The 72,089-nt window shown below is 41.3% G+C and overlaps 1 protein-coding gene across 2 annotated transcripts; it reads right to left on the reverse strand.

Moving 5' to 3' along the window:
- Positions 1–18,632: 18,632 nt before the first annotated feature.
- Positions 18,633–58,505, reverse strand: WASF2 (WASP family member 2). Of its 2 annotated transcripts, none has more exons than XM_058195630.1 (9): positions 58,351–58,505; positions 40,357–40,510; positions 33,163–33,297; positions 32,238–32,391; positions 30,314–30,431; positions 28,749–28,873; positions 26,224–26,379; positions 24,569–25,071; positions 18,633–23,862 (listed from the first exon to the last, which is right to left on the reverse strand). In XM_058195630.1, exons 2-9 carry the CDS (start codon positions 40,484–40,486, stop codon positions 23,705–23,707), a joined length of 1,479 nt encoding a protein of 492 aa, XP_058051613.1. In that variant the 5' UTR covers positions 40,487–40,510; positions 58,351–58,505; the 3' UTR covers positions 18,633–23,704. The 2 variants fall into 2 exon arrangements, with proteins under 2 accessions (XP_058051613.1, XP_058051614.1); XM_058195631.1 differs by lacking the exon at positions 58,351–58,505 and adding an exon at positions 58,025–58,168.
- Between the last annotated feature and the right edge of the window lie 13,584 nt (positions 58,506–72,089).

Consider the following 72,089-nt stretch of genomic DNA (forward strand, 5'->3'; position numbering starts at 1 on the left):
TAAAATTGGCACTCCCATTGACTGGCAAGCATGGCTGGGCTGCTGGGGGTTGGCAGGGGTTCAGGAGAACCTCTAACTAAAATTCTGTGCAATTCAGAGAACCCCCAAATCCCACTCCTGGCTGGCCCCACCCACCCCACCTCGCCTCTCCCAGGAGTCCCCACGCGACCCATTTTTGATGCAGGTAAGCACAGGGTGTGTGTGGAGGCTTGGGGAGGGTGAAAATGGGCCTACCGGAAGTTCAGGAAGGCCCATTTTTGGCCTCCAGAAGGCCTCCAGAGCCTGGGGAGGCCGTTTTCACCTTCCCAGAGACTCGAGGAAAGCCTCTGGAGTCCGGGGAGGGCAAATACGCCCCCCCCACCATGGTGCAGTAGGCCAACTAGGCTACGCCCACCATGGCCACACCCACCCAGCAACCGGGCAGAGAACCCCTTGCTAAAATTTTTGAACTCCACTCCTGATGACAAGGGCTTCCATTTCCCAAGGCTTCAATCATTTCCCTGGCTATTTTTGTTACCTGCTCAGCCAACAATCCTAGCAGCTGCAAAATTGAAATCTGGGAGCAGCCATTGCTTTAAGGCTTGGTTTGTGGAATAATCCAAAACTCAGATTTATACCAAAGTATATAGACTATGGCTTGCAAGCTATAATAGGTTTGCACACAAACTAGGCCAAACCAATTACGATTCCATTAGTACATGAATTATTTCTCTCCTTTTCTTTTCTTCCCACCCTCCTCAACCTTAGCTAAAATTACAACTAGAAACCCTGTGAATGTTTGCTGAAGCTAATTAAATTCTGGCAATGAACAGGGCCAGAATTGTCCTTTAAGATCCTCATCTTTGCTCCAAGTTGACTGAATTCCGAAGACGACAAAACAACCTCTCCTTTAAAAGAGGTCTGTATTTGGGTTGGATGAAGGAGCAAGCAACTTTTCTTTTGTTTCGCTGTTCCGATTATATAAAATACTCAAGGATTTTTATTTTTATTTTTTTTTAAACTATCTTTTCAAAACGGAGAATAGCTCTGTCCTCTGTCAGGCACTCAGGAATCTGAATGGAAGGCTGATGTCCTTGGACTCATTTAGGTTGGGAAAGCAACAAAGGAATTTCTTTTAAAAAAACAAACAAACAAACAAAGGATTGCCAGCAGAAGGAAGATAGAGGAGCTTTCAAAGAAGAAGGGCAAAGCCAAATAAACAGAGGCAGGCAGAATAACACACAGTACAAAAGTCATACAATCAATTAAAAACCAGGCATGCTACGATTGTTATTCTGCAAACGAGGCCAGAACAAACAAGACTTATGGCGCGCTTGATACACTTTCAATATTTATTTTTATTTTATTTATTTAATCAAATTTTTATACCGCCCTATCTCCCGAAGGACTCAGGGCGGTTTACAGCCCGATAAAAATACAAATATAATACAAGATAAAACACTAAATTAAAAAACTTATTTAAATAGGCCAAAATTTAAAATTACAATTAAAATGGTAAAAAAAAAGTTGTGGCCAAAATTGTGGAAACCTTTTGGGAAAAGTGTATTTTTTGATGGCTAATAACGCCACTTTTTTTTTTTTGGAATTTCAAGATAATCCTATTCCACTGCTGGAATGGCCTGGGAATAGCCCAGACCTGGAGTGAAATCCAGCAGGTTCTAACAGGTTCTGGAGACAGGTAGTGGAAAATTTGAGTAATTCGGAGAACTGGCAAATACCACCTCTGGCTGGCCCCAGGGTGGGGTGGGAATGGGGATTTTGCAGTATCCTTCCCCTGACACGTCGACCAAGCCACACCCACCAAGCCACACCATGCCACTAAGCCACGCCCACAGAACCGGTAATAAAAAAATTTGGATTTGACCATTGGCCCAGACCTTAACCCGAGTTGAAAATCTATGGAGCCGACTAAAGAAACTTGTTAGTCAGAAGCGACCCACCAATAAAACCCAGTTAATAGAAGTCATAATTCAATCTTGGTTTCACATTATAACAGCTGCAGAACTCAAAGACTTGGTTCACTCCATGGGAAGACGTCGTAAGGCCGTAATTCGTGCTAAAGGTTACCCAATGAAGTATTAACTGACATGATGATAATTTTTGTATATCTCGTTTTTTCTATGGTGATAATTTTTGTATATCTCATTTTTTTCTACTTGTTTCACTTTTCTTCTTTATACTGTAACTGCTATTCTAATAGCAAATACTTCATAAAAGTTATTGCATTACATTCTTGATTATGTATGGAATTATCTTTCCATTGATATATAATTTTATGGTACTACTCCAAAAAAAGAAAGTGGTGGTATTAGCTAGTTTTAGAAAATACACTTTTCTCAAAAGGTTTCCACAATTTTGGCCACAACTTTTTTGTGTGTGTGTGTGTGTGTTTACATTTATACCCCGCCCTTCTCCGAAGACTCAGGGCGGCTTACAGTGTATAAGGCAATAGTCTCATTCTATTTGTATATTTTTACAAAGTCAACTTATTGCCCCCCCAACAATCTGGGTCCTCATTTTACCTACTTTATAAAGGATGGAAGGCTGAGTCAACCTTGGGCCGGGCTTGAACCTGCAGTAATTGCAGGCTTTGTGTTCTTAATAACAGGCCTTACCAGCCTGAGCTATCCGGCCCCTGGATACTACACTACAACTGTAGTTCAAAAGGATTCCTGTATTTCCCCAAGTCCAGGACAAACCTGAAAATGGTCTCAGATAAGTGCATCCTTGCCTTGCCAACTGAAGCTACAATCCTCCCCTGCAAAACATCAAAGGCAACTTCTAATTACAATTGAACCCGTTGCTAAGTGAAATGGTTGTTAAGTGAATTTTGCCCCCTTTTGCGACCTTTCTTCCCACGGTCGTTAAGTGAATCGCTGCAGTTGTTAAGTTAGTAACAGGGTTGTTAAGCCAATCTGGTTTCCCCATTGACTTTGTTTGTCGGAAGTTCCTAAAAGGTGATCACATGACCCCAGGACACTGCAACCATCATAAATATCAGACCATCATCTGAATTTTGATCACTTGCCCATGGGGATACCGCAGCAGTCGTAAGTGTGAAAAACAGCCATAAGTCCCTTTTTTTCGGTGATGTTGAAACTTTGAATGGTCACTAAATGAATGGTTGTAAGTCGAGGACTATCTGTACAGACAAGTCACAGAGGCTAAAAGGAGCAAAGTTCAACCCTACTAATATTGCTGGATCTACCAGTCCTTCTAAAAATTGCATTGGTACATTTTTTTTCATGCTGTTGTGATCTCCAAACAAGATTACAGGTAAACCTTGACTTACAACCCTTCGTTCAGTGACCGTTCAAAGTTACAACTTTGAACCGCGTTTCATACTTACAGCCGTCACAGCATCCTTCTGTTCGGATGGTCAGAATTCAGATGCTTGGCAAATGGCACGTATTTATGACGGTCACAGTGTCCGAGGGTCAGGGAATTCCCTTTTTTGTGACCTCCTGACAAGCCAAGTCAGATTTAGAATAACAGAGTTGGAAGGGACCTTGGAGGTCTTCTAGTCCAACCCCCTGCCCAGGCAGGAAACCCTACACCACTTCAGACTAATGGTTATCCAATATCTTCTTAAAAATCTCCAGTGTTGGAGCATTCACAACTTCTGCAGGCAAGTTGTTCCACTGATTCATTGTTCTAACTTCAGGAAATTTCTCCTTAGTTCTAAGTTGCTTCTCTCCTTGATTAGTTTCCATCCATTGCTTCTTGTCCTGCCCTCAGGTGCTTTGAAGAATAGCTTGACTCCCTCTTCTTTGTGCAGCCCCTGAGATATTGGAAGACTGCTATCATGTCTCCCCTCGTCCTTTTTTTCATTAGACTAGACATACCCCAGTTTCTGCAACCGTTCTTAATATGTTTTAGCCTCCAGTCCCCTAATCGTTTTTGTTTTGATTTGCTTAACAGCCATGTTACTCACTTAACAACTGCTCTGATTCACTTAACAACTGGAGCAAGGAAGATCATAAAAGGAGGCAAAGTTCACTTAAGAGGTGACGCAGCGGTTAGAGCGCACTACTGCAGGCTCCTTCTGCTGACTGCCGGCTGACTGCAATTTGGCAGTTCGAATCTCACCAGGCTCAAGGTTGACTCAGCCTTCCGTCCTTCCGAGGTGGGTAAAATGAGGACCCAGATTGTTGGGGGGCAATGGGCTGACTCTGTAAACCGTTTAAAGCACTTAAAGGCTGTAAAGCACTGTGGAGCGGTATATAAGTTTAAGTGCCATTGCTATTACTATTAACAATCGGGCCGGGATAGCTCAGGCTGTAAAGAAGCCTGTTATTAGAACACAGAGCCTGCAATTACTGCAGGTTCAAGCCCGGCCCAAGGTTGACTCAGCCTTCCACCCTTTATAAGGTAGGTAAAATGAGGACCCAGATTGTTGGGGGGGCAATAAGTTGACTTTGTAAAAAATATACAAATAGAATGAGACTATTGCCTTACACACTGTAAGCCGCCCTGAGTCTTCAGAGAAGGGCGGGATATAAATGTAAACAACAAAAAAAAACCCTGTCTCACTTAGCAACAGAAATTTTGAGCTCCACTGTGGTCGTAACTCGAAGATACTGCCTGTATTTAGTTTTCCAGCTACAACCACCATCACACCACCGAGTGCCTCTCTTATTAGGATTCAGCTCACACACAGTCTAGTCAAAGAAGGATGCAGCAATTTTTGTAGCCTCCTCTAACACAAGGATAGAATAACAGAGTTGGAAGGAACCTTGGAGATTTTCTAGTCCAACCCCTGCCCAGGCAGGAAACCCTGCACCACTTCAGACAAATGGTTATCCAACATCTTCTTAAAAACTTTCAGTATTGAAGCATTCATAACTTCTAGAGGCAAGTTGTTCCACTGATTCATTGTTCTCACTGTCAGGAAATTTCTCCTTAGTTCTAGGTTGCTTCTCTCCTTGATTAGTTTTCACCCATTGCTTCTTGTCCTGCCCTCAGGTGCTTTGGAGAATAGCTTGGCTCCTTCTTCTTTGTGGCAGCCCCTGAGATATTGGAAGATTGCTATCATGTCTCCCTTGGTCCTTCTAAGACATACCCAGTTCCTGCAACTGTTCTTCATACTGTATGTTTTAGCCTCCAATCATCTTTGTTGCTCTTCTCTGCACTCTTTCTAGACTCTCAACATCTTTACATCGTGGCGACCAAAACTGGATGCAGCATTGCAAGTGTGGCCTAACCGAAGCATTATAGAGTGGTACCACTTCACGTGGCCAAGATGATGAGAAGAAACAAGAGCCAAGTGTTTGCAACATGAATACAATTCATGTGGAATGCTAAATGGCAGTTGAAATAAAAATGGCGTGCAAGTGTGTACAGGCATGCTCACAAGAGCGGGTATACATGTGTGTATAGAAATATAGGTCCATGGGAGGTACCGTATATGCTCATAAATGTGTTTGGGTAAACTGCAGTGCAGTTGGAGACGGCATAACTTGTATTTGGACAAGAACAATTAAAAAAGGAATTAAAATAAGACCCTAATCAAGGAACTATCAAGTCCAACCAACAATCAAACAGTAAAGATCAGCCTAATCAAGGAACCAACAAGGACACTCCCAGCAACACTGACAGAGCAAGTCACTTGTTTATAAACAGAGAGCAAACCCCACTCTCTTCTAACACTGATGATGTTACCTATTTGGGTATTGAAATATCTGCTGATAAAGAAATAAAGGGAGACTAGTATAGATCTATTTCAAGCTATTTAGCTCTCATCAGCTAGCCATACCCTTACTTGGATTTGAACTTGGGCTGCCTGCATATTAGGCAGTTGTATTAACCTCTGAGCCACCACCTCTTTATCAGCAAAACACAAATTTGGTACAAAATAGTTTATCATGAAAGCGACTGCCTGAGGGCTCCTGGATTGGAGTTGAAAGGAGAAAGGGAAGCAGTATGCTCCCTCCCTTATTGGGGCAGACCAGGTGCTTCGACAGAAAAACACTTTATACACATACATACACACACACACACACACACACACACACACACACACACTGAGAGAGAGAGAGGGAGGGAGGGAGGGAGGGAGGGAGGGAGGGATCGGTAATAATAGCTTCATTTAAATTGAAGACTGTTTTCCTAAAACTAACTCAAAGTGGTTATAAACACATTTACAAACAACCAGAAAGTAACAACTCTAAATCAGATACCTTAAAAGTCAGATGGGAGAGGAATAAAAACCTGACTCCACCATTCATGTAGAAAAAACCAGAGTGATAAAATCGGGTTTTCAGTGTGTGTCTAAAACAGTGGGGGCTCCTGAGCCACAAGAGGGCAAGATAATAGTAGATAAAACTCTTATCACATGGGTGGGACCATCTTCCTTTCTTCTTTCCTCCCTCCCTCCCTCCCTCCCTCCCTCCCTCCCTCCCTTCCTCCCTTCCTCCCTCCTTCCTTCCCTTTCTTCCTCCTTCCTCCCTCTCTTCATTCCTCTTTCATCTTTTCCTTCCTCCCTCCCTCCCTCCCTCCTTCCTTCCTCCTTCCTCCTTCCTTCCTCCTTCCTCCCTCCCTCCCTCCCTCCCTTCCTTCCCTGCCTCCCTCCTGGGTAAAATTTTCTTGTATTGGAAAAATACCACAGCTTTCATTTACTGCCCACCAAAAATGTGAGAAACTGAAGCCAGTGATGCAGTCAAAAGAAGCCAAGAAACTACAAAGGAGTCTGGGGTCTTGACCATGTCCACTAAAGAGTCTATGGTACACAGCCATAATTTAAGGCTGATCTTCTGCGTAAACTACCGGTTCAATATATTTGGGGGGAAAATACATTCGAATAAACAAATCAAATAGGCAATTCTTGTTTTCATTATGGATATCCAGCATATTCTACAAAGAAATCGATAGGCAATGTAAATTCAGAACATGAAAGAAGCTCTCTAACCAAGTTACTAGTAAAAGCCACAAAATTCTCCACATTTAATGGAAGGAGACAGAACAGTGATTTCATCCTGCATTTATGCTTTGGAAGCCTGGTCTAGTTGTTCTTTGAATGTAGCTGTTCCAGCTGGAACAAGTTCCTGTCCTTCAGATCAGAGCAAAATGTTCAGGGTTGAATTGCCGACTGGACATCCCTGTTGTCCAAAAAGTTCTTTCCAATACAAAAGAACAGAGGAATGCATTATTTCATGCACTGCTAATCCCTTCTCTTCTGTTGCAGTCAAAACAAAGGGGAATCTGACAGCCCAGCCACTTTAACCCCAAAGAAATCTAAAGCCACCTCAGTAACAATTATAAGAGCTCCTTCTACTTCTCCTCCTCCTCCTCCTCTTTTTTTTATTTTTTTATTTTTTATTTTTATTTGAATTTATATCCCGCCCTTCTCCAAAGACTCAGGGCAGCTTACATTGTGTTAAGCAATAGTCTTCATCCATTTGTATATGGTATACAAAGTCAACTTTTATTGCCCCCAACAATCTGGGTCCTCATTTTACCTACCTTATAAAGGATGGAAGGCTGAGTCAACCTTGGGCCTGGTGGGACTTGAACTTGCAGTAATTGCAAGCAGCTGTGTTAATAACAGACTGACTTAGTCTGCTGAGCCACCAGAGGCTTCTTCCTCTTCTTTAAAATAATCTATGAAACCAAGAATGAAATATCCATAACAATACAAAAGCCATTATCCCAGTAAAATTCCCCATTAACCTATATAACTGTGGAAGTGTTCACCAACTAGGGCCAGATGTAAACAGATAAGACTGGGGTAGGAACAGTGAGTCAAGCACTCAAGCTACCTACAGACAGAACTACATACAGTATCTAGGAGCATTTCATCTTGATAGATACTTGAATTAAGCACTAGATCAAATTTGCTCCATGAAACAACCTGGCTTCTCTTGGTTCCAAAAAGCCACATTGCTTCTCTTTACTAGTCTGTGAAGACCTCTTCCAACAGTTCCCAGAAGTACCAGCAACACGTTGCCTTCCTTGCATGGAGCACCTTGTCAAGGCTACTTGGCCAAACCAAAGCTACAACATTATTAGAGAACAAGGATTTCCATCCTTTGATTCAGCTATTATGGAACTGAGAGTTGGAAAGGCTTACTTAATCTTCTCTAGCCTGAGCATCCTCCAGATGTGTGTTACTCATTCCTGGCTGAGAATTCAGAGAACTGACATAACACCGCTAAAGAATGCCAAGTTTTAGGAAAATGGCTTTTGTGGATCAAGTGCAAAGCACAGCCAGACTGTCAATCCCAATTTGTTTTGACCCGTCCTGACAATTGACACAGTTCATTCTAAATCCCAGATCTACCTTGTGGCACAGACCTCCCCCCTAGCCTCCTCAACATTCAACCCCCACTCAAGCCAAGCTATGGCTCCCGCAAACCATTGACATGATGCTTGGGCATTTTGGAAATTGGTGGCTCATCCTATCTGGAGGGCAACATGTTTGAGAGAGCTTATGTAGAACATTTTATTTTATTTTTTTAAAAAACTATGCCGTTCCCCAAAAAGGAAAGGGAAGTAATGCCTCTGCTAAATGAGCACTGATGTGATCAAATGCCGCATGCCATTTCAAGTGGTAGCTCCAGCTAAAGCATGACTATATGCATAGTCCCCTATTAATCTCTGTTTCTGTTCTGACCCAGCTCCCTCAAAACGCCAAACCCTCTGAAGTGAATTCAAAGATTCCTTACTTTATTACTTCATTCCCAATGTCGTTCAACTCAAAGTAAAACAAATGCCTCCCAAACACAAATTCTTCAGTTATCTCACAAACCTGAGTCCAATTAGGCAAATGCCAAAACCCCTTCCTGGCAAATGTCCAGAAGCCACAAAAACAAAGACATACACGAAGCAGAAGACGCAGCTACAACATTGTTTTCCAGCTGAAACACCGGTGCTTGTCTGTTTTAAGCTTTATGGGAGGGCCAATCATCTCTTGGTCTTACTCCCGAGTTGTCCTCTCTCCTTGAGCTGCTCTTGCCTTCTGGCAGCTCTTCTCATGCGTGCATTAGGAACAGGCTCCTCCTGTTCTTCCGCCTCACTACTCTCAGTCTCTGGAGGCTCTGGAGTCCGCACCTCACTTCCCAATGGCCCTGGCCTCACCTCAGCCTCATCACTGTCCGACTCCGTTGCCAGATCCGTAGGCTGCTGGCGGACCACAACAGATGCTGATCCTGACTCCTACGCCACCTCGTCTGATTCGGCTGCTGGAGGGGCCGGCGGCCAACTGGTGACAACAGTTTTGCAATGGCCAGGGTAAAGTCAGCTAAGTGAAAGGTTCAAGTCATACACAGAGAGAGAGAGACAGAGAGAAAATGCATGTTTGGATTGGAAACAAAGAACAAAAATATTTAGGGCTTGTTGAACGCCTGTACTGCTGCATCAGCTTTGTATTTCTGACTCAACCTAATCCAATAGCTCTTTGGTCTGTTCTGGCATGTAGCTGTTGGCCTTGGTTACATATTGGAGCCTTCTACTGATCCAAAACTACCAGACAGCAAAAGTTTGTCATTTGCAAACAGATTAGGAATCACGGAGGGAAGGCAGGCTAGTAACAAACCCCAGCTTGGCTCAAAAGTTGTTTGTGTTTCTACTGAGTCAGCTGCCGAATCCACTATCAAAATGTCAGCCATTTTGACAAAGCTCAGCCTTGCTTTTTCCTAAAAGGCCTAACAAGAGCTTCAAGGGGCAGGAAGCGAGGATTACAGAGGGCTAGAACAGCAGGGAGGGTTTGCTTTCAGAAAAGGGAGCAAACAAGAAAGTTTGGTCCAAACCCCTCCCTTGCCACATAAACACACCCTTCTCTTCGCAGTATATTCTGTCCTTTTTTTTTCCCTCAAGGTGCCTGAATAAATACGGAGCTTGGCCAACAACCAGGATGACACAGCACACCATCCCTTTAACACTGATTGGAGCCGACAATATTTCATTTCGCTTCTGATCCCAGAAGGGAAATTAAGGCAATGGGGGAGATAAAACATGACATCAGAGGGGACAGGCAGTCCCTGCTTGACCTTGGTGCTGTTAATATCACCTTGCAAGGAGAAATTAAACCGATCTGTGGAGGCTGAGAGCACAATCCAGGGACAAAAGATCCGTGGCCCCAAGGGAGAGTCGCAAGGCTCCTCTCCCTCCTGGAACACTAAGTTGCTGGCACACCCGTTCCCTGCCTCACCCCATACTACAGGTAGCCCTTGACTTACAACAGTTCACTTAGTGACTGTTCAAAATTACAACAGCAATGAGAAATGGGACTTACGACCAGGGGCGGGATTCAGCCGGTTCGGACAGCTTCGGGCGAACCGAATGCTAATTGTACTCTGGTTCGCTGAACCGGTAGTTGCAAGGACTGGCTGGCCCTGCCCACCCTGCCCCACCCCTCCCAGGAGTCTCCACGTGGCCCATTTTGGATGCCAGGTAAGTGCAGGGCCCGCACAGAGGCTCTGGGAGGGCGAAAACGGGCCTACTGGAAGTCTGGAAATGGGCCTGTTTCTGGCCTCCAGAGGGCCTCCGGAGCTCAGGGGAGACTGTTTTCACCCTTCCAGAGGCTTGAGGAAAGCCTCCAGAGCCTGGGGAAGGCAAAAACACACACACAACCTACTGTGGTGCAGGAGGCTGAGTAGGCCACGCCTACCATGGCCATGCCACCCAGCAACCAGGCAGAGAACCAATTGCTAAAATTTTTGAACCCCACCTCTGCTCATGACTGTTTTTCACACAACTATTGCAGCATCTGCATGGTCACATGATCAAAATTCAGACACATGGCAACTGACTCATATTTATGTCCGCTGCAGTGTCCAGAGTTCACGTTATTGCCTTTTGCAACCTTCTTACAAGCTGTAATGATTTCCCAAACAACTATAGCAAGAAAGGTCATAAAATGGGGGCAAAATTCACTTAACGGTCTCACTTAGCAACATAAATTTTGGGCTCAATCGTGGCCCTAAGTCAAGGACTACCTGTAAATATTGTTAAATGATCAACTAAAGCAATTAAAATAGAGGTCTCCATAGTGAAGGCTTTTGTTCCTCCCTTGGATCTTGTGACCCAGGCCCAAGTAGGTAGCAACAAACTCAGTCCATGATAAAATAAATTTTATTTGAAAAGCTGGGAATTACTTCATTCCCAGTGTCATTCAACTCAAAGTAAAACAAATGCCTCCCAAACACAAATGCTTCAGTTATCTCACAAACCTGAGTCCAATTAGGCAAATTGCCGAAGACCCTTCCTGATAAATGTCCAGAAGTCACAAAAACAAAGATATTCACAAAGCAGAAGACACAGCTACAACGTACTTGAAACACCGGGCTGGTCTGTTTTAAGCCTTATGGGAGGGGCCAATCATCTCTTGGCCCTACTCCCAAATTGTCTTCTCTTCTTGAGCTGCTCTTGCCTTCTGGCACCTCTTCTCATGTGTTCATTAGGAACAGGCTCCTCCTGTTCCTCTGCCTCACTACTGTCAGCCTCTGGAGGCTCTGGAGTCCGCACATCACCCTCCGATGGCCCTGGCCTCACCTCAGCCTCATCGCTGTCTGACTCCGTTGCCAGCTTCTGGATTTAGCCCAAAATAAACTTATAAGATGAAAAACTACCCCTTCCCTAACTTCAATGGGTTTTATAGGTCAAAGATGAAAAACTAATGATTGCAAGACCAGAAAACAGTATCCGTGCAATTTATTAGCAAATTTGCTTGCTTTGGGAACAAGTATTGGGACAATCTTTTAATTGGGGAGTTCAGGTGTTAATATCAGCAGTTTGCATCTCTGCAGTGTCCTGTTTCCAACTAAAACATTTCAAACATGACTTCATCATTAGAGCATCTTCACAGAGTGGCCCCCTTTCAGCTCAGGAGAAAATGATGTGGTACCTTTCTCAATAGTAGTAACTGTGAGAGGGATCTTGGAGTCCTAGTGGACAACCATTTAGATATGAGCCAGCAGTGTGCAGCAGCTGCCAAAAAAGCCAACACAGTTCTGGGCTGCATAAACAGAGAGATAGAATCAAGATCACGTGAAGTGTTAATACCGCTTTATAGTGCCTTGGTAAGGCCACACTTGGAATACTGCATCCAGTTTTGGTTGCCACAATGTAAAAAAGATGTGGAGACTCTAAAAAGAGTGCAGAGAAGAGCAACAAAGATGATTAGGAGACTGGAGGCTAAAACATAGAAAGCTGGAGGTGGGTATATCTAGTCTGATGAAAAGAAGGACTAGGGCTGACATGATAGCAGTGTTCCAATATCTCCAGGACTGCTACAAAGAAGATGGAGTCAAGTGTTGTGGTCCACCATCAGCCTGCAGAGCTGGCAACTGTCAGACAGCGATGAGGCTGAGGAAGTGTGTGGGCCAGTCCTGGAGGCTGGGGAAGGCCGGGATGAGGGCTCTGCATTGGAGGCAGAGGTGGGGCCAGGGCCATTGGGGAGTGAGGTGCAGACTCCAGAGCAGTGGTTCCCAACCAGTGTGCCGCGGCACTAAGGGGTGCCGTGAGATCTTTTGAGGGTGCCGGGAACTTTTGAGCTACGGAGATTTTAAATATCTATTTCCTTATAAGGGTGCCGGGAACTTTTGAAAGGCTTTCCAAGGGTGCCTCAAACAAGAAAAGGTTGTGCCTCAAACAAGAAAAGGTTGGGAACCACTGCTCCAGAGCCTCCAGAAGCTGAGAGTAGTGAGGCAGAGGAACAGGAGGAGCCTGTTCCTAATGCACACATGAGAAGAGCTGCCAGAAGGCAAGAGCAGCTTAAGCAAAGAGGACAACTCAGGAGTAGGGCCAAGAGATGATTGGCCCCTCCCATAAGGCTTAAAAGACCAGCCACCAGCGTTTGGGCTCTTTGCTGGAAAACAACATTGATAGCTTTGTCTTGTTGCATTTGTTTCGTATTGGCGTCTTCTGAACTTTTGCCAAGAAAGGCCTTTGGCAGTTTGCCTAATTGGACCAAGGCTGGTGATAGGACTGAGGAATTGTGTTGGGAGGAATTTGCTTTAATTTAGTTGGACTATGCTGAGAATGAGTTAATTTTCAGCTGTTCTAATAAAGTTTGTTTTTACACTTACTGAGTTTTCTACTACCTATTTGGGACTGGGTGACAACATCAAGCTATTCTCCAAAGCACCTGAGGGTAGGACAAGAAGCAATGGGTGGAAACTAATCAAGGAGAGAAGCAACTTAGAACTAAGGAGACATTTCCTGACAGCGACAACAATTAATCAGTGGAACAAACTTGCCTCCAGAAGTTGTGAATGCTCCAACACTGGAAGTTTTTAAGATGATGTTGGATAACCATTTGTCTGAAGTGGTGTAGGGTTTCCTGCCTAAGCAGAAGGTTGGACTTAGAAGACCTCCAAGGTCCCCTCCAACTCTGTTATTCTGTTCTAAGTTTTCAGCAGCTGACTTCTTCCAGTTTAGGTTCTTTCATGACACCTGCCAGCTCTCATCAAGGCTGAGTTAAGAATGGCACACAGACGGTGAGCTCATCTAGTTCTTCCTGCTCATCCCCAGTGCTTCTGGTTCATCCCCAGTACTTCTGGTTCAAGTGAGCAGACACACAGAAGAGCAAACATAGTCTGCTTGGCACCTGCTGCACCAAGTTCAACAAAACTGAAGTTTTAAAGTTTTCAGTGTTTGCCGAGAAGCTTGTCCCACTGGGGCTCCTTCCCTACATGTGCCCTATTGCCAGAGCTGGATGGGTGGTGGTGGTGATGCTGTCCAGTATTTCTTGAAAGCACCAGGGAAAGATCATCCATTGAACACGTTTCACTAAATATCATTTACTGAACAATCATTCAAATTATTATTTGCTCAACGTGCTGACCTATAAACGACACTCTGCGAGCCCCAATGGATAGGCCCTTGTGCGAAAACCAAACAAGCCACGCGCCTTAGCCTAACAGACACAAAATATAACAAGAGGCTTGTACAGGATGCATCCAGGTTAACACAACAGATGGCCACAATTGGTGGGTGGGGTGGGAGAAGCTGCCACCGAATTGACAAGAGCGTCATCTTCTTTCTTTCTTCCTGCCACTCGTTCTCTCAGCTGCACTCTAGTCTTTTGGACCAAATCGCTACACCGTGCTCCTTCTTCAGCCTGGAGAGGGATGAAAGGAGAGGTTCTCCTTGTGTTCATTTGTGAGGTCTGATGTTGACCATTGTGAATAAGACTAGCCTCCATTTGTCCAAGGAAGCAGTCTCTTCTCTTGCAGTGCTCGAGACTGGTGGAAAGAGAAGGTAGGTGAAAGCTTGAGCAGCCTGCTGGGGGAGCTGTCCAAATGCTGATAGCACTTTCCTCATTCGCCTTGCCCTGGACTGAGAAATTTGCAGGCATTGTGGTCTCTCTCTCTTTTTTTTTTAAGGCAAGGAAAACATCTTGGGCCCCTCCCTGCCCAAGTATGTGAACATATGGCAGCCTATTGGATAGGAATATTAGACTAGAGTCCCTTCCAGAAATATTTTGAGATACTTTGGCTGCGGCTATCTTAATTTTATACAGGTAATCCTTGACTTAAAGGTAAAGGTTCCCCTCGTACATATTGCTAGTCATTCCTGACTCTAGGGCAGAGGTTCCCAATCTTTTTCGCCCGCGGCTCCCCCGGAAATCCGACCTGCAACTGCGCATGCGCACCAGACGCCCCAGAAATGGCGCATCAGCGCCAGACCCAGCGGGCGCAGATATTCCGCGGCGCCCCCATGACGATAGCGCGGCTCCCTGGGGGGCCGCGGCTCACACTTTGGGAATCACTGCTCTAGGGGACGGTGCTCATCACCGTTTCAAAGCCGAAGAGCCAGTGCTGTCTGAAGATGTCTCCCTAGTCATGTGGCCAGCATGACTCAATGCCAAAGGCGCACGGAACCCTTTTCCCTTCCCACCAAAGGTGGTCCCTGTTTTTCTTCTTGCATTTTTTACGTGCTTTCGAACTGCTAGGTTGGCAGAAGCTGGGACAAGTAACAAGAGCTCACCCCGTTATGTGGCACTAGGGATTTGAACCGCTGAACTGCCAATTTATCGATCGACAAGCTCAGCGTCTTAGCATCCCTTAAATCCTTGACTTACAGCATTTAGTTTAGTGACCCCTCGAAGTGACTGAAATAAGTGACTTATGACCGGTTTTCATGCTTACGACTGTTGCAGCATCCCCATGGTCCCGCGATCAAAATCCAGGCACGTGTGGCAATTGACTCATATTTACGACAGGTAGGTCAAGTGATCTGCTTCTGACAAAGTGTCCATGGAGAAACCAGATTCACTTAACTGGGTTAACTTAACAACTGTGGCAAGGAACGTCGCAAAGTAGGGCAAAATTCACTGTCTCGCTTAAGCCACAGATATCCTGGGCTCGCTTGTGATCGTTAAGTCGAGGTCTACTTATATTGAGGCTTTTTTGTAAACCAGTTTGAATGATGAAGAGTAGCACACAAGCGTTCAATACACAATGGCTTTCATTTTAGCTCATGCCAGATGCTTAAAGCCACACTTGCCTGCAATGAGGATGGCCAGTCACGGGTTTGCAGCTGCACAGCCCCAGCATGCGCGGATTGGGCCATAAACACGGCAATTGTGAGACTCAAAAACAATCTCCACTGAAATCATTATCTTATGCTCAGAATATTCCTTTTTTCCCCCTAAGAAACTTCCTAGACCAGGGGTGTCAAACTCAAGGCCCACAGGTCGCATCCAGCCAACAGAGGATGCTTAGATCTGTCCCGTGAAGCCGGCTTGGAAATAGCAAAGGACCTGCCCATGGTGCTTCTGCTAGCAAAAATGGGACATGGGGGGGGGGGCTGCACCAAAAAGAGGCCTCTGGAGTGCTGCAGGAGGCCGTCCTTAACTCAAGATTACAAAAGGGAGGAAAGGTAAAATATTTTAGCTTTCAGGATTGCAGGATTCTGCTACTATAGCCTATGTCAGGGATGGCTAACCTTTTTGCCATCACATGCCAAAAGCGGGGGCAACACGGAGGGAGGGAGTTGCATGTGTACATGCCTACACTCATAATTCTATGTGCCCCCCCCACCCCACATGCAACCCCCCCCCACTCTCCTCGCTTTTGGCATGGTGGGCCCAATAGGCCTTCTCCAGGCTCCCAGAAAGGCTCTTGGAGCCTGGGGAGAGTGAAAAACGGGCTTTCCACCCCCCCACCCCCGGAGGCTGGAAACTGTGTTTCCCAACTTCCAGTGGGCCCAGAAGGCCCGAAAATCAACTGGCCAATGCACGCATGCATGCCAGAGCTGAGCTCGTGTGCCCGCCGATATGGCTCCATGTGCCATCATGGGCCTATGTCAATCATTTATAGTTCCTAGTTTTCCTATGCAGTCAAGTTTCTTGATCTGGTCTCTCTCGCATAAGGTGATCAAGTATTAAAAAACAAAAATCACAGAAATGTACACTTCTCTCTTTTTGTAAGTATATAAAACCATGTGTGTGGAGGTGCGGTCCTGTGCCACACCCATGGCCACGCCTACCAGCTCTCTGAAGTCAAACACAACCCCTATGCAGCCCTCAATGAAACTTGAGTTTGACACCCCTGCCCTAGATGCTGAGGCTATTTGGCTTTGCTCCTGGAAGTGAAACCTGCAATCTTTGGGGAGGGACTTTTTCAGGAGTGATGCTGCACTTATTAAAGCCCCCGCTTCAGGAGAGGCATGCCAAGCTGTTGTATACTTTAATCCAGTCAATTAAGAGCTCACTTTCCTCCACCCCACCCCCCGCCCGCCTTACAGCATCAGTGTATGTACGCAGACGTACACACACAAAGAACCAGGCTTTTAACATTACAGGCACATTTTTAAGAGTCAGGCTGTTGCATTTATGCCGCATGGTATTGTAGTGACTATGGACTATTTTTAAACACTGCATCCATCCTCTTATTTCACTCATTGGAAATGCAAACATCATTTAAATAGGCTGAATCATTTAACAGCTTAATCAATTTTACTTTTTGTCAACAGAAGAGCTATAGAACAGTTATCTTCCCCATCAAACAATAGGGCGGGGTGGGGTGGGGGAAACGTGCTAACTTCCCACATATTCACCACTGGTGGCATTTAAAAGAAAAAAAAATCACAAGGGTCTATTTCGGCAAATTATACCAAAAGCCTTTTTTTAAAAATCTTCCTTCAATTGTGCCTGATTCTTGGAGATCGCCTGGATAAATCTCGGCAGTTTTTTTGACAAGGTTTTTCAGAAGTGGTTTGCTATTTCCTCCTTCTTAGGGCTGTGTGTGTGTGTGACTGGCCCAAGGTCACCCAGCTGGATTTGTGCCTAAAGCAAGACAAGTCACAGTCTCCCCGTTTGTAGCTTGATGCCTTCACCATTACACCAACAGGCCTCTCAAAGAAAGCCCCCAGCTTAACAGCAGCACTAATACTGCTTCAAGTGATACTTCTTCAACTTCTTCAACAAGCCAAACACTGTTTTTGAAAATGTTGAAAACACATATATTTTTAATTATTTATTTCCATGAAGTGTAAAGAGAAGGGGCAGAGGACCATTTATTTTTTATTTTTTTTAATTTCAGAGGGAAAAAAAGGCAGGGAAGAAATAAAACAAAAATGGATATTTGTCCTCTCCGCCCCCCCAATTACACTAGAATAAGTTACTCTTTGAAGTTAATTATGGCAAATCTGAGGAAAATACAATAATTCTTTAACCATTAGAATTGCATTATTTGCTACCACGTCACGTGACAAAGGTTTTTGATGGTGACTTGTCCAGATGTAGAAAGCTGATCGTGCCAAGACATCAGGTATTAGGCTAGATGTGTCATGGCTTCATTTCAATCAGGTTTTATGTCCTTATAGCACTCATATAAAAAAATAGAAACAGGGAATGATTGGATTGGATTGCACACCCATTATCGTGCTTATACCAGATTGAAAGCCTAACAATTATGGATATTTTGAACAAAACATTGGGAAAGGACAAGAATCATCTCAATCTAAATGGAAACAACATGCAGAAAACAATTCCAATGCAGGTAGTACTCAAGATCGGTTGCTTAATGACCGTCCGAAGTTATGACAGGCCCTCCAAAGCTACTTATCACCTGGTTTTAAAGTTCCCATGGCCATTCCCACACAGTCATGTGACTTCACTTGGGCACTCGGCAACTGTCTCACAATTATGACCATTTTCAGCATTATGTGATTGCGACTTACATTTTGCCAGAAACTGGCCCATAGCGAAAAAGATTAATTATCACGGCATTCGCTGAATTCACTGAACACTTGCTTAACCAGGACACTTTCCTTAACAACCAGAAAAGGTCACAAAATCGAGTTGATCACGTAATGACCCACTTTATAACTGTCGCGACTTACCACCTTAATTGCCATACTCAAGTCATGGTTACAAAGTGAGAGCTACTTGTGCGGCTGAGGCAGAAAACTTTTGTACTTGGAAGTTATAATTTCCAGGATACCCTCGGCTTCTATTTGTGGCATCAAGAAGCCTTCTAGGGTTTCTACATTTTAAGCTGCATTTATCTCCAGGTCTAATGAACTTCACTCAACTAAAAATGTATTTTCTTTTTCTGGCGGGAAAAAGGAATCAATGAGACTCTAGATTTATCCCTGTGACTATGTGCAAGAATATTTGAACTATTCCTATCAAACTGACATAGAGTCCCCAAACATTTTTGCAGTAAGTTGTGAAAATGTGATGAACTTTGGGGTCAGGAGAGAAAAACTGGAAGCTTTTGGGTAATTCCTTTCAATATATTTAGAACAAAATGAATATTTAGCATTATATCCTCTCAAGGAAAAAAAAAAGAAAACTTTTTTTAACCCCACTAAAGGCCCAGATCCCTATTTATCCTGCACACTTCCTTTGTGATTTTCTAAAATCAAGGATCTCTGCCATACACATGGACTATCCGGGAAGTTTATCAATGTTTCCAAATGTTTTCTTAAACCAGATTTGTGGACTGAGGCTTGCAGAACCATTAAGCCATGCACATCCAAAGTAGAATGAAAGGATATCAAAACAGCTGCCAAATATTACAAATATTCTTTTGTACCATTTTTGTAACTTCTGATCTTTAGGGCAGCAGGTTAAAAAGTGACTTTAAAAGGAGATGAAAATTAGGAATAGCAACAGGACCAAGTTTTGCAAGGCGATACTAAGGAAGAGGACATTTTTCACTGGAACTGTTATCCTGCAGTCATGGGGCTGCACTGGATTTTTCCAGTGAAATTCTGACCTGTGTTAAAAATGCATAGGTTGAGGGAGTACAAAAAGCACATATGCGTTCAGACTTGTAAGTTGTACATGCGCCAGGAAATATAGGCAAGAAAAGATGATCGTGTGAATGGCAGTAAGAGATTATAACCAAGCGCTAGAGAAAGTGACCGATTCATCCAACCTTAAACATAACACAATGGCTAGAAAGGATTTCTCATTTCTTTAAGGTTTATATGATAAAAAGTTTTGTTTTAATCACACATACTTTACAAGAAGTCCCCCGAGGAAAGGTAGACAAAATTAGAGAGATTATAAAAGCAGTTTTTTAAAAGATTTGGATTAAAAACAGCAACTAGGGACAATAAAATGAATACGGAGAGCCAAACTCTGCATGAGAGTGTGGAAGAAAAGCAACAATTCCAATCACCATTGTGCTTCTCCCTCTTCACCCAAGACCTGTCAGGCAGAATTTGGTACTGATCATCAGGCAGTACAGACATACTCTGAGGATCACTGGCCTCTAGCGTGGATATGGTTGGTGTCATTACAGCACTTTTGGCTTTAGGTTTAAGGACTTTTGAATTCATCCCAAAAGCCAATTCGCACAACGGCTGAGTTTACAGTAAAGCAGACTTTCAGCCTATCATGGAATGGTCGCTCATTTTCACCAAGTGTGTATGGATACACTGACAAAACACCTGGAAAAATCATACCGCTGGCTGTTGCCCGATATTCTGGAACGTGTAAACGCTCTTGGTCTCTACAGATAAAACCAACATCTGCGTTCATAACCATTTCCTCCGGCAGTTAATTAAGGTATATCTATTGATCTCTCTCTTTTTTTTTACAAACTGACCATTTAGAGAGCTTTGTTAAAAGAACACTTTCTTCAACATCCCACTTTTGTGTTCAGGTATGACCTATGATACATTTGAAATAATTACTCTTACATAAATATATTTCATGAAAAAAGGCACTTATAGAAGTCAACTTATTCTACATAATAAAAACATTGTTAGTTTTTAAAATCAATTAAAATGAATCATGTTAAAAGGTGCAATAAGGAAAGAAAAAGTCACGCTCTCCCTCCCCACTTCAAAACTCTGTTTAAAAACATATTAAAAAAATCAAGCAGAGGCGGCCCCAGTGTTTCTGTAGCACGAGCACCCTGATAAAAAGACACAGCACCCTTCTCCCCAGCTGTGTGATCCGAGGCCTATTTTAAGACTCTCTCTGCCCAATTGCTTGCGTGACAAAGCTTTGCGACTTCTTGAGATTTTGAAGGGTCCTTCCTCATAATGTGGTCAACTATGGTGGAGAAGGAAAGAAGTCAATCTTCAAAGGCTGTAGGAAACGTTTTGGACCCAGCATTGTAGAAAAAGGTTTTGGATCTGGTGGCACAATCTAGAACTTAAAATATATATATATATTTTTAAAGAAAGCAATTTGAAAAACTAGTTTACTCAGAAGGTGTGATGCAAAAGGGGGGGGAAAGTAAAGTAAATAAGGGGTGGGCTCTCTGTAGAAATCAAGCAGTAGCACTGTTGTTCCAATGAAATTCCTTCTCCACCCTATTCCTCCATTGAACCAAGCAGCTGCTCCTGCTGTTTAGATGCTGTAAGAAAAGCTCAAGTATTCCAACTAACTCAGAGAATGAAATCTGTACAGCATCTTCAATTAAGTTCAATTAACTAACGTCTTCAATTAAGTTCGATTAACTATTCTAAAATCAGAATAGCGAGACTAAAGCCATCTTTTGGAGATGGATCAAATCTATTTTGATGCTTCACGCCAAGCATGAATGTCTCAAAGAGACAATTTCATTCGTTTTAGTTCAGGGAGAAGATCTCTTTAAAACTGGAGCAGTAGGAGAGGCAGTCGCCGTCCAGCACCTAAGGATTCCATGGCCTGGCTCAAGGGTCTCCAATCTTGGCCTCTTTAAGACTTGCGGACTTCAACTCCCAGAATTCCCCAGCCAGCACGGGGAAGTTCGCAAGTGGTCCACAAGTCTTAAAATGGCCAAAGTTGGAGACCCCTGGCCTGGCTGGTAACTGTGGCCCATTTGGCTAGGTGAGGTGTTAGACTGGTTTTCTGTTTCTCAGGCGATTTTTTTCAGGGCAGTTCTATTGAACATGATGTTAAATAAGTAACAACTTATTCTTCTCCAGCAGGTGGTCTCACCTCTTAAAAGTGCAAAAAAAGCAGTAAGAGGGATTTAAATTGAGAGGAATCAAGCTTTTTACTAGCATCTGAACTCAACCCTAGCTTCAGAATGTGTGGATATGTTGGGAGAACTCCTGTGTTTTCAGGTGTTAGTCAACACAAGACAATCAATTTAAAAGCTGTAAGTGAGAGGCATCGGGTTGTGAAAAGCTGACAAGATAAATCGCACTCTCTGTGCAGGACACCCACCTCTCAAGGAACATTGAAAGAATTAGCACCACTTCCAAACTTTTAGAAGTCAACCTTAGGTCAAACCTGTTTAAATGTTATGCTAAGAATGCTCATTATCCTTATGCAGCACATTGAATATAAATTGATAAAGTCAATCTGGGGGGTGGGGAAGTCATTCATGGGGATAGCTAGAAAAAAAAGAGTTATACTAACTACAGAGGCTCTCTAATTTCATTGGCACAGCCATATAGTTCTCTTGGCACCATGTCTGGGTAACCGTTCTCATTCTGAATGCACACCTGAAAAAGCCTTTTTATGTTCCTGTGGCTTCTGTTAGGAAGAAGCCATTCACAGAGATTTTAGTACGTACAGTCACGCAAAGTTAAAGTTTTTGCCATGTATGAAACGCACGGCAAATTAAAAAGCAGGCTAAGTCTTGTCACTTCATTCTAAGCTGGCCGCTACTCTTAGTACTTGAATATTAATTCTGGGTTGCCTTAGGGTCGTTCTTGAAATTTATAGAGTGTTTTGAAAGGTTTTATAATTCAGGAGCAAACTACCCATCAGCCTATCTTTTATGCGCTCAAATCAGATGCTCAAAGCTGTTCAGTGCTTCACAAAGGAAACCACCAAACTGAAAGAATTTCTTCGGGCTACTTTAGACGTTCTGCCTACGGTACTTGTGAAAGTTTGGCCCTTCTTTTGGCTAAAGAAATGCTCTGCTATATAGCTAGGGGACCAGAAGTTCAAAACTAAAACAGGAACATAGAGTAAAAGTCTGTAAGGATAAAAGCAAGAAAGCAACACTCTTTGGGGCACAGGCTGTTATGAGGCATATCCTAGTGAAAAAAGGGCAACAGGGCATATGGCAAGGCAAGAGATTTTCAAACCAATAAATAGGTAGGCAAGTTCCCTATTCAAACCATCACTCTGATTAGAGGGACAGCATCATTCCAGTAAGTGGGATGCCTGGATAAAATTAGGGGCCTGCCCTCTGACATTCTGTATACTAGTTCTTGGCTAAGAAAATCCCCCAAAAATGCTATTTGAAAAAAAAAAAGTTTGTTACAAAGAAGTATGTATATCTAATGCTGGTAGGGCAGAACCTCAATTTGTCAATAAACCACTTTTGTAACTGAGGTTGAGGCTCTATAGGTTCCAACAATGCTGAAATGACTCCGTGGTAATTATTGAAGGATTAAAGCAAAATAATAAGGAAGACTGGGCATATATTACATATGGCCAAGTTGGTCCATGAAAACTCCCATGTGGTGTCTAGAGAAGGGCCACTGGCTTAATTTCATCACATCTCAGCTTTTAGCATAATGTGAATTTTTTTTTTTAAAAAAAGAGCACTTACAGCTAAGTTGATTCATGTAGGACCTTCTACTGAACTGAGAATCTGCAAATCTTTTGCTTGCAAAGCAAGACCACATCCAGTGCTTAAAGCTCTTGTCTTCAAGGCACACGGAGGGAAATTCTTCCTAATTTTGCATATACTAAATTCCACCTTCATTATAAAAACTTAAGTGGTACTATGGGTCAAGCAGACAGAATCCCTGTTTCCTGGCTCATTCTATGGTTTAACAGGCATGGGTGGGGTGGGGAGAGAGAGATAAAATTGTTTAGAAGATCCTGTTGTGTATACGGCACAGTGTATACAACCTAAATTAATACATTCCAAATTTAGCATAAAGAAATTATTGTTAGGACTGGTGGGAGTAGAAATTTAAAATTACACCCTATCTGAGGGACAAAGGAGGTGAATCACCAGCTTACAACAGTCTTTCCAGTGCCTCACATAATTGTTGCAAAGGAAATTAGTATTACTTGCAAGTTGGTTGCCTGTCATCTTAAGCAACACTTCCTGGTTGCACCAGGAGCTGCAAATTTAGTCCTAAGCCAAAGAAAATCTTTAACAATATACATATATTTTCATAGTAACCTGAGAATCTGGAAATCTAGGGTTCATTTTCCTTCTTTCTTGGAAGGATGTGTAAGTCCCATCAACTGGGAGGGAAAGCAGTTATTTGGAAGCCTGGAAAGTTGATCTTTGGTTATTGGATGAAAAGAGGAAAAAGAAAAAAAGTTTGGCATTCTGGCATTTTCTCTCCATTTTCTTATCCGCTTCTGTTCCCATTTTGGGGATGTGGCAGGGGCTTAATCAGACCACTCATCTTCATCAAACTCCGAGGAATCATCTTCTGAATCGCTGTATTCTACCGCAATGCGGCGCGAGAGGATGGTTGCCACATCATTGCCCACCACGTCTCCCTTCTCTTGTTCACGTTGTTCTTCAACTTTACGGAGCTGGAATCCTGGCAAGGAAAGAAAGAAAGAAGTTGCAGGTGCCCCCTTCCATATGTGCTCTCTCTCTCTCTCTCTCTCTCTCTCTCTCTCTCTCTCTCTTCCTGTACTACTTTGCCTCCCGAAGAAAAGGGAATTAGCAGCAACTAAGATGATCAGGAAAAAAGCCCAACACAAAAGGTAACGTTCACGATTTATAGAATTCTTCAGCAAGTTACATTGCTTTGAAAAACGCAAATATATAGCAAGAAAGATGCCAAATGTGAAGATTATTACTGTATAAGACATTGGGGCAAAGTGAGCTACATGAAGATAATTTTAATGAGATGCAGAAGAAACTAAAAGGCATGTAACAAATGCAGAAGAATTCGGACCATAATAAAGCATATAAGCAACAATGGGTATTCTCTCTTCAAAACACAGGAGTCAGGCAATTTTTTAAACTTTCAATTAGTTCCAGTCAAAAGGATGCAGCTAATGTTGCTGTTTAAACTTGCTGGATGGAACAGAGAAGTTAAGCTGTCACTGGTGGCTAGGAATCCAAATGCACAATGGCAGCAAATGCCTTGTATGAGATTAAATGATTTCCAATACATTTTGCTAAATTCAGAATGCCAGCAACCACAGAATGACTCCTAATTGGGGTGTGTTTATGGCACAGTGCTTGGCCTTTTAAGGTAGTTCACATTCAGACATCCAAAATAAGAAGAAGCTCACCTTGACGAATAGCAGAAAGCAAGTCACTCCTAGCTTCACTAACAGCAGGCAATGAGGATTTTGGCTTGGAAGGCACCAAATCGGGTTGTTGAATAGAAGCCTCTGGAATACCCATGCCACCAAAAGACGAAGGAGGTGGGCCAGGAGGAGGAGGGGGAGGGGGAGGGACAGGGACCCCACTTGTGGGCTGTGGTAGGAGGGAAGATGGCACAACGGCATATTCTGCTGCTGGAGGTGGAGGGGGTGGAGGGGCAGCAAAATCAGGGTGAGGTGGGAAGGAGGGTGGAGATGGTGGAGGAGGAATGCCAGCAGCTTGAAAGCCGACAAGTGGAGGGGGTGGAGGAAGTCCCTCCACCGGTGGTGGTGGTGGTGGAGCAGGAGGTGGAGCAAAGCCAGGTCGGGTTCCCGGGGGCGAGCTAATGGGAGGATCTGGTGGAGGATGGCTGGGGCTGACGAGGGTGGATTTCTTCAGCCCTCCAGAAAAACTCTGGCTAGGTGGATAGCTGTGGAGTGGAGAGTGGGAAGAACGGAAAGCAAAAGAACGTCTTGTGAGATTTTCAAATAGGATCAAATAGTGAAAAAGTGCATCTTGACTGTAGTACAAAGCAATCGGTTTCTCCCGTTTTCTGATATCCCTCACAAGAACGGACTTAAATTCTGTAATTTAGATTCAATGTTCCCCCCCGGAATCCTAGGCTTTTGGAAAGATTCCATTGGATGTGAAAAGAATCTGAACATAACTCACACTCCAATAACCTTGACATGCATTTTTAAAAAAAACAAAAACCCAAGGTCAACAAATGCATGTCCCTTGTAATCCCACCTTTATAGAATTCCAGCTTTCTGCAATGCTAAACAAATTATAGGCTGAATCCCCAGCATAGCATCTGATTAATAATGTGCTCGCTAACCCATTTTTTGGCCCTTGTGAAGCACCCTGCCCTACCTAATTTTATATTTAATGTTTAAATGAGAAGAATCTAAAAAAGACACATTTGGTGCTTCATTTGCCCTTAAAATTAAGAGCTAGCATCGCAACAAGCAAAGCACCAAGTATTTTCAATATGCTTCTAGGCCCGCTATCCTTAGAAAATAACATTGGGGCAGGGTGGGGGATAACAGTCCAATGCTTTATTTGCTTTCTGAAAAAAGCCTATTTTGTACCTGAGGCTAGTCATTATGACATGCTCTTCATATTTAACAAAGTCTCCATATTCCAAATGTGCCCATATTTCAAAAGGCACAAGAGCATCCAGATACATTTTATTTTGTTTCAATAAAATTCCTAACCCCTCGTATTTATTTCATATCTTTTACCAGTAAGAATTTGTTTCCCTTTTAATTAAAGCACTTCCCAATATGGAATTAACTAATTCCCCATTCTTCTTCAATTGGTAATTATGGTAAGATATACCATCACCAATGCTATAAATAATTGAATGTTTTTACGAAGGAAAAAATGCCGTATAAAACAATCATAGCAAGCGTTGCAATGGAAACAAAAACACAGAAGGGCAACCGCTTATTTTAGCAGAGTGTTTAAGTACTGCTTGCAAAATATCTTTTGGCAAGTTACAACTATTGACCTCCTAATGGACAGGCTCTTTAAGGTCTTGTCTTTGATGGTTAGTGAGCCTTCAGCAATATATACTTACCTAAATTCTGCTGGTGGTGGCGGAAGACTATCGTCTGACAATGGAGGAGGTGATGGTGAAACCGATTCTGGCTGTGGAGGAGGTGGATAGTAGGTAGCATCAACGCTCTCATTGGAGCCAATGCTTCCATTCTGATACACCATGTTAGGAGGGTATCTAAAACCACAAAAGTACAGTTGTGAACCAAGGGCTTCCCCTCCAGGAGTTCAAAGGAGCTTCAAATGTAGAATGCTTATCTCGTATGCAAAACGTATAAATGGTAGTAACTTGGCCAGACTTCTACATCTCTACAGGTAGTCCTCAACTTGCAACAGCTCATTTAGTGACCGTTCAGAGCTAGAACGGCACTGAAAAAAAGTGACCTATGACCATTTTTCACACGGGCGACCACGGCGTTCCCCTGGCCACGTGATCAAAATTGAAACGCTTGGCAACTGGTTCACATTTACAACACTTGCAGTGTCCTGGGATCTTTTTGGCTTTTGTGATCCCCTTTTGCCCGCTTCTGAAAAGCAAAGTCAATGGAGAAGTCAGGTTCACCTAACCACCATGTTACCAACTCAGCAACTGCAATTTCACTCAACAGCTGTGGCAAGAAAGGTCATAAAATGGGGCAAAACTCACAACAAATGTCTTAGCAACAGAAATTTTGGGTTTGATTGCAGTCGTAAGTCGAGAACTATCTATATTGCAGCATTTTACTATTAACTAGAATTTCAATTATAGGGACAGAGATCAGTTTACCCATATTTAGACCCAGGCCTCTGAAATCAATGGAATTTATCTCCTTCAAAAAATTATACTATTCTTTAAAAAAGAAAAATGATGGATTACACCAGCAATCTTCTCCTATTCAAGAATGATTTTTCAATCTGTTCATCTCACACATGGCACTTACACCAAGTGTAAAAAACAACAACACCACTATGAAAGGGTAAACAGTCATTTAGGCCTGCTTCAAATGAGACCAGTTCAGATGATAATCTCATACATACTTATTAGAAAAACAGTACCAAAATAGGGCCAGAGGTATATCACTCTGATTCAGATTAACATTCATACAGTTTCACCAATTTGCTATGCATTCCCAAGCCAGCTGATCCTGGTTGCAAGTGATGGACGTAAAACTGATATGCAGAATTATCCAAATTTCAGCTGTTTGCCAAAACAATTAAAAAGGCTTTCAAGATTCCTAATTGACATTTCCAGTTCATTACAAGAGTAAATACGTGTGGAAAATAAACACACGTGGCCATGCAGAGAGGGCCGTGGAAAAGTAATTGGGCAGCTCTCTTCCAACGATCTCAGAATGCACATACGAAAAAGTTCATGGCCTACCTCTGCTCAGCCATTCATTTATTCCAACATTGTCAAAGGCTTCTCTTTTGCAATACAAATGATGTGCCACTCTAGAAATGATTTTAGACCTGTGGTTTCCCCACCACCACTTTTTTCGAAAGGAAGAAGAGCTGAAGGTGTATGTGTGTGTATGTATGACTTTGACAAAAAAGGGTTTCTTAATTATAATGAAAGACAGAAATGGAATTCCTCTGGCTGCAGGCTTTTATTATAAGATTACCCTACTGGACAGGATGGGAACATTTCACTGGAGTAACCCCCTAAATGCAGTGAAATTTGTTTTTGAAATGGATCGTTTTCTTTAACCTGTAGTTTCAATTAATAAGCAGATAGACCCCCTAAAGAAGACAATGTCTACCTTCTCCTAAATAGCAGAACATCAAAAGAATTATCTGATATGCTTATTTCTTTGGGCAAAAAACTATTCCATATTAGTGTTTCCAGCTAATGTAGTTAAGAATAGATCCTATCCAAGATATCTCTATAGGAAAATGATTGGGCCCAAGTAAAAGTAGACAATTTATATTTGTGATAGATGAAGTTACCCCCCAATCAAGCTGATAGGCAGAACTTTATTCTTTCAAATGCCACCGTATCTTAAGAAAGAAAGAGGTAGTTTGCAGAATATGTTCTAGTTCTACTCTAAAACCACCAGTAGGAACAACAATCTCCAAATCAGTTTCACAACAGCAATTTATATTGGTTCTAATCAAGTCTTAAAGTTGCCACGTTTAGACACCCCTGCTTTAAAGTCAAGCACTACTCCTGTTGACTTACATTTGAGACCCATGCAGTTTTCTTAATATGACCCCAAACTAGTTTGATAAGAAGTCAGATTTTTAAAAAATCTTTTTTAAGATATAGCCTTAAAGAAATGTGGTAGGATTCAAAATTCTACTTCACTTTGATCTAGAGCAGGGGTCTCCAACCTTGGCAACTTTAATACTTGTGGACTTCAACTCCCAGAATTCGGAATTTTGGGAGTTGAAGTCCACAAGTCTTAAAGTTGCCAAGGTTGGAGACCCCTGAGCTAGAGCATGCTCAATCAAACAAACTACACACATTAATGTCCCTTCCTAGGAAGGCTACTATTCAGGAAACAGGAACCTTTAGCCTTGTTGGTCACAGGTCCAACTCCATGGTTAATATTACAGTTTATCTCTTACCCTCCATGTTTTTCCCTTGTATCGACAAACTCTTGACCCATTTTCATTTTTTCCCATTCTTCTTTTCGGCTTTTTATCTTCCGAGGATTGACATTTCCTCTGTTAGGATTATCCTTCTTTTCTTTCTATAAAACAAATAAATAGGAAGCAATTGTAGGTGCCATTACTCCTTTAAGCTTCTCATCATCAAAGAAAGGTTATCTCAATAAAAATGTACATAATACGGAACATGTTTTCATACTAGGTCTAGCTACACTTATATGTTTTATTTATTGAATTTGTATGCTGTTCATCTCCCTGATAAGGTGTCTCTGGGCAGCTTACACCAATCCAATAGCACAAGTATTTAATAGATCTTAGGCATCAGTGTTTTATCTGAGGTCTATGTTTTGTAAATAGGTATCCACAGGCAAGTGAAAATAATGTGCATCTTTACAAAAGAGACCAGTAAGATATTCTTCAAAAATCCAATCACAGGATTATATCTTGCCTGCTATAAGCAGATACCCAAATGTAAAAAGACAAATAAATAAGAGCTGGGTTGTTTGTTTGTTTGTTTTGCTATAAGCAACTGCTGTGTAATAGTCCCTGATGTCAACACTGCTCAATCAAACCTTAATTTAATGGTTCAGAATTTCTACAAATTAATTGCAGAAGGCTGGCTGGCACTAAATAAGGTAAAATTTTGGCTGAGAAAGCCTAAAGGGAAGCTACTAAAGGGATCATGATCTTAAAAACTGCAAATTTCCCATCCTCAAATAAAAAGGCAGTTAAAATGCCATCTAGACAAAGTTTTTTTACAAGTACAATTTCCCAACTGATTCATTTCAATTGAAAATGTTCCAAAAACGAGATTTCTTTTTGCAACACCTTTACTCAGAAATACATAGTGGGTAACGTAATCCACATTAGGAAATCCCAACTTTGCTCAGCTGCAGGTTTAAATGTAGAAATAATTCTACCACTGGACATTCAGTAGTTATTATAACAATATTAACTATAATTGTTACAAAAAAATATTCAGGATGGGCAATTATTTTAAGCTGGGAGAGTTCCCTTCTAACAATTATTATTGAAAATAATAGCATATTTCATACTGTTCTTAGTTAGAAAATAAAAGAAAACTCTAAATCCAGAACAGGGTTATCAAAGGGGGGGTGGGGAAGCAAAGAAAGGCCTCAAAACACCTTTCCCCAAATAGGCCCACTCACAGAAAGAGATGTGGCTCCATCTACTTTGCTACCTGAAGCTCCCCATAAATATGGCCTTTGGCCATCAAAAAATTGCCTTATTCTGCTTCATATATTATTCTTGTAACAGAATACAGGGCACTAGAGCAGAAGCACATATAATGCATAAAAGAAGTTGAGTGAAGTCTCTCCCCCTGCTTAAAAAAAACCCAGCCCCACTCAACCAGCTGTGTGATTGGTTGTCCATATCTACCATTACCAAGGGTTGCCTGTAGTCAGGCAATGGAAATATGGAAATCATCTACATTTTCTTCTCTTTGCTTAAAGGTAAAAGCAGACAAATGAACATAACCAAAACAGTGCCGCACATCTCACCCTATGCTTCCGTCTCTCTTTCATAATATCCTTGGTATCCTGCAGCATTTTCTCCCTCCAAAGATCAAAGAAATATGATGGATCTGTGTAGAATTTAAGTGCTTCTTTGCCATCGTCCCTAGGAGAGAGGTTATCCATACAGAATGAGATGGTTACGTGTGTGTACCCGACAACCAAATATGAAACAGAGATAATAAGGGAAAAAATACCGCTGTGTCTTAACAGTAAGTTTCCCCTTTAACGTAAACCAAAAAAAACTCCAAATTTTTAGCCCATTCTGTACCAGACTTCTTCAACATGCAAAAGGCAACATTTTGAGAGAGCATGGATATATATATATATATATATATATATATATATATATATATATGTGTGTGTGTGTGTGTGTGTGTGTGTGTCTTGGCGGCGTTTCGACGAAGTCTCATTCGTCATCTTCAGGCTTCAGCTTTGTGCTTCTGGGAGCACGTGCTTCGTGCTCCCAGAAGCACGAAGCTGAAGCCTGAAGATGACGAATGAGACTTCGTCGAAACGTCGCCAAGACACTTCCAATTTTACGCGGGAGAAAACCCGAATAACCAAAGACCTACATACAAACACCCACGAAAACCTCAGAACACATACATATATGTAGATCTTTGGTTATTCGGGTGATGATACCTCCCGCCTACCAGCCATTTGGAAACCTGCCCTTATTGACAAACGTCTCTCTCTCTCTCTCTATATATATATATATATATATATATATATATATATATATATATATATATATTTTTATGGCAATGTGTGTGTGGGGGGGGGGGAGAAGAGGTCATCTCAAAAAAGACAGCTGCCTCCAGCTACCTGTAATTACTTTTTTCCTATTCAAAAAGGTATTAATTGGTATGGGTTAAGGAAGTAGTTATATTCCTAACCTTCAAGTCATTCTCACTCATAATATTCTCAATTATATGTTACTTTACAAGAGGACATATATTTATGTTTTCCTGCTTTTAATTATATAATCATAAGCCAAAATATGCCACATAAAATGATATGCCAGAATCGAACCGTAAGCAGAGAAACTGGTTTCGCTACCACATTCTAGAATTTTATCACTTTCAGGTTTGAGGGTCCAACAATTACATTCCCCAGAGAATTAGTTTGCGACTTGTTCCAGCAATCTTACCATCAAATCTATGCACTGTTAATTGCAAAAAGTTAAACAGAAAAGCAGCATTAAATTACATGCCCAGAAGAACATACAGAAATGTTGTATGTTAGACTGGCCATAGAAGAAGTTTATACAATACTATTAAAGTAGAACAACTATAAATTGGACAAACAGGCCATTTTGTCTTTGTTAATTTACAAGACTGATTTTTGGTTCTCCAACAAATCAATTAAAGAAGGCAGTTCTTTATATCAAATACAGACATCAGTCAAATAATATGCAAATTATTTACATCAGGGGTCTCCAGCCTTGTCAACTTTAAGACTTGTGGACTTCAACTCCCAGAATTTCTCAGCCAGCGATGCTGGCTGAGGAATTCTGGGAGTTGAAGTCCACAAGTCTTAAAATTGACAAGGCTGGAGACCCCTGATTTACATCATGCACAAAAGACTATTTTTCTTCGCCTTAACCAATTAAGCTACATTTCCACAATTAAGTAACTTCTAATTTTAAGTTTTTAATCTCATCAACTGATATTTGTCTCCAAATCTTCCTTTTATAAATTTGTATCATGGCAGTCATCACCAACCCTGCTTTTCTGTTTTCTCTATCAACTCTTGTTTTTCCTCAAAAAGCCAAAAATATCTAAACCGAATTTAAGCTTAAAACAGAAAGCTCTCTTCCAAGAGCCATTTGATGCCTTTCCACATTCTTTGGTGGGGGGGAGGGGGGGAGTTTAAAGCAAGAACATGATATTTCTCCTGGATATCTTACCTGTATGAGGACAGAATGTTAAGAGGTGGTGGTTTATTACAAGTACTGTATGTTTCAAGGACAGGCAGCGGGGCAGATTCTCTCTCAAAGAGCTTTTGGTCCTGAGTTGTAGAACTCTTGAAGGCTTTCCTGGTGTTAATACCTTGTAAGGACACTATGAAAAAAAAAAGTGGGAAAGAAAATAGTCATTTGAAACACAAGTTAGTATTTTTTATTATTTTTTTACAAAACGTAAACTTTCCCTTCCTACTCTAACCAGCAATCCAATGGATGGAACAGATTGGGATGTCCAACCTTGGCAACTTTCGGACTTGTGGATTTCAGCTCCCAGAATTCAACACCCTGCAACAGACTATCTGAATTTGCAAAAAAATAACTATACCTTGCATGTTTGTTTCTTAAGTCTTGTCTAACCTTGTGTTCCCTTTCCTTCTCAAAAATGTTGGCAGTTAACTTACACAGTCAATCCAAGCAGCTGAATTCCACGGTTTAATCAGAAGAAAGGGCTGGAGAGGACCTCAAGGCAAGGAGTGCTTCTTTCGAACGAAATCTGTTCACGGTTGTCCTTTCCTCTATTATCAGTGTTTCTCAACCATATCAAGGCCATGTGGACTTCAACTCCCAGAATTCCTCAGGCAGCATGGGGAATTCTGGGAATTGAAGTCCACACGTCTTCAAACTGACAAACATTGCTCTATACAGAGCGGTAAACCAAAAGACATTTATGCTTCTCATTATTATGAAGTGACTTCTTCCTCGTTATCAAAATAAGGCAGGGCACCACTTTTCTACAAGATTCATGCATGATGGATCAGCCGAGACTGTTGGGTGATTCAAGGTGATTTCCCAAAGTCTCAAGAAAAAAAAAAAGGCTTTTGCTGCAGTTCTGAATCATAATGTTCTAAAAATATAGCATTTTATATACCTTCTTCCTCCTTGGGATCCAACTGAGTAACTTTCACCTGAAGGCGATCAACTCTCTCAACTAAAGAGCTGACTCGAAAGGCAAATGTGGTTGCTTGTGCAGCAAGCTCTCTGAATATGTCCTCTGCAAATTTACCTGGAAAAAAAAAAAAAAGAGAGGCATGTTGATTGAAATGCTGGGAAAAAAATTTCCCAGAAAAAAAGCAACAGTAAAATCACTTTCACACAATTGCCAAAAAAACAAAAAACAAAAAAACAAGAAACCCAAACAACCCTAAATGTATGGCCAGGTAGTCACAAGTTGACCTCAATAAAATGAGTCTTTGACTTAAGCACGCACATAATTAAGTATTTTTGTTGCTCTTATTCACAGGATGCGATTACAGAAAAGCAGTATATTTCCCTTCAAAGCTAGAATAGTAAAAAAAAAAAGAAGGTTCCATAGAAACATTGAACATACATATGGTACTTCCATAAGTTAAGCTTATTTATGGTCTAAAACTAATTAAAGCATAAAACACAATACTCAAAAGCGCAAGAAAAGCAAATCCGAAACAAATAGTAATGAGGTACCAATTGCCTTCAGCAAACTATAGCTACTGCTATAAATCGACAAGAACATCTTTCAAAATAAAAGGAAGGAACTGATACAGAATTGATAAAGACTTATTAAATAGTAAGTAGGTAATCAGGAGTCAAACTGCAGCATCACAGTCAAGCAGCAACTTAGAATCAAAAAAATAAGATTCTCACAATTTTAATAATCAGATTTACTGGTAGGATAAAACAAGGTAAAGGTGAAGGTAAAGGTTCCCCTCACGCATATGTGCTAGTCATTCCCGACTCTAGGGGACGGTGCTCATCTCCGTTTCAAAGCCGAAGAGTCAGTGCTGTCCAAAGACGTCTCCGTGGTCATGTGGCTGGCATGACTAAACGCCAAAGGCCCATGGAACGCTGTTACCTTCCCACCAAAGGTGGTCGTTATTTTACTATTTGCATTTTTTACTTGCTTTTGAACTGCTAGGTTGGTAGAAGCTGGGACAAGTAACGGGAGCTCACCCTGTTACGTGGCACTAGGGGTTCGAACCGCTGAACTGCCGACCTTTCAATCGACAAGCTTAGCCACTGAGCCACCAGGTCCCCGAGTCTAAAACAAGTTAGATTACAGCAATCTTGGCAAGTGAATATGTTTATGTTCTGCCATTTATTAAAGTGGGGATTCCATGAACTGCCTATTCTTGCAGTGTGGAAGTGCCTTCCTGTTTTCCTGATAAAAGAGGAAATGCACAGCTATTCAACACTTGTAATACTTTGAAACCCACCGTTCTCTTCCCTAAGAAGGCTATTACACATTCCGTGGGTCTTTTTCGCTTCTAATATGGTCTGCGGGATAAAGAAAATAGAGCTCTATTCCACTGTCTTCTGGAAACTCTAAAAGACTGACTTCATTACATGATACCCAGAGGAGGTGCCATCTCTCTGCTTTCCTTCACACTGGGCACAAAGTCATTTATTACTTGCAGGTGGCAGCACCAGAAAACAAAGCAAGGTACTTTCAAGGTTGAAAATAATGTTCCCAATGTTGTATGGGAGATTTAATGTTCCTACTAAATCAAACAAAAGGTCTGGAAAAGAAACTTCATGGGGAGCAGATATTAAAAACATTTTAAATAAATAATTAAAACAAATTAAAGTCTACAGGCAAACGTATGAAACACCTGAAGTTTTCCCGTGGACTCCCGAGAAGCCCTCAGCAGTGTATCAACAATTTTGAAATGCCAAGAAAATGAAGAAAATCATTTAGTATTTATTCAATTATATTGATGGATTCCTTGTTTTCACGAAGACAATAGATTTACACAGATCCTAAGTGTGTCGCACTAATAGGAAACGGAATGGGACAGCTCACCACGGCCAGCTGCAGGACAATTTAGCAATCCAATTTAATAATTAAAATAATTTTAAAAAATATTTTAATTTTTTGTCGTTCACATTTCATTCTGTCCCTTCTCATGCATTCTTTCTTTAAGGATTCTATTCCACCATGTCTTTGATATTAGAATTAGTCTTGCCCCGCGGTGAGTTGTCCCGTGGTGAGTTGTCCATGGCAAGTTGGCTGCGGCGACCCACTTGGAAAGGGGTCTCCAACCTTGGCAACTTTAAGACTTGTGGACTTCAACTCCCAGAATTCCTCAGCCAGCTTTGGGACTCTGGGAGTTGAAGTCAAGTCTTAAAGTTGCCAAGGTTGGAGATCCCTGCACTAGGAAACCAGGAGAAGCAACAATGATTAGCAAAGACCGAAAGATATGGAAATATATAGTAAAAAGTATTAGTGTGAATTCTTTTAGCCATATTTTCTTTACCCTTAAATATTTCACCATACAAAAAAGGCAGCAAATACTTTTAGGGTTATGCATTTATGTGTTATGCTTATGTATACTGTCTATATCACTGTGAGATTTCGAGTGTGATCCTATCTGGAAAGAATACCAAATGTAGGCTGCCATATAAAGTACTCTAAGTCACACAGTACTTAAAAGGGTTTTCTTTCACACTTCATAGTGCCAAATTTGCACTTTATTCTTTGTACAAACATAATTCTCCCTTGATGCTACCACCTTTGATTAAATGCAACACACGCTACTTTATTTGACTCAGTTTGTATTTCTATTGAGCCTTTACACCCTAGGGAATTAGCAGATCTCTGAGGATCCACAGGTGAAATAATTGTCAACTTTTTCAATAAACCTTTTTATCTTGAAAAGTATTGCTTTTTGATCATACTATCCCCTCAACTCTGTAACTGCACAAGTGTCACATACGGAAAGAAGGGGTTCCACAATCCATAAAGTTCACACCATGTATTATGTGTGGAGCAGGGAGAGAGGAAAAACAAGCTCAGATTAAAAAGTGCTACACGTATATAATTTTTTTCTGAGTTAACTGCAGCAAGGATATAGGCAACATTTCCAAAACAATCCAGAAAGTGTAAGATCTAAAAGGTTTTGGCTTTCTTCAATCATACCCAAGTTTTAATAATAAAAATATCATAATCAAAAACAGAATCAGATCTGCCTCATTCCCTTCCAACCCCCACCCCTTTCCTTAGAAAGGCACAATGATTTCAGGAAAAGGCTCCCTTCCATAATTTTCATTCGACAGTAATATCCAGACTTGATATATTTCAACCTTTTCAAAGCTCCAGAGCAGCATTTTATGTACATGTCAAACTGTCTTGTGCACACATTTGCTTTGCAGGCAGAAATACTGTGGTTCCTTCCAAAAAGGGTGGGGAACAAAGAAGAAAAGATAACAGCAGGGGAAGAAGCTCCTCCTTGACTCACCTTAGTCATTATTTGGGATTGTACGGTAGAACAGATGTGGTAAACCCATTTTCTTTTTCAAGCTGAACTACTAGTGTCAGCACAGATGTGTGTATTGAGTGGTCTATAATGGTTTGGCAAGGATCTCTGACCCCCAGTTGTTTAATAGTAAAACAAAAGACTTTCCACCAACACAGTTCTTATCCTCAATAAATAAAGCCCGGAACATCCAGATTATAGGTTTAAAAAAAATGTTTCATCTGGTTAATCTTAAACTTACAAACAGGTTTTTATTTATATTTTGGTTTTCTGTGCAATCTGACACTTGGTTTCTCACTCTAGCTTGTTAGGAACAGATCGAGCTCCTGATACACAGTTAAAGAAGGGACTTCCACAGTTTGGTTGCTCCTGCTGAGGTGTGGTGCAACAGGAGTGACTAAACAACAAGTACCAGCTTACTTGCATGATTTTCAGAAAGTCAGAATAGCACAGAGAAGGGTAGATAGATCTCGGCATTTGAATTATACTCTTCAGTGGTAAGATTGTGTGCTGCACCTCCTTTGGTTCACCTTTTCCTAAACTCTGGGAGACAGCAAGCAACCTAGCACCAGGGATAGTTAAGCTAATAGGCAAGCAGAATGTGGAGAAAAAAAACAAGTTTATCACCCACTTCTAAATAGATGAACAACATCTGTATCTGAAGCTCTTGCACTGAGGTTAATGAACCTCAGAAGCAATTCATTAAGATCTGGAGGACAGCAATCAGTGATAAGAATGTTAACGTTTAACTGCCAGGAGGTAAGTTACTTTCGACATGCAACTTACAAAGTCCACGAAAGGCTGAAGTGGAACATGGGAAGAACGTGCAGATGGACACGGTAAGCAAAACATAAAAAAAATAAGATGGACACAGTGGTGAAATCTAAATTTCTTTCCTACTGTGGGCGTGGCTTGGTGGGGGGGGGTCATGTGACTGTAACCATGCAACTGGGAGATCAAAAGACAGAAACTCACTATGTCCTGCTGGAGCAAGGTTGGACTAGATGACCTCCAGGTCCCTTCCAGCCCTGAAACTGCATCTAGTGCCAGGTTTGTAGTCCTTCCTTTCCTCTCCTTTTTCCTCCCTCCCTCCCTCCCTTTCTCTCTCTTCTTTCTTCTCTCTCTCTCTCAAATGAACATCCCTATTTTTTGCCTACGCCCCCCATTTTTTGCCTAAGAGCCTTCAGCTTTTTTACCTTTTAAAAAATGCTTTTAAAAGTAAAAAAAAAAGCCTCTGATAACAAGGCACCTCAGCTGGGATCGTCAGAGCCTTGTTTTAACCCTTCAAAAGCATTTTTTACAACCTCTTTGGCTGAAGAGGTTCTTTAAAAAATGCTTTTAAAAGTTAAAAAAAAAGGGCTCTGACGATCGCGTGGCTCAGCGGGACATGGGGGTGGGGTGGGGCAGGGATTTTTGCTACTGGTTCTCCAAACCATCCGCCACCATTGCTACCGGATTGGCCGATGTGGTCTGAACCGGGAGCATTTCACCCCTGGATGGATAGGTCTTAGTTGCAAGACTCCATTGACCTGAGCTTCCATTTGTGCTATGTAGCTATCTTCCCCAGCCAAGGCAGAACTTGGTCATCTCAACTATGGGAAGGTGTGAAAGTTGTACAAGTGTGAATGTGTTTGAATTCCTTTTTCACAAACTCCAAAATCAATATTTTATTGTTGTTGAATCTTGGTGTCTTGTGATACTCACTGCATGAGATTAAGCTATATTTCCCAAGAGTGGCCCTGCTTCATTACATCAGTAAAAGGCAAGGCGTTGACTTGATTGCATGATGGTTGTATGATAAATGGTATCCTCTGCACAACTGGTCCTATGAAATTTATAAATTTGATTCTATGATTTTCCAAATCCTGGTTATTAGATTCTTTTTCTGCTGCTTGGACAAAGACGGCATATAAATAAATAGCAGACGGTCAGCAGACATTTTCTTTCCATCTTGTGTCATGGACACACAATGTGCCTACAACTTTCAGCTCTTCTACAAATGCTGGGGTATTTATAGCCCAATCTTACGCAGAAACGTTTCATTTCATTCAACAGGAAATTCAAAATGCATGTTCACAGGTGTGAAGTCTTAGTCTTCAAATATCTGCATTTACATATCCTTGCATGCATATAGGGAAAGCCACCATAACAGAAGTCTGTGAGTAAGATATGACTTGCAGGAATAAAGGCTTTGAATTGGGCTCCTAGACCAGGGGCCCTCAAACTATTTATTTATTTATTTATTTATTTAATTAAACTTTTATACCGCCCTTCTCCCGAAGGACTCCCGAAGGACCCGAAACTATGGCCCGCGGGTCGGATACGGCCCACCGAAGCCATTAATCTGGCCCGTGCAGGACCACAAGGCTGCCCCGCCCACATTGCCCCACCTACCCGCCAGCCCCCACCTGCCTTCTGGAGGCTGGGGAAGCCAAAAATGGGTTGTGCAGAGGCCTCCCATGGCCAAAAACGGCCCCATTTTTGGGCGACAGAGTGGTTCTGGACACCGGGGAGATCAAAAACGGGCCTGTTTTTGGCTTCCCCAGCCTCCAGAGAGTCTCCCCCTTTGGGGTCTTTTTGTGGGTGGGAGGGGGGCAGAAATTCTGACTTGGGGTCTGCTTCGGCCTCCTGGCGCGGGGCTTTGGGCGAAGGCTGGAGGGAAGCACCGCAGGTGGCAAAGAGCCAGAGGGCCTTGTTCCAGTGAAACTGCATTATGGCCTGGAACTGGCTGACCATCTCAGCCTGCTGAGCCTCCAGGCGCCAGTACCTGGCCTTGCACTCCCACAGGTCTTCCCTCTGCTTGGAAAGCCTAGGCTCATAGTCCTCAGTGAGGTGCTTCTGCTGAGCCTCCTTCTCGGTCAGATCCAATTTGAACTGAGCCAGCTGTTTTGCCAATTCTTTCTTGTGGTGGCTGCTTAGCTTCAACAACTGCTTCCTGTTGGGGCCCTAAGGAGTCCAGGTGGGCAGGCGAGTAGTAGCTGGCAGGGGAGGGGCGAGTAGAGGCCGGTGAGGTGCCCCTCAACATGAGTGCCATTGAGTTGGCCATGTCCACCAGTCACATGACCATCTAGCTACACCCATCCAGCCGGTCATTAGGCAGATCATATTGGCAGTCCATAGGATTTAAAATTATGAATGTAGTGGTCCCTGAGGCCCGAAAGGTTGGTGACTCCTGCTTTAAGTAACTATAATTTGTTGAGAATTCTGGTTATTGGGCAAATTAGAAATATTAATAACCGCAACTACCACATTTTTGACAGCTTGGATAGAATCACTGATTATTTATCTCAAAGAGTAAATGAAGTATATTCAGTAAATCATTTTGGAAAAATGAAGACTGCTAGAATAAGGTAACATTTCAGATTGCAAAAATTGCTGTGGCCTATTTCTCTTTTTATTACTTCAGCCCCCGTTTTACTCAGCTTTTATATGATGATATTGTCCATATCATCATATGGACATTTTAATATAGATTAAAAACTATACCCAACTCATTATTATTCATCTGCAGACATACTGAACAAGAGAATGGATTAAAATTGGGGGATTTCAGGTATGCAACGAAGTAGGTTTCCGTTCTAATCATTAAATTGCTTCCTTTTATGTTCTGACAAAATTCTGAACCCCGGAATCTGAACAATGCTTAATAGTGTGCCTCATGTTTTATCTCAGCTTTTACTCCAACTACCCTGTGCATTCCTCTCAAAGAACATTACATGGAAGATCTTTTGGTACTGAGAAAGATGGATAATAAATAAGTCACAAGGAAAGAGGGCACCAAGAAAGAATTGGGAGCCCAACAGCTCTTGAGAGCAGTTTGCTATGGTACTTACTTAAGCTACCCAGCTGTCGAATGACATTTGCCAGGGTGATGTTGGTCGCACATTCCAGCTCATTCCGAACACTGGGCAATGTCTGGCGGCACAGGTGCCTTGGCTCGATATTTCTTGTTACTAATGGCATGGTGGATCAGCTTCAAACAGGGCTCTGAAAAATAAAAGAATAATCCCCAAACAGGAAAAAGATTATATGGCCACAGACCTTAGAGATACACTAATTTTCTAACATATTGTAACACAGTTATATATTCACACTCTCATAACCTATATATTTTTTAAAATAAACCTAATTTGTAAGGTTGCCAGAAGGAAATCAAAGCCTGATAGTTCCAAACTCCCACCAAAATCTCCCACTGCTATAACTTGTCCCATATCCATTTATTCAAAACTATATATGCTTTTATGACTGCTAAATATTTTCAAAAGCTATTTTTATTAAATTTATAAGCTGCCCATCTCACTATCTAGCAACTTTGGACACCTAAAAGACCAATGTGAAATTTGCATATTAACACATTTTAGCTGGGGGGGGGGGAGAGGATAAAAATTTGTCATGCTAGACAAATTGGATTCTCAGGAGAAATCAGGAAGTGTTGAGAGCTGACCAGGCAGCTTACTAACGACTGCTTTTTAGCCAGAGAGTTGCACTATTTCTCCTAAATTCCTTCATGATGGAAGGCTTTCCCATGAACACATCTGCATTTTTAAAACAGTCATTTTACTGTACAGAAGAACACAGTAGGCAATGGCCTATGACAATCAGATAAATGCCATACCTTTTGAAATTATTATGCAAGCTCAGAAAGATTTTGAAGGACAATCATGCTTGTTTGCCTTTCCCAAAAAATTTTTTTAAATCAAGGCATCTGTAATTCAGTTAACGTAACACTTAAAGAAAGCATTTATTAATAAATGTTAATTAAACAAGACAATTTGTAGGTTGGAGTTGCCTAAATCAAATTAAATATTTTACAGCCACTAGGGATAAAAAATGTCGAAATACAGAATGATACCCTTTTGACGTTCCCTACCTTTCCACCTACTATAAAACTAACCATCCGATTTTTCAGCAATCATAAAGAATTAAAGTGCCCGTATGCTCATGCCATTCATCTTCAAAAGACCCTGATATTTCTCTTCAAGAATTTGCACTCTGTTGGAGAACACAGCCATGTGTTTATGAGCTGTCCAACTAGCGAAAATAAAATATACTGCATTTAATTAGCTAATTTTCAAGGAAGAAAAGGGAACCCACCCTCTCTGAGGTTAGGCAGCAAACAGCTTTGCTAAAGGAGACAGCTGTCTTGTGACAAATGCTCTGATCTGCTGTGGGATGGAATTGGGGGGGGGAGGGAAGCAGGAAGCTGACAGCTTGGGGAACATGCCTTCCTGTCACCAACAGCAACAATCCAAGACTCTTCTTCTTTTTCTTTTTTTTTTAAGTCAGCTGTTTATGCTTGACTTTGAACCACCTTTTTATAGTCTCTGTGGCAGCTGGCGGCTTATCTCTGAGGTCCAGGAGTCATTCCTGAATGCTTTTCTATCAGGGTGTTAAGGGACCGAAGCTGATTTAGCTTTTGCTAATTGCCTCCCAAGCCAAAATCTGAATTTCCAAATTTGACCTACCACTGCAGAGGAGTCCAAGATCTAGAGGGTACAGAACAACATCCAAGGTTTTATGTGTAACACAAAGTTACAGTGGGGAGAAAAAAAACCACCCCTAAAATTAACAGTTGGAGCAAAGAGCAGCCAGGAAATCTTAAAATAAATTAATTTACCTATTACTAAGACATCCTATGCTTGGATATCTCGGAGATCGGTCTACATATTGTGCTCATAATCACAATTCCAGTATTAGGAACAACTTCTAGTTCTGATTTTGTAATAAGTAGATATGGTATCTTAGTATATAAGGTGGTTTTCTCACTCAATCCTCATATTAATTCTGCAGTGCTGTTTTTACTAAACTTTTTAATTGGGAAACAGGGAAAGTAAGATATATTTCAAGCTATTACAATGTTCTTGGCAAGTCTGGCTCTGAACTTAACTCAAAGGTTAGCTTCAAATGGATGGTTTTCCCTACAGTGATTAGCTTCAGAGAAGGATTAGCATCCTTCAGATGACACACATCTGGTTTGCTAAATGTCAACTACTGTTATACAGCGTGTTGAAAAAGGGAAATATCATTCTGAAGAGATGCACAAAGGCAACCTTTGTTAATTCTTAGAATCTGCAAAGCAATCCTAGGTCACTGCTTGAAAAATAGAAAAAAATTATCTACAAAATTCTCGTTGCGGTAATCTGCTTGCCTGTTTAAACACTTAAGTTAGCCCAAATGGTGCATTATACTGCCAAAAATTTTGAATCAAGGTACCTAAAATCCATTAACCTAAAGGATGCATAAAAAACCTGGGATATTTGGTTTAACAAAGGAGAAAAGAGCAGTTGAAATGTCTACTGAATGAAGACTAACATAAGAGGTAGCAATACAAAAACGGAAATGGAAGTGCAACTGTAAGCAGACACTGGTGGAGTAAGAATATCACAAAGCCACCAATTATATAGAAATAACACTGAAGAAAACCACTCTCTCCTTCAGAAATGAAAGTCCCACCTTTATGAAAAATAAGGTGAAAATAAGGTTTTTTAGCTGGGGATTATAAGAAGTGAAATCCAAACACATCTGGAAAACACCAGCTTGGGAGAAGTCTGATCCAAACTATGAAATGGGCATCTTCATAAAACCGTATGATTGTGCATTTTAACCTCAAATCCAACAGTAGTAATAGCCTTTCTGCCATGTGGCAGCAGGCTGCATTTCAAGTTTATACACACACACATACATACATACATACATATATAGTGCACTACAATATATAAAGTTAAAAATATCCAGGAGTTCTTACACATTACTTATTAAATATTTCTGGTACTATAAACTGCAATGTTGGGAGAAGAGATTCACCACTTGCACACAGTGCATATTTGGCTGGAAAAACATGCTGTTGTTTGTATGCAGATACTTCCGTTTCAGACCGTAGAAACAAAAACGATAGCTTGTAAATGGTTCAAACATCAAAAAGAGGAGGGGCACCCAAAGCATAATGCAATAAAAGTACCTCAGAGGATGTATAAAGGTCTTGTAGGAATTTAGCACCCACCCCCCTCCTAGAAGAATGAAATATTTTAGAAAATATTTAAAAAGGCAGAATATATTTCCCTGGATGAGAAATGGAGAAACATGTTTTAAAGACAAAGCAGCTCCCTGCAACTTCCTGACTCCCCCCCACCTTTGTCAATGGGCCATTAAAGCCTCAACCAAGCTCACTCAATCCCCCCATCATTTGCAACACAATAGAACAGAAACTCACCACATGGCAAGGCTCAGGCAAGCTTGAGGGACAACCTACAATGTTAGCTAAGACCCCTAGACCACCTGGGAGTTTGACAACCAATCAGGATACTCTTCCTGTGCCCCAGAAAGTTCAAAGCTCAGAGAAAGCATAAAGCCAGGGAGTGCACAGGATCTCAGCCCTTTTCTGTTCAGGAACTCAAGCCATGTGATCCTGACCACCATTAAACCATCTTTCCAAGCAGCCTCCATGTTTCCAGTGTCTTTGTCCCCACTTGGAACTGAACCCAGATGGATATTTCTTCCAACAGTCTCATACGCCCCTGAACAAATCAGGATTTTTTTCACTGTTGTAGATCAGAAAAATGCTTACAGAAGGATTACTTCAGGTAAACCATTCTTTTAGTACGTTGCTTTTTCCCCTGCTTAAAAACTAACAGTGAACACTGAAAGGAAGGAAACGAACAAGAGCCCCACCCTCATCTAAAATAACAGCAAGAAAAGCTACAAATAAAACATTTCTGATGAAGTTGACTCCCAATCTCATAACTGAAGTAGAAAAACTCCCTCCCCCCACTTTTTTAAAAAAGAAACTACAGTATTTCCTGGACATATGTGTGTGGGGGGGGAACCCTCCAAATCAACATTGCCACAACAATTCTCCTCTAATGACATACCACACTTTAATATCAAGCCTCTTTTAGGATATACATCCAAAATACTGCTATAATGATTTTGACAGCAATACGTCCAATGTGTTAAAGGAAAGAATTTGCTTAACCACGTCAGCAATTATACCTCTAGTTCCCCTTTGGACTTTCTGAATGTTTGCATGTCTTTGTTGCTGAATGTTACCAGAGGTTATGTAGATTCCAATGGTATATAAAAGGAATCTACTGAGCCACTAACATCAAAGTTGGGTGTTTGTTTCATTCATTTCCTAACATGTAAGATGTCAGTGTGAAAAATAAACTGGCTCCTTAAGATTCATTATCTGGGTGAACCATCTTTAAATAAAGAAATTGCAATCAAATATTTCCTGTTACCACTTTCTTGCACTGCTATGTAGAAATATTGATCCATTTCTCCAAGGGAAACTTCTTCAACTCGGTAACATGTATTTTCTAGACCAGGGGTGTCAAACTCGGTTTCATTGAGGGCTGCATCAGGGTTGTGTTTGATCTGGTGGGGGGGGGGAGAGTGTGGCCAGCTAGAGGCCACTTGTTTCGGGGTGCCTGTGGGCGCCTGAGAGCATTGCCAGTGAAAATGGAGCTTGGGAGGGTTGCACACGACTCTCCCGTGTTCCGTTAGCACTGGCAGAGGCACCGCGGGGCGGTCCTTCGCTGTTTCCAGGGCAGCCCCAAGAGGGCCAGATCTAAGGACCCCGTAGATCAGATCTGGCCCACGGGCTTTGAGTTTGACACCCCTGTTCTAGACAAACTGTTCATTCTAGTCATTATCATATTTGCTTGGTTTAAATTGGAAATCTGACTTACCATGGTGTTTAAAAGTTTCAGTATTTTCAGTATTTCTGCATAAATATGACTCAAAATGTGATCTGTTCTCTACACATCCCAAAACTAAAGACAATCTAATTAAACAAATGAGTCAAAAATTATATTTGTTCATTTATTTATTGAGGTAAAAGATCCAAAACTAACCCATATTTATGCAGAGATTAAATGTCCAAATTTTAGCCACCATTCTGAACAGTGAATCTATTCTTCATCTCTAAAGGCATTAATGACCATGGAAGTAATCAGAAATTTCTGGCTGGGGTATGACACACACTCAGAATCTGTGGTGAAAATTTCATTGAAGTGTTAATTCCCCACCCCCCAGGGCAATCCCATATTAGCCCTGATTGTTAATGAAGTACTTATACAACTGCTCCTAGATAGCTCTTTAACTCAACAGACTGAACTGGGGGAGTGTCACTAAATTAAAAGAATGCTCATAACTTGATGACTACCCATATTATAAAAGTAATATCACTAAAGGATTTTTATGTCATTTCTATGAATTATCATCAGTAATTTAATCAATTTTCGTCTGACTTGGAATACTTGGAAGTTTCTAAATATATTTAAGTGCACGTGGCAATCTTTAACTCTATTTAAATGTTTCTGTTGGGATGGATTCATGTGTCATTAACCAAAGAACGTTTAAGGTTATTTATCCAGGTATGGAAAGCAATCAGAATAGAGGATGAGACCAAATAAAAACTATTCTATTTCCTCATATCGAACACTGAGCAAAGGCTAAAGGACAATTGCATCTGAAGCTATTTAAACACACTTATAAATCTGATGCAGAGGAGCAAGGAGATGGCATTGAAGTGGATACATGTCAATCACTGGTAAAACATGGGTTTAGTGTAGAACCAGGAAGACATGAGAAAAACTGAAGGTTGCCCTGCCTTGAGTCTCTTTGGTAGAAGGGGAAACAATGCCATATTTTCAAGAGTCTATTGTTATAAGCTATAAATTGATTTGAGTTCTAGCATTTCTTGTGATATCTGTTTCCTGATCTGGTCTACTTTGAAGAGTTAACATCTGAGATATAACCAAATTCATCTGGGATTCAAATTGGGGCTCGATGGCTCAACCGCTAAAGATGCTAAGTTTGTCACCTGGAAAGCGGACAGCCTGGGTTCAAGACCCGAGTGCCGCACGACAGGTGAACTCCTTGCCTCAGCTCCTGCCCACCTAGCAGTTTGAAAGCATGCAAATAGGAATAGATAAATAGATGCCACTTTGATGGGAAGGTAACAGTGTTATGTGCACCTCCACATATAGTCATGCTGGCCACTACAGAAATGTCTTCTGACAAGATGGCTCCCTCAGCTAAGAAACGGAGATGAGCACTGCCCATTAAGAGTCAGACTTGACTGGACAGGGGAAACCTTTACTTGAGATTCGAAACAGGATCCAGAATTCTGCTGAAAAATGTACCCACAGCCACTGAGTGCAATTATGTATCTTTTCAGATCTCTTTGGACAACTAGAAGCTGAGAATAGAAAGGGCTAGGAGGGGTAGGATGAGAGGACAATGGTGGGGGAAGAAAGTAGATACCCTTCTTCTATACCAATGATGGCTAACCCTTTTGGAGTCGCGTGCCAAAAGTGGGGGGAGCATGGGGGGGTCGTGCGCGCATATGCCCACACCCATAATTCAACACCCCCCTGCCCCGTGCTCTCCCACGCATTTGCACACCACTACCCTGCGCCACATTTTGCCTCCTGAAGCCTCCGGACGCCGGAAACGACCCATTTCCCGACTTCCAATGAGCCCGGAAGGCCCATTTGTCACCTTCCCAATGCTCCAGAGGCTTTCTTGGAGCCTGGAAGGGTGAAAACGGCCTTCCCCACCCCACCCCCTGGAGCCCGAAAATGCCCTCCCAGAGGCTCTGTGCGAACCCTTTACTTACCTGGCATCCAAACGGGTGCATGGAGACTCCTGGGAGGGGAGGGGTGGCATGGGCGGGGCCAGGTGAAAATCAGCTGGCTGGTGCACACATGCTGAGTTAGGACAACGGCTCGCGTGCCCACAAATAAGGCTTCACATGCCACCTGTGGCAGGCATGCCATAGGTTCGCCATCACTGTTCTATACTTTCAATCCCTCATGCCTTCAAGCAAATACCTGAATAGAAACCTTGTTAAAATATCTGCAGATCCACAAAACAAAACCAAGCAGCACAAATTTCCAACTTCTTAGGGACAGCTTTTCGTAATACCCAATGGTGGATCAGACACACTAGAAGATCTAGGAAAAAAGTGGGGGAGAACTAAAGGGACAAAATTTTAAATTACTATTAGGCCACCAAATCAGAAATCTTATTTCTTTTTACCAAGGAAAGACCAGTTATTTCCGGTGTCTTAAGACAATGACTTCGCTCAGCAGTTAGTAATCCCTTTGGAAAATTGCCAGAAAGAAGTTTCAAGTATTTCTGAAAAGGCAGGAAAAGGGCAGGAAAAATCAGTTCTAATCATAGGTATGATTAGAAGGAAGGTCCAGTAGAAAATTCTGTATCCTGCCAAAAAAGGATGCTGTAACCTATCTAAGAGAGAAGCCTCAGCAACAAGCACCACACAAGTAATTATTCAAGACACCATTGTTATATCACATCATATCCACCTATAATAAGCACTTACACTTCACCATTATCTTAAATGCAGATTTCTGTTATTTACAGGCAGCTACAGCTAGCAGACAAACAATATTTGGAAAAGAGAAGTTATGGTTTTAACTGATTTTTTCCTTCCCCCCCAAATAATTTTTCTTTCTTTCTTTACATACTGTCTTAAAGAGCTTAGAGTTACAGCACAGTAGAAATGCTAACCATACAACCATTAAATTGTTCTTAAGACAGGCAGATAGATATTAAAAACAAAATATACCGTGAACTGTCCAAAAAGACTTTAATTAATGCTTTCCTCAACAACTCAACCTTAAATCCTCATTTCCTGCTCTTAAGAATTGACTCATAGTCTTAGTTACATCTTTCTTATTATAGAGTATGCTTTTCTTTATAGAACCAAGGATGGACTAATATTCCATAATGCCTAAATGTTGGTATACACGTATGAAATTTACACAGGTGTTTCTGTAGGTTTAACTCTTGGAAGATATTTCCCATAATCATCCAAAATAAACAAATTTACCATAGAAATTTAATTAATTTATATTCTGCAAAGTGACAATACATGCTTAAGCTGATTGTCTTAATGGCTTCTTTTCCAATTGTCTAGATTTTAAAATAATCTTTAGCACATGAGGACTAAGTTTGCATGGGTAAACAAAGCTGACATAAATTTGAATAACTTGTGGTTCAGCATGTTGTGAAAACACAGCAATTCATTGCCATGTTGTATGAAGTAGGGCCTTTACATAAAGCAATAATACATAAAGCCATAATATCAGTTATTTAGCCAGGCATGGCATGTTATGTAAACAGAGCAATTCTGTTTTGCATATTATACAAACTAATCTGTTAAATTGAACTGAAATTCTGATTAATTTTTCCTATCTACACAGATGGAAGAGAAGTAAGAATGCTTTAACCCAACACCTGTGCAGATAGCTATTTATAGCCATAATGCTAAATAATGGTTTATCATTACACATAAAAACATGCTATTACCCCACCCAGCTGATCTTAGTCAGGAACAAGAGTTGTTGTTTCCTATTCCACATCTTAGCAGTTTTGCACCCAAACCTAGTTATAACAACCAATAGCTAAGTTATAGCTTACAGTACAGGTAGTCCTCGACTTACAATAGTTAATTTAGTGACCGTTCAAAGTTACAATGCCATTGAAAAAAGTGACATGACAGTTTTCACACTTACAACCATTACAGCTTCCGCACACTCATGTCATCAAAATTCAGATGCTTGGCAACCGACTCATATTTATGACAGTTGCAATGTCCCAGGGTCATGTGATCATCTTTTGCAACCTTTTGACTAACAAAGTCAATGAGGAAGCCAGATTCACTTAACAACCATGTTACTAATTTAACAAGTGTGGTGACTCACTTAACAACTGTGGCAAGAAAGGTCATAAAATGGGGCAAAACTCACTTAATAAATGTCTCACTTAGCAACATAAATTACCATCTCAATTGTGGTAATAAGTTTAGGACTGTCTGTATTTAGTCAAAGGCAAAATGTTCAAGATATAAATTTTCATTTTTTATGATTCCACTAAAACCACCTTTGACTTATACAGTGATTACAGCTGAATGTGCAATCCAACGTTTTATAGGAGGAAAAAAAGCATATGATCCAATTCTACTCCACTAGAGATAGAAGGCACTTACTACAGATTAACCTGATTGGCAGAACAGATCTGGGATTCAGCTGTTCATCAGAGGTGTAAGCAAGGGTACAACTAAAGGATGCAAACTGTGTAAGTGAAACAAGCATTAGTTGGCTATACTGAAACAATGATCAAGAACAAGAAGTCATCTCCACTGAATTCAACAAGTGTTACCTCCAAAGAGCATCACTGTGGTTTAATTCAGTTTTTTAAAAAGACAATGAACAGAAAACAGAAATCCCAAAACAAGCCACTTATAAATTAAAACTATGCCATAGTTAGAGGCTACTGCAGAGATTGGCTTATCTTTAAATCCATTTTATGCTTTCCAGAAACACTAGAGCAATTGCAAGGATATTAAGAACGTCTTTAAATGCTTGTGGCAAAAACAGACAACTTCAAATGACAAGCCTGAAAACTATTTATACATTGAAAACCAGCTACTATGCATTCTTTTGCCAGGCTCAACAACATTTCACAATTAATGCTATACATTTAAAAGCTGAATTGATGCCAGTATGTAAAGATATCTAAACATGGTTGCCTATCCTCATTTGTGTATGGCTGCCATATTGTTTTTTCTACCTGGGAAATGCAAGCATCAGTTACTTCCCTACAAAGATTTGCACATATTTCTCTTTAGATGTTTTCCCTCTCTAGTCACAATACAACTAGTTAGGAATGTTTTATCTGCTGACATTCTTCAGGACAGATAATCTAAAACTGTGCAATTTAAGTAACTCCTCTTTCCTTAATTCAGTTTTTTAAAAAGACAATGAACAGAAAACAGAAATCCCAAAACAAGCCACTTATAAATTAAAACTATGCCATAGTTAGAGGCTACTGCAGAGATTGGCTTATCTTTAAATCCATTTTATGCTTTCCAGAAACACTAGAGCAATTGCAAGGATATTAAGAACGTCTTTAAATGCTTGTGGCAAAAACAGACAACTTCAAATGACAAGCCTGAAAACTATTTATACATTGAAAACCAGCTACTATGCATTCTTTTGCCAGGCTCAACAACATTTCACAATTAATGCTATACATTTAAAAGCTGAATTGATGCCAGTATGTAAAGATATCTAAACATGGTTGCCTATCCTCATTTGTGTATGGCTGCCATATTGTTTTTTCTACCTGGGAAATGCAAGCATCAGTTACTTCCCTACAAAGATTTGCACATATTTCTCTTTAGATGTTTTCCCTCTCTAGTCACAATACAACTAGTTAGGAATGTTTTATCTGCTGACATTCTTCAGGACAGATAATCTAAAACTGTGCAATTTAAGTAACTCCTCTTTCCTTAATTCAGTTTTTAAATTATGCACTACACTTTCAATAGCAGTTCTAAATTACTGAAATAAAGTAGCCTTTCTATAATACCTACAGCTCTTTCTAATTCACCTTATACCTTACATCTTATACAATTAATTATATTCCGATATCCAATTTCTTCACCTTACCATTTGTTGGGAAATACTGGGAAGATAAGTCTTTTTTTAATAATTAAATGTAAATAGCTCACTAAATATAATCCAATTACTTTAAGAAAAATCATTACAATATGTGTATGCATTCCTGCCCAGTTTTAGTATTTTAAATTAATCATTGCTGAATACTTATTAAGTCAACCTCTGACACTACAAAATCTACAACTGCCAATTTCTTTCTCTTAAGGTATTTTTACAGATAGCTTTAGATTTCATTATTTTAGATTTTTTTCTCAGAAGTATCTTAAACATTTGAATTAAGAATTGAATAGAACTTCCAAACAATAAGAATGATTATTACAAGAACATATATGTTGGAATCAGAATAGGACACCTTTATAGATTTTACAAAATAGCCAGGTTAAACGGGCTATTAGCAAAACAATCACTGTGATATAGAAAAGATGGATATACCAGCCTTGCTACCTCCAAACTTCCTTTTTAAGCAAGCAGCTAAACAAACCAGGATTTGTACTGATTTGAGAAAAGCATTCATCTCTTAACAGGACTATTTTTGCTAGTTGATAAAAACTCTGTAGTTGATTACATTCCTAGTAGTCCTCAAATTATGACTGGTCACTTAGCAACTGTCCGAAGTTATGTTGGAGCCTCCCCAAAAAAACTACTTCTGGTTTCAAAGCTCCAACATTGCCTTCGCCCATGATCACGACTATATTCAGCAACTGAACCACATCTGCAGCCATTTGCAATACCCTGTGGTCACACGACTGCAATTTACAATGTTTTGGCCAGAAACTGGCATTATCACTCTGAAGCTAGAAAGCGGGACAGGTTTACTTCTGCAATTCTGCTATCCTTTGGAGGCACTATGCTCATGACAACAGAAGGAAAGATACCTATCTTTCTTTCCATCTTCACCTTTGGAGTCAGAAGAAAAAGCAAAGAATTATTTTACTGTCATGTCACTGATGCACTCTAGACTGCAATCTAAGCAGAAAGTCACAGCCTTCTCCCCCAAAGATGGAGAGAAAAAGGTTTGGCACAGTTGGAAGCCAGGCTATTCTTACAACCATAGCTTGAGGCTAGTGAGAGGCTGGCCCTCCTATTACATTCAAGAGGTCGCAATGAGGCACTTGTTCTGATGAGTAGAACTACAGGTTCCCACATTTGGAGAGTAACCTCTGCCCACCTCAAAGTACATTTGTCAACAACTCCTCATTGACTTTTCTCATAAATCAGTAGCATTGATCAGGAAGAGATCAATCAATCCTGAATTCCACAATGTCTAATCCTTCAGAAAAAAAGATCTCAAAGACACTTGGTTCTAAACCAAAACTGAAATGTCAATTGAAAGGATAAAGTGGAATGATTCCATAAAACCAAGTGAATCAGCACAGATTTGGCAAATTTTCTACCCCATTATCCATAATTATACATAATGCAGTAATTCAGCATCTATAGCAATTTTAACAGTTTTTTTTTTCCTCACATCTTTTCTAGGGAACTCAAAGATCATCTAGGAGCCACTGCAGAAGAATGAAGATAAACAAGTCTAACAAAAGTAGAGAGTAACTGATCTATCTATCCATCCATCCATTCATCCATCCTTCCAATCAGGAAATCCCTGAATTCAGAACACAATACTACATATATATTGCAATTTAAAAAAAACTGCACCAAAGTATACCACAAATCCAAGTAGAATTTACTTGCATCCAAATGTTTTCAACAGATAAAGAATATACAAGAAAAAAAACTTATTTGTAAATCTAATACTCTGTTTTCCCCAAAATAAGACATCCCCTGATAATAAGCCCAATCAGGCTTTTGAGCACATGGCAATAAGGCCAAGCACTTATTTCAGGGTTCAAAAAAAATATAAGACAGGGCCTTATTTTTGGGAAAACATGGTAAGACTTTGTATTTGGTACATAAAGTACTAGTAAAACTAGTAATTCAAGCTATATCAAAATTATTCCCATAGTTAATGAACAAAAACTCATCAGTTATTTTTCTTCTCTCTAGATAATAAGTACTAATGAAATTCTAATACTCTTTATTTTATATGAATTGATATTTTTCTATGCCTCTTGCAACTACCATATAGCAAAACTAAGAGCGAAAATTGTTGGAACACAAAAAAAGGGATCTTTACACTAAAATAATCATTAACTTTTATTCTTATTGATCCAACCACCTTCTTTTTGCATAGGCCCATCAAAAGTACTGATATAAGAAATTATATTAAAGGATATATGGCTGTATTTTCTAGAGATCATGCGTATCACTCTCCAAATTTCCAAAAGTATACGTACATAAGCATACATATGCATACACAAACAGGCCCATATCTTGCTCTTAGGCACAGGAATTTTTCTGCCAATTTAATTCCACCATAGGGTTGTTGTTTTTTTGATACAATGTAGACTGCATCTATTTCTCCAAATGCTCCAAATACCTTGAGAATTCCCACTCCAAGTAACTCTCCAAACTACCACCATAATATCTTCCTAACCAGGGAAGCCAGGGTATAAAGCTAACCCATATCCCTAAGTAATATGCATTCCTTTCCTTATCAAAGGATGCTCATTTCCATGCGAAGCATCAATAGAAGCAATTTCCTGTCATGTCATCCCACTAAACCTTTATCAACAGACTCCAGAACATCAGAGTTTTTCCTGGTATACACTGGATGGATTCTAATATCAATGGAGGAGAATTCCAATATCACTAAAGCCCATGGCTCCGTTTTGGCCTCCTGACATTTTGAAGTGCTTTAAGAGGCTGTTCAACTATAAGGCTAAAGGTGTCCTGTTTTTTAAAGACAAGAGTTGGGATGGAAATGAAACCAGGAGGCCTCTGGAAGGCAAACGTCTCCATTTAACACCCATAATATGGATCAAAATAAATTTTCCAATATGATTCTAGGCCATTTTCAAAATTGGGAGGATTAAAGGTAGGGATGTGGAAGCAGCTTTACCTCTCACCCCCATCTAAAACATTAAGGTATAATATTGGGCATTAATTTACCATGAAGCATAAATCCAGCCAATCTGATTTGTAAACCATTGTTAATGGCTTTCAGACAATTATGTCTTGTTCAAATGTACCGTACTCAACAAATTATTAAAAGAAACTATATCTGGGAGATTGACTACTTTTTCCCCATTTACGGTCAGCATGGGTGTTTTCCTATTTTACACTGAAACAGCCCTCCTTTCTCCTTATTACACTAATTTTCTTTTCTCAATGGAAAATTACTCTACAATTAGTATTTTCTACTTTAGACAGAACATTCTTAAATCACATCAGTTCCTTAATCAACTAGTACATGATTATGTCATCGTATCTGTTTAGAGAGACTCCACCTTCTTGCTTCACTTCATTTAGTCTTTCCTGCATCAGCATTTTCCTTGTCTATGAATCACAGCAAGAAGTGTGTTCCAAGACCCCATTAAAGCCACAGAATTGCTTTCCTGCTCCTCTATTACTTTGTTCAGTTTCATTGAGTACATCACTCCAGTGCCTTTCTTTTTACCAAGACAAATGCCAGAATGCCCTAATTTTCTTCTGGCCTCAATGTTCCCAGGTCCCTCACTACCATCTTACCCACAAAAAGAATCAAGGTCACATAAAAAAAAAAAGCTCTCCCTATTCCTTGTAACAGGTTGTGTACTTAAAAGTATAGATATGAACTATCTTCGCTGGAGGAATGTTATTATGAAAAGTACAATGCATACATTCAGACTACATTTTCAAAGAATAACAATTATACTATTTACCAAAGCCGTATTAAAAGACTCCCAGCTTATGACATATATAAAGGCATTCCATATACAATTGACATCACATACCACACAGAAATGAAAGGCTTTACAAATTTACACTGGGAATTTTTTACTTAGTATGTGCAAATTACAATCCTAAATATAATTACAACAGGATACATTCCTTAGATAAATTGTTTATGTTAACAATGTTAATGTCCCATCATTCCCCAAGGAGTTCTGAACACAAAGAGTTTCCCTCCCTTGCAGTATCTACATATCTTCCTTGGGATGAAAGCTAAGCCTACAAATAGCACTGGCCCAAATTTCAATGTATTACAGACTAATAGAACCGTCTTGTATCCAATTGTTTTCAAACACTCTACAACCACCATATACCAAAATGATTCACAGTAAAAATTCAAAGTAATCTGGGATGAATAAATTCTTCCCCTCCAGATACACTATATACACATAGTTTGACTGGATTGTCCTATGAAGAAGCAAGTGCCTACACTAACTGTTAAATATTGAACTTCCTGGTTTTACATGACTAGCTTCACTTCCTTATCAAGAGTGAAAGAATTTGGGACTATAGACATTGGGAACTGGGCAGAATACAAATTTAATAAATAAAGCAGAGCAATTTCCAAATAACTTACTGCAGGGTAAATTGATCAATGCAGGTAGTCCTTGGCTTACGACCACAACTGAGTCCAAAATTTCTGTTGTTAAGCAAGATGTTTGTTAAGTGAGTTTCCCCATTTACGGTCAGCATGGGTGTTTTCCTATTTTACACTGAAACAGCCCTCCTTTCTCCTTATTACACTAATTTTCTTTTCTCAATGGAAAATTACTCTACAATTAGTATTTTCTACTTTAGACAGAACATTCTTAAATCACATCAGTTCCTTAATCAACTAGTACATGATTATGTCATCGTATCTGTTTAGAGACTCCACCTTCTTGCTTCACTTCATTTAGTCTTTCCTGCATCAGCATTTTCCTTGTCTATGAATCACAGCAAGAAGTGTGTTCCAAGACCCCATTAAAGCCACAGAATTGCTTTCCTGCTCCTCTATTACTTTGTTCAGTTTCATTGAGTACATCACTCCAGTGCCTTTCTTTTTACCAAGACAAATGCCAGAATGCCCTAATTTTCTTCTGGCCTCAATGTTCCCAGGTCCCTCACTACCATCTTACCCACAAAAAGAATCAAGGTCACATAAAAAAAAAAAGCTCTCCCTATTCCTTGTAACAGGTTGTGTACTTAAAAGTATAGATATGAACTATCTTCGCTGGAGGAATGTTATTATGAAAAGTACAATGCATACATTCAGACTACATTTTCAAAGAATAACAATTATACTATTTACCAAAGCCGTATTAAAAGACTCCCAGCTTATGACATATATAAAGGCATTCCATATACAATTGACATCACATACCACACAGAAATGAAAGGCTTTACAAATTTACACTGGGAATTTTTTACTTAGTATGTGCAAATTACAATCCTAAATATAATTACAACAGGATACATTCCTTAGATAAATTGTTTATGTTAACAATGTTAATGTCCCATCATTCCCCAAGGAGTTCTGAACACAAAGAGTTTCCCTCCCTTGCAGTATCTACATATCTTCCTTGGGATGAAAGCTAAGCCTACAAATAGCACTGGCCCAAATTTCAATGTATTACAGACTAATAGAACCGTCTTGTATCCAATTGTTTTCAAACACTCTACAACCACCATATACCAAAATGATTCACAGTAAAAATTCAAAGTAATCTGGGATGAATAAATTCTTCCCCTCCAGATACACTATATACACATAGTTTGACTGGATTGTCCTATGAAGAAGCAAGTGCCTACACTAACTGTTAAATATTGAACTTCCTGGTTTTACATGACTAGCTTCACTTCCTTATCAAGAGTGAAAGAATTTGGGACTATAGACATTGGGAACTGGGCAGAATACAAATTTAATAAATAAAGCAGAGCAATTTCCAAATAACTTACTGCAGGGTAAATTGATCAATGCAGGTAGTCCTTGGCTTACGACCACAACTGAGTCCAAAATTTCTGTTGTTAAGCAAGATGTTTGTTAAGTGAGTTTCGCCCCATTTTATGACCTTTCTTGCCACAGTTAAATGAATCTCTGAAGTTGACAAATTACTAACCCGGTTAAGTGAATCTGGCTTCCCCACTGATTTGCTTGTCAGAAGATCGCAAAAGGTGATCCCATAACATTGGAACACAGCAACACTCATAAATATGAACCAGTTGCCAAGCATCTGAATTTTGATCAGATGACCATGGGAATACCGCAAAGGTCATAACTGTCAAAAATGGTCATAAGTCACATTTTTCAGTGTCATTGTAATTTCAAACAGTCACTAAATGAACTATTTAAAGTCGAAGACCACCTGTATTCCCAATAACCACACAATCTGGTTATCTAAAAGCCATTTTAGACCAACACAATATTTTCCTCTTTTGAAAAGCCACCCCACTGATTCTTTCCAACAGTAAAAAGTACACCTCTGCTGTGATGCTTTACACAATACCTCTATAAAAAGCCAACTGATTGCAAACAAAGTAGGACCAGTATAGATATGGACCAAAGCAGAAAACTATATAACATTATTCCTGAATAGATAGGTTCGACCAGAATCTATGTGTAGTTCTCAGATTTCCTATCTAACACGAACATGGAAAATAGATTATTACCGTAATTGTCTTTGTATGGTGCATTGAGAATCAGCAGTCTTGGGTCCCATGAATGCTAACAAATATGTTACAGGATAAACTTGCAGGCTTCATAACCCTCAAAAAGAAGGCGCCATGAACCTTGACCTTTAATCCAACTTGAATATCCTTGTAATTTTAAACCTTTCTCACTTTTAAATTGCAATTTTAAAAAGGAACAACCCATCCAAGTAAGGCAAGTTTTAAGACATTTTAAAAAGTTCTCTCCCCACCCCTCCCTTATGAAAATAACTCGGAGAAGAAGAAGAGGGACAAATAACCAGGAGAAAGCTCTAGAGCAGGGGTCTCCAACCTTGGCAACTTTAAGACTTGGCAACTTGAAGCAAAGCTGGCTGAGGAATTCTGGGAGTTGAAGTCCACAAGTCTTAAAGTTGCCAAGGTTGGAGACCCCTGCTCTAGAGTAGGAAGGGTTCCTGATTTCGGCTCTCGCCTTGACCCACGAATTCTCGGGCGCGGGGCTCCGAAATCCTTACCGCGAGCCCCATTCACTTACTTCAGCCATCAATGTGCTCTTGGGAGGATGTCGGGGAGCCAGCAGGAAGAAGTCTCGGACGCGAAGTTCGTATTGTCCCACTCCAGTCCCAGGCGCCATTCGTAGGACAAGCCACGCCCCTCACCTGTCTGGGGCACCACCCGCATAGGCCACGCCCCTCGCCTCCGCGGCCGTCGCCTCCTCTACGTCACCCCCAATGGCGCCACTCCCACTACGATATAGAGCACCTTTCCAGTTTGCCTTTCCCTCCCCCCCACAGCTCTTTAAGGCGCCCCCGGTCTTTTTTTCTTCCCCACATCCCCTCGCTGTCACGGGGTGAGGCTTACCCGCCTACGGCCGCCTTTTCCGACGCGCTTCCACTAGCTCTTCACCACCGAAGCGAACCGTCCCAACCGTCCGCCATTCCACGGCTTTCCCCTTAGCTTCCCCTCACCGATCGTAGTTCCACCCATTCCACCGGTCCGTTTTCTCATTGGCTCCCGGGCTTCTTCCCGCTCTCGTTGAATTGGCCGAGTCCCTCTGCCTGTCAAACCTTACCCGACGCGATTTGCGTAGCCAGCCAACTTCCTTTTTTTTCTTTTCAATGACCACACCCTACGAAGCCTTTTCTTTTAAAAAAAAAAAAAAAAAGAAAAAAACGTAAACAATATGGGCCGTACCATATTCTGAGACTTAGGCGGGGGATTCATGTGGAGAGTACAGTTTCGGACACGGGGTGACAGTAGGCGTCGAAAAGAAGGGATAGTCGCACGTTGTCACTGAAAGAGAAAAAAGAAGGCAACCACTTGCGTTCTGTTTTCTGAGAAATTTATTAGATTCTCAAAGTCCCCTATTTTGGTTTGCTCTCCCTTTATTCTGCTTCGCTAGGCCCGGTTGCTCTATGATCCTGAGTTTGGGGGGGGGAAAGGTTGAGTCCACCTGGCGTTGGGAGGTATTACTGCAGTACAGGAAAGTTTGGGGAGTTCCAGATTGAAAAAAAACGAAGAGGAAAAGCGAAGCGACAGGAGGCTTTGGGTGTGGGTGTGTGTGTCAGGCTTTTTCACACGATACGCATCAGCATGGTCACGGGGGGCTGTTCCAAGGGCTTCCTCCTCCACCATCACCCCCGTCTCCAACTTCCTTTTCTTCGTACCATTTCCTGATTGCTTATTTGTAGCCTTTGACTATCATTAAGTGTTGTAAGTGTTGTAACTTGATGAAGGTAATTTTTTTTTATGTACACTGAGAGCATCTGCACCAAGACAAATCCCTTGTGTGTCCAATCACACTTGGCCAATAACAAATTCTATTCTATTCTATTCTATTCTATTCTGTTCTGTTCTGTTCTGTTCTGTTCTATGACTATCATTAAGTGTTGTACCTTAGAATTCTTGATCATCTTTTCTTTTATGTACTCTGAGAGCATCTGCACCAAGACAAATCCCTTGTGTGTCCAATCACACTTGGCCAATAAAAAAAAATTTATTCTATTTCTGAGACGGCTGGTTGCGGAAAAGCAGCCAAAAGCCTCTATTTAGTGCCCTCCCCCTTGTACGAACTACGACTCCCAGAATTCCCAGAGTGCCGAGCGAATACGCGGGGCATCGTATATCGTATTCGGGGAGTTGTAGTCTTAAATTCGGATTATGAGGCGGCTCTGCAGGTTGGGAGGTCTTTTAAGAAAGAATGGCAAAATTTGTTCCCTTTTTTTTTCCCATCCCATCTTTCTGCATGTATTTATGAACGCTAATCTCTTTTCTCAGTTGGGTTGCGGAGGGGAGGATCCCTAATCAAACGGACTGGCTTAAACTACAAGCACACGCATTACACAAATGACACACTAAGTGCAGCTGCTAGGTGGGTGGCTGGCTGGCTGGCTTGGTTCATCAAAAACCTGTTTAGGCAAAGCAAGCCCCGCAGACTTGCCCAGAGGCGATTTCAACATCCTGGGAGGGAACATAAAAGTATTTAAAGTATCCCTTGGCCATTTCTGTCTCTTTCCAGGGCTGGTAGGGTTTGGATTCCTGAGAACCAAATCTTTTCCTGCCCTACCAGCCTCCTGCCCCACTCCCTTTTCTGGTATGCCTTTCCTTTATGAGAAGGAACTTGGAAGCACCACATGAAATCTTAATCGGGTGAAATCCAGCAGGTTCTGACAGGTTCTGGAGAACCGGCAGCGGAAATGTTGAGCAGTTAGGAGAACCAGCAAATACCACCTCCGGCTGGGCCCAGGAGTGGGGTGGGAATGGGGATTTTGCAGCATCCTTTCCCCTGGAGTGGGGTGGGAATGGGGACTTTGTAATATCCTTTCCCCTGGAGTGGGGTGGGAATGGGGACTTTGCAGTATCCTTCCTCCTGGAGTGGGGTGGTAATGGGGACTTTGCAGCATCCATTCCCCTGGAGTGGGGTGGGAATGGGGATTTTGCAATATCCTTCCTCCTGGAGTGGGGTGGGAATGGGAATTTGCAGCATCCTTTCCCCTGGAGTGGGATGGGCATGGAGACTTTGCAGTATCCTTCTCCTGCCATGCCCACCAAGCCCATACCATGCCTGCCAAGCCACACTCACAGAACTGGTAGTAAAAGAATTTGGATTTCACCATTGAATCTGATACATCCAATGTTTTTTCTCCCTTCTGAGATCAAAGCCTGTGATCTAGAATGAGAAACTGGATGTGCTGCTACTACTACTGTAGCTTGTTTGGATTTGAACCAGTGGTGAAATCCAATTTTTTTTACTATGGGTTCTGTGGGCATGGCTTGGTGGGCATGGCAGGGGAAGGATACTGCAAAATCCCCATTTCCACCCCACTCTGGGATCAGCCAAAGGTGGTATTTGCCAGTTCTCCGAACTGCTCAAAATTTCCGCTACCGGTTCTCCAGAACCTGTAAGAACCTGCTGGATTTCACCCCTGATTTGAACACCTAGCCAGAGTTGGACCTAGTTAGTGTTTGGAAGGGAAAAATGGAAATAGATGGAAAGATTGTAACAGCAAATGAAGCGGCTGGACAAATTTATTTATTGTTCAATTTATTTGCTGCGTATCTCACCAAAGCAATAGTTAAATAATAGAACCAGTGGTGGGCTGCTTGCCAGTTTAACAACTGGTTCACCCAGCACCAAAAATGTGTGCGCACCCTTCCACTGATGCGCGGCTTCAAAAACAAAGCAATATATGCAGTGCTGAAATCTAAAATTTTTTACTACTGGTTTTGTGGGCGTGTGGCTTGGTGAGCATGGGTGTGGCTTGGTGGGCATGGCAGGGGAAGGATACTGCAAAATCTCCATTCCCAGTCCACTCCTGGGGGAAGGATACTGCAAAATCTCCATTCCTTCCCCACTCCTGGGGGAAGAATATTGCAAAATCCCCATTCCCTCCCCACTCCTGGGGGAAGGATACTGCAAAATCCCCATTCCCACCCCACTCCTGGGGGAAGGATATTGCAAAATCCCCATTCCCACCCCACTCTGGGGCCAAAATTTCCACTACCAGTTCCCCAGAACCTGTCAGAACCTGCTGGATTTCACCCCTGGATATATGATGGGATAGTGCCAGGGCACAGGTCAGAACTACCAGTTCACCTGAACTGGTCTGAAGAGGCGGTGGCCCACCTCTGAACAGAAAAATAAATAATGAACAAGAACAACTGGAAAACATTAGTAGGATAAAAGAGGTGTTTCAGAACACGCAGGGACATCAAGAGCCTTGTGCAGTGGTATTTTTCCCTGGGATTGCACAAACGCCTTCTGCAGTTGCAAGGTGATCCCAGAGTTTTGTTTAAAACATTGCAGGCCACAGACATTTGTGCCTTTCCATGAGATTTCTGAAGCACCTTTTTGCCCTTCAAACATACGTACATCCAGTGGTGAAATGTAAAATGTGTTACTTCCGGTTCTGTGGGCGTGGCTTTGGGGAGGGTGTAATGTGACTGGCTGGGCGTGGCCAACTTTTTTTTTTTTACTTTTAAAAGCATTTTTTCTACAACCTCTTTGGCCGAAGAGGTTGTAGGAAAAATGCTTTTAAAAGCCTCTGACGATCCCAGCTGAGCCGCACGATCATCAGAGGCTTTTTTTTAATTTTTAAAAGCATTTTGTCGGCCGAAGAAAAAATGGTTTTAAAAGTAAAAAAAAAAAACTCTGATGATCGCATGGCTCAGCTGGGCAATGGGGGGGGAGGAATTTTTGCTACTGGTTCTCCAAACCACCCGCCGCCATCGCTACCAGATCGGGCGATCCGGTCCAAACAGGGAGCATTTCACCCCTCTGTATATCCCTTTCCATATCAGGCTGAGAAAATGACATAGACAGAATAGATCGTCTCAACTTACGAACATAACTGGATCTGGAATTCCGGTCATAAGTTGTAAGTTGAGTCAGAACCAATTTTACAACCATATTGACAGCTTTTGTTAAGCCAATCACTGGTTGTTAAGTGAATCATGCAGTTGTTAAGCAATTCCAGTTTCCACAATGGGTGGAGGTGTTTTTTTGCTGCCAAGCGCTCAAATTCTGATTCCATGACTGTGAAGATGTTGTGACAGATGTAGGTGCAAAGACCAGTTGCAACTCCTTTTTTTTCAGTGCTATTGTAACTTCAAATGGTCAGTAAATAAATGGCTGTAAGTCAAGGGCTACCTGTATGGTGAGGGGTGGGTGTTTCTCATATTATGCCACAACAATCCTGCAACGAAGGCTGGACTAAGAGAAAGAAGAACCTGTCCAGTTAGCCAGGAGATCTGCTTTTGGGTCTCCCAGATCCTAATCTAACCCGATAACTGCAGGTAGTCCTCGACTTACAACCATTTGTATAGTGAGTGTTTAATGGCACTTGATCAAAATTCAGATGCTTGGTAACTGGTTCATATTTATGATGGCTGCAGCATCCTGGGATCACGTGATTACTCTTTGCAACCTTCTGACAAGCGAGGTCAATGGGGAAGCCATAAAATGGGGCAAAACTCACTTAACAACTGCTTCAGCAACAGATATTTGGGGTTCAATTGTGGTTGTAAGTCAAGGACTACCTGTATTGTATACTCTGCAGAGTTGCCATGGCATGTTGTGGTCTGCCAGCAGCCTGTGGAGCTGGCAACGGAGTCAGACAGCGATGAGGCTGTGGTGAGGCCAGGGTCATCGGGGAGTGAGGTGCGGACTCCAGAGCCTCCAGAGACTGATAGTGAGGCAGAGGAACAGGAGGAGCCTGTTCCTAATGCACGCATAAGAAGAGCTGCCAGAAGGCAAGAACAGCTCAAGCAAAAAGGACAACTCAGGAGTAGGGCCAAGAGATGATTGGCCCCTCCCCTAAGGCTTAAAACAGACCAGCAACGGCGTTTGGGCTTTGCTGGAAAACAACGTTGGTAGCTTCATCTTCTGCTTCGTCTACGTCTTGCATTTGTTTTTGTGACTTCTGAACGTTTGCCAAGAAAGGCCTTTGGCAGTTTGCCTAATTGGACCAAGGTTTGTGATAGGACTGAGGAATTTGTGTTGGGAGGAATTTGTTTTAATTTAGTTGAACTACGCTGGGAATGAAGTAATTCTCAGCTGTTCAAATAAAGTTGTTTGTTTGTTTCATGGACTGAGTTTCCTACTACCTACTTGAGCCTGGGTCACAACATGGCATGACTTTTGACTTGAAGGTTGAATTCGTTAGGCAGTATTTATCACGCCAACTTCTCCGTTCTTTTCCAAATTAGGACGCATGTGGAGATGAAGAGCTGGAATCCAGGTGTTCGCAAGAGACAAACTGCAGGTGTAGATGCTTGAATCAACTTCAGCAGAGATTAAAAACCCATCTGATATACTCTGCACCTTAGCAAGCCCTCCCCCCTACATTCACCCCTTATACACACTTGTGTTTCGGGAACATTGTTTTTGTATTTGACAGATTGTTACCATCCAATGCCCAGAACGTCCATTTAAAAGACTTGCAAATTCACATGTCTGGCATTTGGGCATGAGATTAGCAGAGCTCCATTTCTTCTTTGCATGAATTTGTTCATCATTGCTTGAATTCGTTCATCTCTTGAATTTGTTCATCCCCTCAGGTTTGCAATCACGTGAAATAGGTTTTAAAAAGCCTTTCAGGAAGGTTGGGTTTCTGATGAGAGCAGCCAATTAATTGGAGAACTGGATACAGGAAATGAAATGAAGAATTATCTGAAAGGAGCCTCAACTGAAATTAAAGGGAAAGAATGTTGCTCCCCTGTCTTGCTTTTCCAACATTACCCCTTCCCCGTTTACACTTCGTAGAATACCTTCTTTCTAAATTCTGGGTAAAGTTGAGCTTGACTGTACTGGGCTCCATTGATGCGTCCATGCAATTTTTTGGGTAACAGCGGGAAAGCAGTTTACCTGCTTAAGAACTGGTTGTGGCCTGCTAGCGGCCAGCAGAGCTGGCAGCAGAGGAGGTTGGGGAAGAACATGGGCCAGTCCTGGAGTCCGGGGAAGGCTTTGATGAGGGCTCTGAGTCGGAGGCAGAGAGGGGGCCAGGGCCGTATGCCAATTATCAGCTGCCTTCGGAGTCAGACATCAGTGAGGCAGACAAATAGCTGGAGCCTGTTCCCAGTGTGCACATGCGTAGAGTTGCCAGACGAAGGGAACAGCTACAGAACAAGGGTCGACTTGGGAGGAAGGCCACAGGTGAACGATGAATGGGCCCGCCCATAGGAAATAAAAGAGGAGCGAAAGGGGAGTGGGGTTTTGTAGGAAACAATTTGTTCGTTCGGTGGATTGGTTGGTTCACGAGTGTGAAGATCTGTCCATGGATCTCAGAGACTCTATGCCAAGTCTTTCCTTGCATAGCACTGCGGTTTGGAAAATATTTACATGGCAGCTTTCCAAGCTAGATAAGGTCTGTGGTCATAAATTCACCTTTGAAAGACTGTTTGCCAGGCCTTTGCTGAAGGTGAATGGGAGGAATTCATGGTTTATTTAATACGAGGGGTTTTGTCGGGACCAGGAATCTGCTTTGTGCTTTTTTGGAGAAGCCTAGGTCAGAACAGAACCTACTTCAATATACAGAGAGGGGAGCCACAGACTTCCAGCTGCCCTCCCTGAGAAACCCAGCAAAGAGGAACAAGAGCAGAGAGAAAGCCTTGCCAGGATGGTATGGCAAGGTGCAGGATCTGAACACAGACCTTAAACTCACATTGATGAAATTATGGTGTTCCATTATCAAGTTTTATTTATCAGGCATCTTAATCGATTGCCAGCGCAATAATTCAGTGAAGGCAATGAAGATGATACAGGGAAACAGGCAAAAATGTTTAAAGATAAATCAGCTAAATGCTGGAAATGTCATCAGTTACCAGGATCTTATTATCATATGTGGTGGACATGCCCGGAAGCCAAAAATTATTGGGAGAAAATAAAGGGTTGATTAGAAGAAATGACCCAACAACACATTGACTCAAAACCGAAGCTGTTCTTATTGGGGATTCTACCAGAGAAAATCAGTAAAGAAAATATCTATTTGATTATTCATGTAATAACAGCAGCAAGAATTGTTTTTGTGCAAAATTGAAAATTACAAAATTACAAAATTGAAAATTACAGACCAATCTCTCTATGCTGCATCACCTGTAAAGTTATGGAATCTATCATCAACCAATCCATTATCCTCCACCTAGAAAGAAACAATCTACTCTCTAATAAACAATTTGGTTTCAGAAAAAAACTATCATGTAATTTACAACTTCTTCAATGCAAAAACATATGGACTACAAATCTTGATCAAGGCAAAACAATAGATGCAATTTACACAGACTTCTGTAAAGCTTTTGATTCAGTGGTACATGACAAACTTCTCCTAAAACTAAAATCCTACGGCATCTCCGGACCCCTCCACAATTGGATAACAGCGTTCCTGTCAAACAGACAACAAGTGGTCAAAATAGGCAGTGCCCTATCAAATCCTGTTCCTGTCAATAGTGACGTTCCCCAAGGCAGTGTTCTTGGACCAACACGCTTCATATTATACATTAATGATCTCTGTGACCATATTAAAAGTAATTGTGTTCTTTTCGCTGATGATATCAAACTATTTAACACTACCAACAATACAGCTACCCTTCAAAAAGACCTTGACTTTGTGTCAGAATGGTCAAAAACTTGGCAACTCCAAATCTCAACCAGCAAATGCTCTGTCTTACACATTGGAAAAAAGAATCTAAACACTAAATACAAACTCGATGGACATTACCTTACAGATGACCCCCACCCTGTTAAAGACCTCGGAGTTTTCATATACAATTATCTAAGTGCCAAAGCCCACTGCAACTACATCGCAAAAAGGGCTTTAAGAGTTGTAAACCTAATCTTACGTAGCTTCTTCTCCAGAAACACTATACTACTAACCAGAGCTTATAAAACATTTGCTAGACCAATTCTTGAATACAGCTTGCCTGTCTGGAACCCATCCACATTTCAGACATCAATACAATTGAACGTGTCCAGAAATATTTTACAAGAAGAGTTCTCCACTCCTCTGAATACAACAAAATATCTTATGCCACCAGACTTGAAATCTTGGGTTTAGAAAACTTAGAACTCCGCCGCCTTTGACAGGACCTGAATCATCTATTGCAATGTCCTTCCTGTTAAAGACTACTTCAGCTTCAATCACAACAATACAAGAGCAAACAATAGATTTAAATTTAATATTAACCGCTTCAATCTTGATTGCAGAAAATATGACTTCTGTAACAGAGTTATTAATACTTGGAACACACTACCTGACTCTGTGGTCTCTTCTCAAAATGCCAAAAGCTTTAACCATAAACTGTCTACTATTGACCTCACCCCATTCCTAAGAGGTCTGTAAGGGGCGTGCATAAGAGCACAAATGTGCCTACCGTTCCTGTCCTATTGTTTCCTTTCATTATATCCAATTAATATAGTTATTACATACATGCTTATATATATGCTTATATATTATATAGTTATTTTCATGCTTATGCTTATATATACTGTTGTGACAAAATAAATAAAAAAATAAAAATAAAAATAAATAAAAAACTGGAAAGCAGAGAAAATACCCCTGGAAGGAGAAATTATTAGAAAAATTTTAGATTGTGCAGAAATGAATAGATTAACCTTGATGATTAAAGAAAGAGAGGATTCAGAATATTTTAAGATATGGGATAAATTCTACCATTGGTTAGAAAAAAGGTATAGAAAAGCAATGGATAATTATGTAAGAAAATGATATAATTAGAAAAGTGTATTTGTGGAAAAATGGTAATAGTTTAAATTGAAGTGAAGAAAGAAGAAACAATAAAAAGATGGAGCCATGAAGAAAACACCGAGATGTCACATGGAAGGAATGACTGATGTACTAAATGTTTGTTTGTTTATAAAATAAAAAAACTTTTTTTTTAAAAAAGATGATGATGCGGACATGCTCGTAACACCTGGATCTTCGGTGGGAAGTAAAGACTTAAGAGAGAGATGAAAGCCATGTGCAAGTGCATAATGCAGGAGAGAGTCTCTAATTATTCTCTGCCATCATAGAAACTAGGATCAGGAAGACTGGATAGAACCAGAGGTAGGATTCACTTACGTTCTCTACCGGTTTGCAAATGTGAGCCCGCGTGCACCTCCTCTGCACATGCGCACGGCCTTCTGTGCATGCTGTTTGCTAGTGCATTACATCCAGACTGACTCCTTCAGTCGCCACTACCGGTTCATTCGAACCGGACAGAACCAGCTGTCGGTTGCCTAATTTTTCTTTAACTCTTAAGGACAGCCTCCAGATAGAAGCTTTGCCAGATACTAAGCTCTATGCAATGGTAGAACAGGCTGTCTAGCCCCGTTTCTCCATTTCTGGAGAATCTTAAAAAGGGACTGGACAGCCACCTCCTGTGGATGGTTTGGTTTTCCTGCATATTGGAGAGCAGGGCTGTTAAACAGGCCGGATGCATCATGCACTGGCCACGCCCACGTCCGGTTTAGCGAAGGGGGAAAAAAGTACAGATACGTCATGTGACGCTGCGGTAACGCTATGAGTTTGACACCCCTGTTGTAAAGGGTTGGATAAGATCATATTACTGGTGCCTTTGAATCTATAATTCTATGGCACCAAAATTCCTTCAAGAATTTAAGGTAGCATATAAAGAATTCCTTCTGGTTCTATAAGTAATCCTGGGGACCAGAGCTTCCATTGTATAAGCAAGGTGATATTGAGTTATGCCCAAGTTTAACACTTTTTGCATCAGTGTTAACAGAATCATAGCATTTGTTAAGAAAAAATGCAATCCTTAAAATAATCCAGCTTCCTTCGTTGACTTTACTTGTCGGAAGGTTGCAAATGGTAAACACAGGGCCCAATGGTGAAATGTAAAATTTGTTGCTACCGGTTCTGTGGTCGTGGCTTTGGGGGGGGGGGTTAAAGTGACTAGGTGGGCGTAGCCAACTTTTTTTTTACTTTTAAAAGCATTTTTTCAGCCGAAGAAAAAATGCTTTTAAAAGTTTTAAAAAAAACACTCTGATGATCACACAGCTCAGCTGGGCATGGGGGGCGGGCAGGGATTTTTGCTACCAGTTCTTCAAACCATCTGCCACCATCACTACCGGATTGGGCGATCCGGTCCAAACCGGGAGCATTTCATCCCTGACATGACCCCAGGGTCCTGCAACCATCATAAATACATGATGGTTGCCAAGCAACCAATTTTAAAAAAAATAACGTTTTATTGCTTCTATTGTTTACATTTTGTTAGTGCTTAATAAACATCATGTTGCCTGGTTTGGGTTTTTTTTTTTTTTTTGCTTAGCAGTATAGATTAATTCTTAATCTCCACCCCCTTTTTCCAAATGCTGGTAGAATAAATTCCATATTTGATGATATTCTGTATCTTCTTTCTGTTTAATCTTCCATGTAAGTCTGTCCATTTCTGCACAATCCAAGCACCTAAATTTTGAACACACAATTGTGGGAATGCTGTGACAGTGCAAGGACCAATTCTAAATTACTCTCAGTGCTACTGTAACTTCGAACAGTCGCTGACCAGTTGTAAGTCAAAGACTACCCGTACAGGGATGAAATGCTCCCGGTTCGGACCGGATCGCCTGATCCAATAGTGATGGTGGTGGGTGGTTCGGAGAACTGGTAGCAAAAATCCCTGCCCCCCCAACTCTGCCCGTGCCCAGATGAGCCATGCGATCATCAGAGGTTTGGGGTTTTTTTACTTTTAAAAGCATTTTTTTCTTCGGCCAAAAAAATGCTTTTAAAAGTAAAAAAAAAAAGCTTCTGTTGATCATGCAGCTCAGCTGGGATCGTCAGAACCCTTTAAAAGCATTTTTTTACAACCTCTTCGGCCAAAGAGGTTGTAGAAAAAATGCTTTTAAAGGGTTCTGACAATCAGGCAACTCAGCTGGGATCATCAGAGGAGCCTTTCAAAAGCATTTTTTTACAATCTCTTCTGCTGAAGAGGTTGTAGAAAAAATGCTTTTAAAAGAAAAAAAAAATTGGCGACGCCCACCCGGTCACATTACTTCACCAACACCAAGCCCACAGAACCGGTAGTAACAAATTTTACATTTCACCCCTGTACCTGTATCTCTGCAGCAACAACTCTGTGAAGTAGGTTTAGTTGAGGGACACAGCCCCCAAAGCCACCCATGATAGAATGGAGAGTTAAACCTGGATGGATCTGTACAACCCAACCCCAACACACAGATTTTTTTTTTTTTTGTCACAACAGTATACACAAGCATCAACATAAAACAACAACACATCATATAAGCATATATATAAGCAAAAGTATGCAATAACTATATTAATTTGATATAATGAAAGGAAACAATAGGACAGGAACGGTAGGCACTTTTGTGCTCTTATTCACGCCCCTTACAGACCTCTTAGGAATGGGGTGAGGTCAATAGTAGACAGGTTTTGGATGAAGATTTTGGGATTTTGAGATGAGACCACAGAGTCAGGTAGTGTGTTCCAAGCGTTAACAAAAGTCTGTTACAAAAGTCATATTTGCTACAACAGGTTGCCTCTCAGACACACCTTTATTGTGTCATACAGCTCGATCATGTTAGTTCCTATTTTTTGAAAGCATATTATGTGCCTTTCCACCCCATGAGTCAAAAGGCCACCAATTATTACCTATCTTGACAGACACGGGTGACTTGCCATAACAACTACCCTCCGCGTTTCCGCTAATTCTTGGCCAAGTCACACATCTAAATAAACTAGCAGGTTTGCAAACTAAAGACTGCAAGGACAATAACATTTGAGGGCTTGACCTGCAATGTAGCCTCCTGACCTCCAGGTGGGCTAATTCAGTTTTGGCTTTTGCAAAGCAGGTGTTAAAAGAGCGGAGATGGGGATGGTGGACTCAAAGGAAGGGTTCAAAGTCACTCAGTGAAATTTTGCAGCTAAAGGAGAACTAGAATTTTAATCTCTCTACTCCCAGTCTAGCATCTTCACCACTTCTCAACTGTGACTTTTGGGTTAGGAAAAATGGATTGGCCTAGAAGCCTGTGGCTAAGACGCTGAGCTTGTCGATCAGAAGGTCAGCAGTTCAGTGGTTTGAATCCCTAGTGCTGCATAACGGGGTGAGCTCCCGTTACATATCCCAGCTTCTGCCAACCTAGCAGTTCGAAAGCACGTAAAAATGCAAGTAGAAAAATAGGGACCACCTTTGGTGGGAAGGTAACAGGGCTCCGTGTGCCTTTGGTGTTGAGTCATGCCGGCCACATGACCACGGAGACGTCTTCTGACAGCTGTGGCTCTTCAGCTTTGAAACGGAGATGAGCACCACCCCCTAGAGTCGGGAACGACTAGCACATATGTGTGAGGGGTTTACCTTTTAGAAGCCTGTGTGGAGCAACGGTGTTAGCACTGATATGACCTAGTTTGGTAACAAAACGTCCACAAGAAAACCATCAAGCTCAGAGAGCACCAAGGATCCCATAAAACCATAACCTATAAGAAAATTTGAGGCTTTCTGTTTGAATGATCTTCCTCATGAAATGCCCTTTCTGAGTGGAGTTTATTCAGAGGCCCCAAAACTCCTGGCCAGTTCTGGTTTTCACAAATTACACCTGCAGCTGGCTGTCTTTCTGAAGCGACTCTCCACTTCTGTCCAGGGGAATCCAGATTGACAAGTCCCTCGTCCATATTATGGTGAAGTTGTCTTTGACTGACAGGGATATAGACCTGTCAGTTTTTCAGCCACAGTGTGAAAAAGTGAGTGCCTTTCACCTTCTTCTGGGATGTTTTTCTGATTTCTGGTCTAACCTGCAGTCGTTCTATTCCCCCATCCTGGTGGCGCCCCGCCCGCCCGCCATCCTCATCAGATCGAACCTTGTTTAGCTTTTGAGATCAGTAAAGAAGAGGCGAGGGGGATGCTACCTTTCTAGGGGCTCTCCAAGTGCCCTCTTGGGGCAACCTTTTGGAAACCAGCATGCCTATCCTGCTGGCTCTTTACAAGACTTGGGATTCCAGCTGTTCTCCTGTCGCACTTTCTCTGTTCTCTGGTGGCGCGGTTGGATACTGCACGCTGCTCTCTCCACCGCACATACACACACATTACCCACACACCCCTTGGGAAAGGGGCAAAGGCAGTTCCCTGAGGCCGTGTATAAGTACCTGTGTCCACGTTCCAGAAAACCTCTCCTGCAGAAAAGACTCCGAAGCCAACAAGCTGACAACCTGTTTGAATGGTAAACCAAAACAAGGAAGGCAGGGGTGGGTGGGCTTCAAAAATTTTAGCAAGGGATTCTCTGCAGGTTGCTGGCTGGGCATGGCCATGGTGGGCGTGGCCTAGTTGGCCTCCTGCACCATGGCAATAAGTTGACTTTGTATATAATATACAAAAGGATGAAGACTATCGCTTGACATAGTGTAAGCCGCCCTGAGTCTTCGGAGAAGGGCGGGATATAAATGCAAATTTAAAAAAATGGTGGCAGGGGGGAGGCGTTTTTGCCCTCCCTGGGCCCTGGAGGCTTTCCTCAAGCTTCCGGGAGGATGAAATCTTTTTATTTATTTATTTATTTATTTATTTATTTATTTATTTATTTATTTATTTACTTACTTACTTATTTATTTCACAACATTATATACAAGCACATATAA

This window comes from Ahaetulla prasina, chromosome 10, assembly GCF_028640845.1.
Source record: "Ahaetulla prasina isolate Xishuangbanna chromosome 10, ASM2864084v1, whole genome shotgun sequence".
Classification (NCBI taxonomy): Eukaryota; Metazoa; Chordata; class Lepidosauria; order Squamata; family Colubridae; genus Ahaetulla; species Ahaetulla prasina.

Excerpts from the sequence above, each read along its gene's own strand:
- WASF2 (XM_058195630.1), bottom strand. The coding sequence starts at position 40,486 with ATGCCATTAGTAACAAGAAATATCGAGCCAAGGCACCTGTGCCGCCAG. Across the intron at positions 33,298-40,356 it reads TCGACAGCTGGGTAGCTTAA|GTAAATTTGCAGAGGACATA; the intron begins GTAAGTACCATA and ends TTTTTTTTCCAG. Across the intron at positions 28,874-30,313 it reads AAGAGAGACGGAAGCATAGG|AAAGAAAAGAAGGATAATCC; the intron begins GTGAGATGTGCG and ends TTTGTTTTATAG.